Source organism: Helianthus annuus, chromosome 4, assembly GCF_002127325.2.
Source record: "Helianthus annuus cultivar XRQ/B chromosome 4, HanXRQr2.0-SUNRISE, whole genome shotgun sequence".
NCBI classification, from domain to species: Eukaryota; Viridiplantae; Streptophyta; class Magnoliopsida; order Asterales; family Asteraceae; genus Helianthus; species Helianthus annuus.
The window spans coordinates 61,966,266-62,038,354 of NC_035436.2; the positions used below are offsets into that span (position 1 = coordinate 61,966,266).

The 72,089-nt window shown below is 37.6% G+C and overlaps 1 protein-coding gene and 3 long non-coding RNA genes across 14 annotated transcripts; 2 read left to right on the forward strand and 2 right to left on the reverse strand.

The window, feature by feature from the left end:
• Nucleotides 1-32,455: 32,455 nt before the first annotated feature.
• LOC110936609 lies at nt 32,456-35,694 on the reverse strand. Of its 11 annotated transcripts, none has more exons than XR_002590153.2 (9): nt 35,411-35,688; nt 34,544-34,622; nt 34,404-34,446; nt 34,192-34,258; nt 33,992-34,073; nt 33,473-33,577; nt 33,310-33,375; nt 32,944-32,994; nt 32,456-32,803 (listed from the first exon to the last, which is right to left on the reverse strand). XR_002590153.2 is itself a non-coding variant. In XM_022179015.2 (8 exons), exons 2-7 carry the CDS (start codon nt 34,561-34,563, stop codon nt 33,357-33,359), a joined length of 336 nt encoding a protein of 111 aa, XP_022034707.1. In that variant the 5' UTR covers nt 34,564-34,622; nt 35,411-35,688; the 3' UTR covers nt 32,456-32,904; nt 33,310-33,356. The 11 variants fall into 11 exon arrangements, 7 of the variants coding, with proteins under 7 accessions (XP_022034707.1, XP_022034706.1, XP_035844814.1 ...); XR_004891138.1 differs by having other exon boundaries at nt 32,468-32,803; nt 33,202-33,375; XR_004891137.1 differs by having other exon boundaries at nt 32,944-33,375.
• Nucleotides 35,695-43,031: 7,337 nt separating this feature from the next.
• On the forward strand, nt 43,032-44,113 carry LOC118491286. The gene is made up of 3 exons (XR_004891140.1): nt 43,032-43,495; nt 43,605-43,763; nt 43,835-44,113. It is a non-coding gene; the product is annotated as an uncharacterized LOC118491286 (long non-coding RNA).
• A 1,544-nt stretch (nt 44,114-45,657) lies between these two features.
• LOC110936608 lies at nt 45,658-49,756 on the reverse strand. The gene is made up of 5 exons (XR_002590151.2): nt 49,482-49,756; nt 49,330-49,373; nt 49,043-49,155; nt 46,070-46,913; nt 45,658-45,937 (listed from the first exon to the last, which is right to left on the reverse strand). It is a non-coding gene; the product is annotated as an uncharacterized LOC110936608 (long non-coding RNA).
• Nucleotides 49,757-53,598: 3,842 nt separating this feature from the next.
• On the forward strand, nt 53,599-56,354 carry LOC110936607. The gene is made up of 4 exons (XR_002590149.2): nt 53,599-53,813; nt 54,973-55,040; nt 55,456-55,544; nt 56,102-56,354. It is a non-coding gene; the product is annotated as an uncharacterized LOC110936607 (long non-coding RNA).
• Nucleotides 56,355-72,089: the final 15,735 nt, after the last annotated feature.

The following is a 72,089-nucleotide window of genomic DNA, read 5'->3' on the forward strand; positions in this document are numbered from 1 at the left end:
GGACCTCAATGAAGCAAAAACTCAGGCGATTGCAGCTCAGATCAACGTTGACTATGAGAAGCATGAGATCATGGAGGATGCTAAAGTCTCCGCTGCCATTGCCATGTACAAAACCAAGTTGCATATGGCCCAAGAAGCTCAGGATCCTAATTTTGACAGGAGCAACTGGGACATGGAGGGCTGGAAGGCTAGGCTGGCTGAGTTGGAGGACGAAGAAGAGGCTGATGAGGTTCTGGCAATCGAGGCAACCAACAGTGGCAAGGATCAGGATGGTGGAGAAGCAGGTGGAGCTGGTGAAGGTGATGCAGCAAAGGTGTAAGCTGCAAGGATGGGCGATGATGGACACTTCTAGACATAGCCGGAGCCCATTTTTTAAAGTCTGGTAGTTTGTTTTGGTTATGATGTTTTTGTTGAACAGTGGTTGGTTGTACTTTGAACAATAGTTTTTAGGATTATGGATCATGGATCCTCAGACAATAGGTAGGATAATAGGTGGTGGAGGGATCCTCTGTTTGGGGGATGAAGCCACTTGTTATCCTGCCGCCTTTAATTTCCTGCACTGTTATGACCACATGAACAATGGACACCCTTTGCCAACCCATGTGGACGGGCCACGTTTTGCTGGTAGAAACGTGGGTTGGCAATTTTGACAACCTTAAAGGGTTTAACATTTTGTGAATAAATAAAACCTTAACTTTTTGGCTTATCCTGTGTTGTTATCCTTATGAATTCTTTAGTTTCCAAATGTTATTATATACTTTGTTTGAATAAGAAAAGATGAATAAATCATTTTTAAGAGTTTTAGGATATGATCCAGGATCAAATATCCTATAGTTAATAAACTTAGAAAAGTTATGCAATTTAAGGATCATTAGTTCTGTTGTCAAAGAATAAGGGTCACTTGAAAAATAAAAATGAATAAGGATCATACCTGAGAATCCAAGTTAGGATCCTAACTCCTTAACAATTATGATCAGGATAATCAAAAAGACAAACCTTAGTGGAAGGTAAGGATCAAGGATCCTTGCTTGTTTAACTTCGAAAACCTGAAATAGAATATAACTTGGGACTAAGCCAATATAAAAGACAAGTTAGTAACTGGGGACAAGCCCAAAGGATAACTGGGGACAAGCCCAAAGGATAACTGGGGACAAGCCCAAAGGATAACTGGGGACAAGCCCAAAGGACAACTGGGGACAAGCCCAAAGGATAACTGGGGACAAGCCCAAAGAATCTTGTGTAAACTGGAGTATGGCCCTTACTGGCGACTATCCAAACTTAGTGACATGAAAATGCCAAAACCTTAGCTAACGTGAAAACGTTAGAAACCTTAGGAACGGATGTATGGTACGTCTACCATTATACGTAGGATCCCGGATACAGCCAGTACAATGAAATTGTCAGCCCCAAAAGCGAGTACTGGTCCCATTGCCATGAACTGTACCAGGATCATCGTGCGCTGCTGGCGATACTGGGGACAGGCCCAAACTGGGGACTAGTCCAAAAAACTGGGGTCAAGCCCAAATAACTGGGGTCAAGCCCAAATAACTGGATACTTCTGTGGAGACTTATCCTCCGCCAAGGATACTCAAACCTTCTGCAAAACTTAGAAACAAGTGAAAGGAGGATAAAGGATCCAGGATCCTTTTCCTTAAGTACATGATATGTAAAGAGTTAAAGAGTTTAAGGTTAAATTATTACCGTAACGAGGATCCTCCGTCGATCAAGGATCACCGTTGGCTAAGGATCATGGATCCTTATTACATGAAATATTTTTTCAAATGGACAGCATTCCAAGCTCTTGGTAGCAAATCACCTTCCATTGTTAGCAACCGATATGCCCCCTTTCCTGCTTCAGCTTCAATCAAATAAGGGCCTTCCCATTTTGGTGCCAACTTTCCATCAGCAGGATTGGTGCTATTCTGAAATGCTTTCCTTAGTACCATATCACCAACTTGGAATTTCCTGATCCTGACATTCTTATTGTAAGCTCCAGCCATCCTTTGTTGATAACTGACCATCCTTATCCTTGCCAAATCCCTGAGTTCTTCTATAGTATCCCGGTCTTGAATCAAGTTTTCAGCATTTCCTTCAGGATCACGGATACTTGTTCTTGCAGTAGGAACCACCATTTCTGTAGGGATCACTGATTCTGCTCCAAATACCAAAGAGAATGGAGTTTGACCAGTAGCATTCTTGGGAGTTGTCCTATCAGCCCATAATACATAAGGTAGCTCTTCTGCCCATTTTCCTTTCTTGGATCCAAGTTTCTTTTTCAAGTTGTTGATGATGATCTTGTTGGATGATTCTGCTTGGCCATTAGCTTGTGGGTGGACTGGTGTTGATGTTATCATCTTAATCCCCCAGCTGTCACAAAAGTTAGTAGTTCTACTCCCAATAAATTGGGATCCATTATCACATACAATTTCAGAAGGGATACCAAATCTAGTAATAATATTTCTTTTGATAAAGGATATCACTTCTTTCTCTCTGACTTGAGCAAAGGCTTCAGCCTCTATCCACTTTGACAAATAGTCAGTCATAGCAAGCATGAATACTTTACCACCAGGTGCCTTGGGAAGTTCACCAACTATATCAATTCCCCATCTCATAAATGGCCAGGAAGAGGATATAGGATGCAAGAGCTCTGCTGGTTGATGAAGGATATTACTATGTCTTTGACAAGGATCACATCTTTTAGCATAATCCACAACATCCTTCTTCATAGTAGGCCAGTAGTATCCTGTTCTCAGGATCCTTGAGAATAGTGCCCTGCCCCAGTGTGATTTCCACAATCTCCTTCATGGAGATCTTTTAAAACTTCTTGAATTTCGGGATCCTCAATACATCTTAGATATGGTCCTGCAAGAGATCGTTTGTATAGCATGTTATTCAATATTGTAAATTGAGATACCTTAATTTTGAAAGCCCTGGGGTTTTCTCCTGTAGGAATCTCTTCGTGTTGGATATATCTCATGATTGGGAGGATCCAGGATCCTGATTGCGGAGCATCACTAGGTATGATTGCAGAATCCTCTCCTATCTCCATAGCCACAAGATCTTCAATAGCAGGATTCAGGACATGGATAATAGGTATTTTGATATCCTCTGGGATCTTCAAGGATGATCCGAAATTGGCCAGTGCATCAGCTTCTGCATTCTCTTCTCTTGGTACCTGTGTCAAACTAAAAGATACAAAAGAGAGTGCCAATTCTTTGACTATCTCTAAGTATTTGATTAGCTTTTCACCTTTAACAGCATAGGATCCATTAAAGTGATTAGTGATTAATAATGAATCTACATGTACCTCAAGATACCTGATCCTCATATGCTTGGCAATTTGCAAACCAGCTATTAAGGCTTCATATTCAGCCTCATTGTTAGTAGTTTGGAACTCACAAGCTATAGAGTGGGGTATTATGTCCCCCTGTGGCGATTTTAGTAGTATTCCAAGCCCTGTTCCTTTGACATTAGAGGCTCCATCAGTGAAGAATATCCAAGGATCCTTAGTTTCTTCAAGCTGTTGGACTTCTAACTCAGCTTCCTTTTGCAAGTCACTACTGAAATCTGCCACAAAGTCAGCTAAGGCTTGGGATTTAATGGCGGTTCTAGGCTCATATCTTATATCATAAGCACTGAGCTTCACTGCCCACTTAGCCATCCTTCCTGACATTTCAGGTTTCCTGAGAACATTCTTAATTGGGAAATTAGTCTTAACGATAATGGTATGAGTTTCAAAATAATGTCTTAATTTAGTAGACGCCATAATTAAAGCCAGAATAAGTTTTTCTAAATGTGAATACCTGGATTCAGAATCAAGCAAACTCTTACTTACCTAATAAACAGGATGTTGTGTACCTTGGTGACCCTTAACAAGGACCGCACTTACTGCTTTTGAGGATACTGCTAGGTATAAGGATAATATATCCCTCTTTTCTGGTTTCATCAAAGCGTAAGAGCTTTGAGGGCACTTTCATGCTTCTCAGTCCATTCAAATTTCTTGTTCTTCCTCAGGATGTCATAGAATTCCTTGCACTTTTCTGAGGATTTGGATATGAACCTGTTTAAGGCTGCGATCCTGCCTGTTAATCTTTGCACATCCTTAGCATTAGCAGGTGATTTGATGTTCACAATAGCCTTAATCTGCTTTGGACTTGCTTCAATGCCCCTCTTAGTCACCACATAGCCTAGGAATTTACCTGCTTTAACACCAAAATGACACTTGGAAGGATTTAGTTTCATATTGTATTTGTCAAGGATATTGAATGCTTCCTCCAAGTCTCTAAGGTGATCCTCAGCTCTTTTAGACTTGACCACCATGTCATCTATATAGACTTCCATAGTGTGTCCAATTTGATCCTTGAACATCATATTGACTAGCCTTTGATAAGTAGCACCTGCATTTCTTAGTCCAAATGGCATAGCAATATAACAGTAAATACCAGTTGTTTTGGTTAAAATCACGCTAGGATAATGCAACCAAACTCCAAGTTACGGGGAATGATGCTTGAAATGAAGAATTATGATAAGGATCACTATGATATAAATTGCACGAACAACACAAGGATTTATATGAGGAAAAAGCCCTTGATCAATGAATGATCTCCAGCATAAAAAACCTCGGGTGATGGAAACTACCGATCACCAAGCTCAAATAAATCAATTAAAGTTTACAACTTCGGATAGTGACGAGCTAAGTACAAGGATCACTATGCTAAAACGTGTAAAAGTGTGAGAAATGCTAAGTGTTTGCTGAGAGCTTTGTGACTGCAATTGTACGAGAGTGTGTGTAAGCAAAAATGGCTAAGTGTTCTAATTTTAGCTCGTCACCCCTTTAAATATGAAAGCTAAACTAAGCTAACTAACTGTCCGACTTTCATGCCATTCTCCCACGTTCTCCACAACGTCCATTTTCGTTCAAATGAGTGCGAAATACTTGGGGAATATTCCATAGTAACGTTGCCAAGACCAAGTCAAGTTCAATACTCCTGCAAAATAATACGAAATACAAACAGGCAATCGTTAGTATGAGGATCCTTAAGGTGATCCATGATCCTGATCCTGAAGCTCTTCTGAGGATCACTATCTGTCACAGAAGTAAGGATCACTTGTCAGGATAATAAGTAAGGATCACTAATTGTTAGAAAATCCTCCCCTAACAATTGCCCCCAAAATATAAGGAGTGTAATGTAAAAGTAACGAATTATGTTTTCTTGATCTTATCTGCAACAAACTTAACGGATTTATAGTCGTTAATTTCTAACTAGCCGTTGCGTCGTGACGTCACAGAAGTGACATTCCTGCAAAATCATGATTATAAATAGAGATAGAGATATGATCGAATGCATTTAAATTCAAAGCTACTCCCTTTATAACCGTATTCAGAAGATCAACCAGGTATTCTCCCCTTCATCTTCTCTCTTTGCTTGCTCTGTTTTTCTTTCTTTTTACTATTCCGTTCAAAATGATGCTTCGGAATTCCCCTGCTAAAGATCACCGGAAGGAAAGCCCCTTCAAGAGTCAAGGAATCATCACAGACTCTGCTAAAGAACGCTGTATCTTCACCGATCCTCAAATTGACAGGGTCCGGTACTGTTTTCCTGCAAACACCGTGTTCAAACCCTACGATCCTTCTGCCCTGAGCGATCATACTTCTGATTCATGGGTTTCCTTCCCTGTGACCCCGTTTGCCATAGGTTACACGTATCCTTTCCCAGCTTTCACCCAATCCTTCTTCTCCCTGACCGGTATATCCTACATCCAAGCTATGCCGATGATCTGGAGGGTCTTATATACCCGTGAAAGGATCATCGAGCAGGAGGGGATAGATTTAGGCATGGCTGAGTTAGGAGAACTATAAGACCTGACCACCTTTGGTTCCCATCGCTATCTATTCAAACAAAAACCTGGGGAGGAGCATCCAATCTTCAAGGCCACTAAGAATGACACCAACTGGAAGCGGCGCTTCTTCTTTGTGAGGAGAGATTCTATCCCAGATGGGAAGGATCTACCCAAGACGTGGGCTACCTATGGTAGGATGAAGGATCCTGGGAGGATCACCAGAGAACCTTTCTTTTGATATAAGGATCACTGACTTTTTATTGTTCTTTTGTTGTACAGCTATCTCCGTTGCACATCTCAGACTGACTCCGGCTGCTAAAGAGAGACTCTTGGCTTTCAAGAGGCTGGACCCTGAAATAAGAACTTTCAAGTCTACCACCCAAGATTCTCAGGAAGTATCCTCTGGTTCTGTCACGATGTCAAGTAAGTATCCTTGTTTAAAGATTTAATTAGATAATGAAATTCAAGTAAAATTTAGACACTTATCTTGTTTTGGTTGTGTAGGTGCCGGAAAGTCCACCAAGTCAGCTTCGAAGTTCAGCATCACCGATCTCACCAATGTCAAATCCTCGAGGAAGAAGACTCCTGCTAGCCCAACTGCTTCAATCCCCAAGGCACCCCTCAGGGGGAAGGGAGGCAAGAAGAGGAAGGCCTCCGAGGCTGAGGATTTGCAAGGCCTTCCTTTGATCTGCCAACAGTTCATGGACTACTTCAATGAGGTAAGGATCACTGTCCCTATGTTGGCCACGTTGAGGATCAGGATAGCAAGATCGCTGATCTTCAACAAGTTGCTGTGCTGAAAGACCTCAAGATAGCCGAACTTCAGAAGGATCTCCAGGCCACCAAGAATGATGCTGCCAAGATGCTGATCAACTTTGACTATGAGAAGCACGAGATCACCCAGGATGCTAAGGTCTTCGCCGCCATAGCAATGTACAAGATCCAGCTGCAAATGGCCATGGAAGCTCAGGATCCTGCTTTTGACAAGAGCACCTGGGATGTGGAGGGCTGGAAAGCAAGGTTGGCTGAACTGGAGGACGGTGAAGAGGCTGAGGAGATCTTGACGCTTGAGGCTGGAGGCAGTGGCAAGGATCAGGGCGGTGAGGCAAGTGGAGCTGGTGGTGAGGATGCAGCGAAGGTCTAGGCTGCAGGATTGGGCAATGATGGAAATTTCGAGACTTAGCCGGAGCCCAATTTTTTTTGTTTAGTGGTTGTTTGTTTTGAACAATTTGATGGTCTGTACTTGTGAACAATAGTTTTTAGGATTAAGGATCTACGATCCTTCAGACAATAGGTAGGATTGCATATGGTGGAGGGATCCTCTGTTTGGGGGATGAAACCATTGTGATCCTGCCGTTTTTACTTTCCTGCACAACTTTAAACCTATGATGATGGACACCCTTTACCTACCCCAGCGGACGGGCCACGTATTGCTGGTAGATGCTTGGGGTAGGTAATTTTGACAACCTTTGAAGGGTTAGTCTTTTTTGTTAATAAATAAAATCTTAACCTTTTGTCGCTTATCCTGTGTTGTTATCTTTTAAGTTCCTTTGATTTTTAATTGTATTGATGTACACTTATTAAATAAGCAACTTTGAATAAGTCTGGTTGAAAACATTTAGGATATGATCCATGATCAAATATCCTATAGTTGAAAAATCCCAAAAAGTAATATATGTTCTAAGGATCATAAGTTTAGTTGTCAAAGTATAAGGGGGATTCAAATAATCAGCGAATAGAATTGAAATAGTTAAGGATCATACCTGAGGATCCAAGTTAGGATCCTAGTCATAATCAGGATAACTATAAGATAAACCTTAGGGAGAGATAAGGATCAAGGATCCTTAGTTGTTAAACTTCAAGGACCTGAAATAGATCATAACTTGGGACTAAGCCAATATAGAATAAGAATTAGCAACTGGGGACAAGCCCAAGGATAACTGGGGACAAGCCCAAGGATAACTAGGGACAAGCCCAAGGATAACTGGGGACAAGCCCAAGGATAACTGGGGACAAGCCCAAGGATCGTATGTAAACTGGAGTATGGCCCTAACTGGCGACTATCCAAACTTAGTGACATGATAATGCCAAAACCTTAGCTAACGTGTAAACGTTAGAAACCTTAGGAACGGATGTATGGTACGTCTACCATTATACGTAGGATCCTAGGTATAGCCAGTACAATGGAATTATCAGCCCCTAAAGCGAGTACTGGTCCCAATGCCTTGAACTATACCAGGATCATCGTGCGCTACAGGCGAAACTGGGGTCAAGCCCAAGGATAACTGGGGTTAAACCCAAAGATCTGGATTGCTTCTGTAGATAATCAACATTGTGCTAAGGATACCTGAACTTTCAAAGCTCAAAGTCTTGTGAGAGAAGGATAAAGAATACATGATCGTTATCCTTGTATGAGAAAATAAGTAAACGAAATAGTTCAAGATTAGGACATTACCAGAGTAAGGATCATGGATGCTTTAAGGATCCTTCAAGGATACCCCTAATGTAAGGATCATCTGTGCCATGAGGATCCTGTTCACATGAAATATTTCTTCAAATGGACAGCATTCCAAGCCCTTGGTAGCAAATCACCTTCCATGGTCAGCAATCTATATGCCCCCTTTCCTGCTTCAGCTTCAATCAAATAAGGGCCTTCCCATTTTGGTGCCAACTTTGCATCAGCAGGATTGGTGGTATTCTGGAATGCTTTCCTCAATACCATATCTTCAACTTGAAACTTCCTTATCCTGACATTGTTGTAAGCACCAGCCATTTTTTGTTGATAACTAGCCATCCTTATCCTAGCCAAATCCCTGATTTCCTCAATAGTATCCAGGTCTTGAGCCAGGTTCTCATCATTTTCCTCAGGATCACGGGTACTTGGTCTAGCAGTTGGAACTACCAGTTCTGTTGGGATCACTGATTCTGCCCCAAATACCAAAGAGAATGGTGTTTGACCAGTAGCATTCTTGGGGGTTGTCCTATCAGCCCAAAGCACATAGGGTAATTCTTCTGCCCATTTTCCTTTCTTAGATCCAAGTTTCTTCTTCAAATTGTTGATGATGATCTTGTTGGATGATTTTGCTTGACCATTAGCTTGTGGGTGGACTGGTGTTGATGTTATCATCTTAATCCCCCAGCTGTCACAAAAGTTAGTGGTTCTGCCCCCAATAAATTGGGAACCATTATCACATATAATTTCAGAAGGAATGCCAAATCTAGTTATAATATTTCTCTTAATAAAGGATATAACTTCCTTCTCTCTGACTTGGGCAAAAGCTTCAGCCTCTATCCACTTGGAGAACTAATCAGTCATAGCAAGCATGAACACTTTTCCACCAGGTGCCTTAGGGAGCTTACCAACTATATCCATACCCCATCTCATAAACGGCCAAGAGGAGGATATAGGGTGTAGAAATTCAGCCGGCTGATGAAGGATATTGCTGTGTCTCTGGCAAGGATCACACTTCTTAGCATACTCCACAGCATCCCTTTTCATAGTTGGCCAGTAGTATCCTGTCCTTAAGATCCTTGAGAACAATGCTCTGCCCCCAGTGTGGTTTCCACAATCTCCTTCATGGAAGTCTTTTAAAACTTCTTGAACTTCAGGATCCTCGATGCATCTTAAATATGGTCCTGCAAGAGATCGCTTATACAACATATTATTCAAAATTGTGAATTGAGATACCTTAATTTTGAAAGCCCTAGGGTTTTCTCCAATAGGAATCTCTCCGTGTTGTAAGTATCTCATGATTGGTGAGATCCATGATCCTGATCCTGGAAAAGATTGAGTATCCTCACTAGGGATAATCGCAGAATCCTCTCCTATTTCCATCGCCACATGATCCTCGATGGCAGGAGCCAGGATATGGAAATGGGGATTCTTATATCCTCTGGGATCTTCAAAGATGATCCTAAATTAGCCAGTGCATCAGCTTCTGTATTTTCTTCCCTTGGTACCTGTGTCAAACTAAAGGAAACAAAAGAGAGTGCCAATTCTTTGACTATCTCTAAATACTTGGTTAGCTTTTCACCTTTAACATCATAGTATCCATTAAAGTGATTTGTAATTAACAATGAATCTACATGTACCTCAAGATACCTGATTCCCATATGCTTAGCAATTTGCAAACCAGCAATCAATGCTTCATATTCAGCCTCATTGTTAGTGGTTTGGAACTCACAAGCTATGGAGTGAGGTATTATGTCCCCCTGTGGCGATTTTAGTAGTATACCAAGCCCTGTGCCTTTGACATTTGAGGATCCATCAGTATGGAGTATCCAAGGATCCTTCATCTCTTCCAACTGCTGGACTTCTAACTCGGCTTCCTTTTGTAAATCACTACTGAAATCAGCCACAAAGTCAGCCAATGCTTGGGATTTGATGGTTGTTCTAGGCTCATATCTTATATCATAGGCACTAAGCTTCACTGCCCACTTAGCCATCCTTCCAGACATCTCTGGTTTCCTGAGGACATTCTTAATTGGAAAATTAGTTTTAACGACAATAACATGAGTTTCAAAATAATGTCTCAACTTAGTAGATGCCATGATTAATGCAAGAATAAGCTTTTCAAGGTGTGAATACTTGGATTCGGCATCAAGTAAACTCTTACTTACATAATAGACAGGATGTTGTGTACCTTCATGATCCTTAACAAGGACTGCACTTACTGCTTTTGAGGATACCGCAAGGTATAAGGATAACACATCTCCTTTTTCTGGTTTCATCAAGGCTGGAGCTGAGGATAGGTATTCTTTCAGAGCTCGTAAAGTACTCTCATGCTTCTCAGTCCACTCAAATTTCTTGTTCTTCCTTAGGATATCATAGAATTCTTTGCACTTCTCTGAGGATTTGGATATAAATCTGTTCAAAGCTGCTATCCTGCCTGTTAGCCTTTGCACATCCTTAGCATTGGCAGGAGATTTGATGTTCACCAAGGCTTTGATTTGTTCTGGGCTAGCTTCAATGCCTCTCTTGGTCACCATATATCCTAATAATTTACCTGCTTTAACACCAAAGTGACATTTTGAAGGATTAAGTTTCATATTATATCTGTCAAGGATATCGAATGCTTCCTCCAAGTCTCTTAGGTGATCCTCAGCTTTTATGGACTTTACCACCATATCATCTATGTAAACCTCCATAGTTTGTCCAATCTGATCCTTGAACATCATATTCACCAGCCTTTGATATGTTGCACCTGCATTCCTTAATCCAAACGGCATAGCAATATAACAATATATACCGGTTGGGGTCATAAAAGCCGTATCCTCTTGGTCAGATGGTTCCATCTGAATTTGTTGGAATCCAGATGAAGCATCCATAAAAGTCAACAGTTCATGACCCGCAGTTGCATCCACCATGGAGTCAATGTGTGGTAATGGGAAAGGATCCTTGGGACATGCCTTATTTAAATCGGTGAAATCGACACATACCCTCCACTTTCCATTTTTCTTTTGAACACCAACCACATTGGCCAGCCATCTTGGATACTTTACCTCTCTAATCATACCTGCTCGGAGCAATTTTTCTACCTCTTCCTGGATAATGGCATTTCTTTCAGGTGCAAACTTCCTCCTTTTTTGATGGATTGGTTTGAATGACCTGTCAATATCGAGTTTATGAGTGATAATATCCTTAGATATACCTGTCATATCCTCATGTTTACATGCAAAGGTAGTCTTCCTTCTTTTGAGGAAGGATACAAGGTCTTCTTTCATCTTGCCAAGGATCCCTGACCCGATATAGATTTTGGATTCAGTATCATCAGGATCCATGAGGATTTCCACCACATCCTGCTCTCTTGCCTCCAAGACATCCCTTGGAGGATACTTTGATTGCTATTGATCCCTTGATTTTGAGGCTGGTTTCATTGATGAAGTATAACAATCCTTAGCCTCTTGCTGGTCACTATCGATCTTGACTATTCCCCAAGGGCTAGGGAGCTTCACACATTGATGGTATGTAGATGGGACTGCCTTCATATCGTGTATCCAGGGCCTGCCAAGGATAACATTACAACAAGATAAACAGTCAATAACACAAAATTTTTGATAATTATGTAATCCTTCGACATAAATTGGGAGTTTGATGTCCCCCAGGGTGTTCTTAGTTTCGCCACTAAATCCCACAAGCACGGAGGATCTTGGGATGATATCTGATTCAGGGATACCCATTTTCTTCAGAACATCTAGCTGGATAATGTTCACTGAGCTTCATCCGTCAATAAGGATCCTGCGGACAAAATGGTTAGAAATAAAAAGAGTAATAACTAAACCGTCGTGATGAGGATCCTGGATGTCAACACGATCATCCTCATCAAAGGTTATGACTTTTCCTTCAGAGACACTTGATGTTCGAACAGGTCTTTCTCCATTATCCATTTTAGCTTCCTTTGCATGCCTTTTAGCTGCTGAGAAGGATGTACCACAGATGTCTGATCCTCCAGAAATAAAGTTTATCACTTGTGCATCTGCCGGAGGGGCTGGAGCTTTCTCAGGGATCCTTTCAGGATCCTGGGTCCTTGACTTTTTTCTACCCAGCAATTCTTTTAAATGCCCCTTGCTCAATAGATATCCAATTTCCTTTCTCAATGCGATGCATTCTTCTGTTAAATGCCAAAAATCCTCATGGTATGCACACCACTTTGATTTATCTTTGGTTGCAGCCGGTCTGTCATTTTTTCTAGGCCATCTGGCTTTTTCTCCTAGATTCTGCATCGCAAGGATTAGTTCGTTGTTGTCAACGGAAAAACAATATTCAGAAATTGGAGGATAATCCTCATCATCATCTTCTTGATCAACAGCATGCACGTTCTGGTTGTCAGATCTGTTATAGGATTTGAATTTGTTGTTCTTGTACGAGGATCCTTGCTTTTCTTGTTTTGAGGATCCTGCTAATCTCTCCTGGATCCTCTTGTCATCCTCTAGCCGGATGAACCTGAGTGCCCGGGTTCTTACCTCATCTAGGTTCCTGCATGGTGTCATAACAAGATCATCATAGAACAATGAATCCCTAAGCAATCCCATTTTGAAGGCCTCAACAGCCGTGGCTATATCCAAGTTGGGAATGTCTAAAGATTCTTTACTAAATTTGGTTATGTAATCCCTTAATGATTCATTATGACCCTGAGTTATCCTATATAAATCACTAGTTAATCGTTCAAATTTTCTACTACAAGAAAACTGATTATTGAATAAGTTAACTAGATTAGCAAATGAGGTAATAGAGTAGGGGGGAAGACTTAGCAGCCATTTGAGAGCCGATCCAGTAAGAGTGGATCCAAAACCCTTGCATAGACATGCTTCCTTTAACCTTTCTGGAATTGGATTGATCTCCATCCTCTCCCTGTATTGTGCTATGTGTTCCTCAGGATCCGTCGAACCATCATACAGCTTCATAGTTGGGACATGGAACCTTTTGGGTATCTCAGCATCACAAATTGGTGGTGCAAAACGAGATATCTTATGGCTTCCATCTGCAATCTCCGGGATAGGTTTGACCACTCCTGGAACACTTGATATCATATCCTTCAGTTTTTGCAACTCTCTGGGCATAGCATGGTTGATACCTGCATCCTGCATGAATCCATGGTTAGTGGTAAGAGAATTATTAAAAGTGTTACCTCCCCTTGGGTTCAAGTTAGGAACACTGGATGTGAATCCATATTACTGGGACTCTGGGATGATGGAGGGACCAGTGGAAGCAATGGTCTGCATTGGAATAAAATCTCCCTGATGGAAATCTGAACTTCCTGTTTGCAAACTCCTCAAGGATCCTGGCATCTGGAAGGATCCCTGAAACTGGGATGATCCTGGAACAAAGGAGGATCCTTGAACCTGGGATGATCCTGGAACAAAGGAGGATCCTTGAACCTGGGATGATCCTGGAACAAAGGAGGATCCTTGAACCTGGGATGATCCTGGAACAAAGGAGGATCCTTGAACCTGCTACGCCCCTGAGTAGGCTCCTGAACTCATGAAGGATCCCATATGGTGAGCATAGGATCCTGCTGGCTGGAAATATGAACCTGATGCCTGAGTCATTACTGTCGATCCGTAGTGCACTCCTTTTGGTCCACCCACATACTGAACATCTGGAATCACCGAAGGCTGAGAAGTAATCACCGGAGTATCAAAATTCAAAGATTTGGGCACCAGTGGGGAATGATCCTCTGCCACTTTCTTTTGTTTCTTAAGATCTCCGATTTCTTTGAGGATCCTGTCATTGGTTTTATCCTGTTGCTGTATATGTTCCTTCATCTGCAAATCAAAGTAAACATGTCACTAGTAGTGGGAGTGTAAGGAGCAGAAGAAGTTGGAGGTTTAGAGAATATGGGAGTTGGTTTCTTCTCAGCATTTTTCTGAGATCCAGCAGGTGGTGGAGGCAAAGGTGGAATGCCCTGGGATGAATTATACGCAGACATTGCCGTAGAGGTATTCTTCACTGATGAAGCCATGTATTCGTACGCAATGAACTGGAATGATCACCAACAGAAAATTTTCTTATAAATGAAGCACCAATTGCCCCACGGTGGGCGCCAAACTGTTTTGGTTAAAAATCACGCTAGGATAATGCAACCAAACTCCAAGTTACGGGGAATGATGCTTGAAATGAAGAATTATGATAAGGATCACTATGATATAAATTACACGAACAACACAAGGATTTATACGAGGAAAAAGCCCTTGATCAATGAATGATCTCCGGCATAAAAAACCTCGGGTGATGGAAACTACCGATCACCAAGCTCAAATAAATCAATTAAAGTTTACAACTTCGGATAGTGACGAGCTAAGTACAAGGATCACTATGCTAAAACGTGTAAAAGTGTGAGAAATGCTAAGTGTTTGCTGAGAGCTTTGTGACTGCAATTGTACGAGAGTGTGTGTAAGCAAAAATGGCTAAGTGTTCTAATTTTAGCTCGTCACCCCTTTAAATATGAAAGCTAAACTAAGCTAACTAACTGCCCGACTTTCATGCCATTCTCCCACGTTCTCCACAACGTCCATTTTCGTTCAAATGAGTGCGAAATACTTGGGGAATATTCCATAGTAACGCTGCCAAGACCAAGTCAAGTTCAATACTCCTGCAAAATAATACGAAATACAAACAGCCAATCGTTAGTATGAGGATCCTTAAGGTGATCCATGATCCTGATCCTGAAGCTCTTCTAAGGATCACTATCTGTCACAGAAGTAAGGATCACTTGTCAGGATAATAAGTAAGGATCACTAATTATTAGAAAATCCTCCCCTAACACCAGTTGGGGTCATAAAGGTTGTATCCTCTTGATCAGATGGTTCCATCTGAATTTATTGAAATCCAGATGAAGCATCCATAAAAGTTAACAGTTTATGACCCACGGTAGCATCCACCATGGAGTCAATGTGGGGCAATAGGAAAGGATCCTTGGGACATGCCTTATTTAAATCAGTAAAGTCGACACATACCCTCCACTTTCGGTTTTTCTTTTGAACAGCAACCACATTGGCCAACCATTTTGGATACTTGACCTCTCTAATCATACCTGCTCGGAGTAACTTTTCTACCTCCTCCTGGATAATGGCATTTCTCTCTGGTGCAAACTTCCTCCTCTTTTGATGGATTGGTTTGAATGACCTGTCAATGCCAAGTTTTTGAGTAATTATATCTTTAGATATACCTGTCATATCTTCGTGTTTCCATGCAAAGGTAGATTTTCTTCTCTTGAGGAAGGATACCAAATCCTCTTCTATTTTGCTAAGGATCCCTGATCCTATGTAAATCTTGGATTCAGGATCATGAGGATCCAAAAGGATTTCTTCTACATCCTGCTCTCTTGCCTCCAAGACATCCCTTGGAGGATACTTTAATTGCTATTGCTCTCTAGGCCTTGAGGCTGGTTTCATTGATGATGTGTAGCAATTCTTTGCCTCTTGCTGATCGCTCTCAATTTTCACCACCCCCCATGGACTAGGAAGCTTTACACATTGGTGATAAGTGGATGGGACTGCCTTCATGTCATGTATCCAAGGCCTGCCAAGGATAACGTTACAACAAGATAAGCAATCTATAACACAAAATTTTTTATATGAATGTAATCCTTCGATATAGATTGGGAGTTTGATGTCCCCTAGAGTATTCTTGGTCTCCCCACTGAATCCCACAAGTACTGAGGATCTTGGTATAATATCGGATTCAGGAATATTCATCTTTTTAAGGACATCAAGCTGTATGATTTTTACAGAGCTTCCTCCATCTAAAAGGATCCTACGAACAAAATGGTTAGAAATAAAAAGAGTGATAACAAGACCATCATGATGAGGATCCTGAATGTCAACACGATCATCCTCATCAAAAGTTATGATTTTATCTTTGGTAACACAGGACGTTCGGATGGGTCTGTCTCCATTATCCATCTTGGTTTCCTTGGCATGTCTTTTGGCTACTGAAAAAGAAGTACCACAAATGTCTGATCCTCCGGATATGAAGTTTATAACTTGTGCATCTGCTGGAGGAGCTGGAGCTTTTTCTGGGATTCTTTTAGGATCCTGGGTTCTTGACTTCTTTCACCCCAAAAGTTCCTTTAAGTGCCCCTTGCTTAACAAGTAACCAGTTTCTTTCCTTAGTGCAATGCACTCTTTGGTGAGATGCCCAAAATCCTCGTGGTATGCACACCATTTTGATTTGTCTTTTGTGGCAGTTGGTTTGTCACTATTTCTTGGCCATCTAGCTTTCTCACCTAAATTCTGCATTGCAAGGATTAGTTCATTGTTATCAACAGAAAAACATTATTCAGAAATTGGAGGGTAATCCTCATCGTCCTCTTCTTGTTCTACTGCATGCACATTCTGGTTATCAGACTTGTTGTAGGATTTGAACTTGTTATTCTTGAAATAGGATCCTTGCTTTTCCTATTCGAGGATCCTGCTAGTCTCTCCTGGATCCTTTTGTCATCCTCTAATCGGATGAACCTAAGGGCCCTGGTTCTTACTTCATGGAGATTCCTGCATGGGGTCATAACAAGATCATCATAAAATAACGAATCCCTAAGCAAACCCATTTTAAAGGCTTCTATAGCCGTAGCTATATCCAGGTTAGGGATATCTAAGGATTCTTTACTAAACATAGTGATATAATCTCTAAGTGATTCATTTTGACCTTGAGTTACCCTATATAAATCACTAGTTAAGCGTTCAAACTTTCTACTACAAGAAAATTGATTATTAAACAGGTTAACTAGATTAGCAAATGAAGTAATAGAGTAGGGGGGAAGACTTAGCAGCCATTTAAGAGCTGATCCTGTGAGAGTGGATCCAAAACCCTTGCATAGACATGCTTCTTTTAACCTCTCTGGGATGGGATGGGATTAATCTCCATCCTTTCTCTGTATTGAGCCACGTGTTCTTCAGGATCTGTTGAGCCATCATATAACTATGGTTGGTATCTGGAACCTTTTGGGTATCTCATCATCACAAATAGGTGATGCAAAACGAGATATCTTATGGCTCCCATCTGCAATTTCAGGAATAGCCTTAACCACCCCTGGAACACTGGATATCATATCCTTAAGCTTTTGTAACTCCTTAGCCATAGCCTGATTGATACCTGTATCCTGCATAAGGCCATGGTTAGTAGTATAAGAATTATTGAAAGTGTTACCTCCTGGTGGATTCAAGTTCAGAATCTCGGATGTTAATCCATATTGGCGAGATTCTAGTATGATCGAAGGACCAGAAGAAGCAATGGTTTGCATTGGGATGAAGTCTCCTTGATGGACATCAGGACTTCCAGGTTGCAAACTTTTTAAGGATCCTTGATCCTGGGAAACATTGGATCCTTGATGCACTGTGAATGGGGGTGTTGGAGGATAATCCATGGATCCGAAAACCTGAGAGGATCCTTGAGGTTGAAAGGAGGATCCTTGAACCTGAAAGGATCCCTGAACCTGAGAGGATCCTTGAACCTGCGAGGATCCTTGAACCTGCTGCGTCCCCATGTATCCTCCTGAGCTGACGTAGGATCCTTCATGCTGAGAGAAGGATCCTGTTGGTTGAAAATAGGATCCTAGAGCCTGAGACGTTGCTGAGGATCCATAGTGCATTCCTCTTGTTCCACCCAAGTATTGGACAACTGGAGCTGCAGAATGCTGAGAGGTTATGACCGAAGTGTCGAAATTCAAAGATCTAGGCATCAATGGGGAATAATCCTCTGCTGATCTATTCTGTTTCTTGATTTCCCCAATTTCCCTGAGAATCTTTTCGTTAGTCTTATCCTACTGCTGTTTGTGATCCTTCATCTGCAAAATTAAAGTAAAAAGGTCACTAGTAGTAGGAGTATAAGATGCAGAAGAAGTTGGAGGTTTTGAGAAAATAGGAGTCGGTTTCTTTTCAGCATTCTTCTGGGAACCAGAAGGTGGTGGAGGTAAAGGTGGAATGCCTTGGGATGAATTGACCGCAGACATTGCACTTGAAGTGGTTTTTCCTTGAGATGCCATCTGGTTGAATGTGATGAATCGAAATGAACGAAATTTCTCAGAAATGAAGCACCAATTGCCCCACGGTGGGCGCCAAACTGTTTTGGTCAAAAATCAAGCAAAGATAATGCAACCAAATCTTTATGTGTGAGGTGTGATGCTTGAATCAATGAACAATGCTTAGGATAACAATCAAATGTAATGAACAAATGACACAAGGATTTATACGAGGAAAAAGCCCTTGATCAAGAGTTGATCTCCGGCACAAAAAACCTCGGGTGATGGAAACTACCGATCACCAACTTAGATTAAACCAAATGTATGTTACAACTTCGGATGATAGCGAGCTAGTTACAAGGATCACTAGAATGAAATGTGTAAAAATGATGTGTAATCGCCGAGCAGAGTGTTGTAAACTGATGAGAGCAGTACAAGTGTGTGTTTGTAGCCAAAAATAGCCAAGTGTTCTAATCTAGCTCGCTATCCCCTTTCAAATTTAGAAAATATCTAAGATAACTAACTATCCGCAATTCGTGCACACTCCCCACAATCTCCATAACGTGCACAATGGTCAAGCACGTGCGGAATAAAAGAGAGTATGCTCCAGGAATATTGCCATGACCAAGTCCAAGCACGTACTCCTGCAAAACAATTCCATATTCAAAGCAGACAATCGTTAGTGTAAGGATCACTATGAGGATCCTGGATCCTGATCATACAATACTATCCGAGGATCTTGAACTCAAACACAATTAAGGATCCTTAAACCCGACAGCAATTGAGGATCACTGACCATAGGAAAATCCTCCCCTAACAGAAACCAAGATGGATAATGGAGACAGACCCATCCGAACATCCAGTGTTACCAAGGATAAAGTACTTTTGATGAGGATGATCGTGTTGACATTCAGGATCCTCATCATGATGGTCTTGTTATTACTCTTTTTATTTCTAACCATTTTGTTCGCAGGATCCTTATAGATGGAGGAAGCTCTGTGAACATCATCCAGCTCGATGTCCTAAAGAAGATGAATATTCCTGAATCCGATATTGTACCAAGATCCTCAGTACTTGTGGGATTCAGTGGAGAGACCAAGAATACTCTGGGGGACATCAAACTCCCAATCTATATCGAAGGACTCCATTCTTATCAAAAATTTTGTGTTATAGATTACTTATCTTGTTGTAATGTTATCCTTGGCAGGCCTTGCATACAAGACATAAAGGCAGTCCCATCCACTTATCATCAATGTGTGAAGTTTCCTAGTCCATGGGGGGTGGTGAAAATTGAGAGTGATCAGCAAAAGGCTAAGAATTGCTACACATCATCAATGAAACCAGCCTCAAGGCCAAGGGAGCAATAGCAATTAAAGTATTCTCCAAGGGATGTCTTGGAGGCAAGAGAGCAGGATGTGAAAGAAATCCTTATGGATCCTTTTGATCCTGAATCCAAGATTTACATAGGATCAAGGATCCTTGGAAAAAAAGAAGAGGATTTGGTATCCTTCCTCAAGAGGGAAAAACTACCTTTGCATGGAAACATGAAGATATGACAGGTATATTCAAGGATATAATTACTCATAAACTCGGCATTGACAGGTCATTCAAACCAATCCATCAAAAGAGGAGGAAGTTTACACCAGAGAGAAATGCCATTATCCAGGAGGAGGTAGAAAAATTACTCCGAGCAGGTATGATTAGAGAGGTCAAGTATCCAAGATAGTTGGCCAATGTGGTTGTTGTTCAAAAGAAAACCGGAAAGTGGAGGGTATGTGTCGATTTCACTGATTTAAATAAGGCATGTCCCAAGGATCCTTTCCCATTACCCCACATTGACTCCATGGAGGATGCTACCGCGGGTCATGAACTGTTAACTTTTATGGATGCTTCGTCTGGATTTCAGCAAATTCAGATGGGACCATCTGATCAAGAGGATACAGCTTTTATGACCCCAACTGGTATTTATTGTTATATTGCTATGCCGTTTGGACTAAGAAATGCAAGTGCTACTTATCAAAGGCTAGTCAATATGATGTTCAAGGATCAAATTGGACACACTATGGAAGTCTATATAGATGACATGGTGGTTAAGTCTAAAAAAGCTGAGGATCACCTTAAAGACTTGGAGGAAGCGTTCAATATCCTTGATAAATTTAATATGAAACTAAATCCTTCCAAGTGTCATTTTGGTGTAAAAGCAGGTAAATTCCTTGGGTATATGGTGACAAAAAGAGGCATTGAAGCAAGTCCAGAGCAAATTAAGGCTATTGTGAACATCAAATCTCCTGCCAACGCTAAGGATGTGCAAAGATTAACAGGCAGGATCGCAGCCTTAAACAGGTTCGTATCCAAATCCTCAGAAAAGTGCAAGGAATTCTACGACATTTTTAGGAAGAACAAAAAATTTGATTGGACTGAAAAGAACGAAAATGCTCTCAAAGCTCTTAAGGATTACATATCCTCAGCTCCTGCCTTGATGAAACCAGAAAAAGGGGATGTGTTATCCTTATACCTCGCAGTATCCTCTAAAGCAGTAAGTGTCGTCCTTGTTAAGGATCATGAAGGTACACAACACCCTGTCTATTATGTAAGTAAGAGTTTGCTTGATGCTGAATCCAGGTATTCACATTTAGAAAAGCTTATTTTGGCCTTAATTATGGCCTCTACTAAATTAAGACACTATTTTGAAACTCATGCTATTACTGTTAAGACTAATTTTCCAATTAAGAATGTTCTCAGGAAACCTGAAATGTCAGGAAGGATGGCTAAGTGGGCAGTGAAGCTCAGTGCTTATGATATAAGATTTCAGTAGTGACATGCAAAGGGAAGCTGAATTGGAAGTCCAACAGCTAGAGGAAACTAAGGATCCTTGGATACTCTTCACTGATGGAGCTTCCAATGTCAAAGGAACTGGGCTTGGAATACTACTAAAATCGCCACAGGGGGACATAATACCCCACTCTATAGTTTGTGAGTTCCAAACTACTAACAATGAGGCTGAGTATGAAGCCTTGATAGCTAGTTTGCAAATTGCTAAGCATATGAGGATCAGGTATCTTTAGGTACATGTAGATTCATTATTAATCACTAACCACTATAATGGATCCTATGCTGTTAAAGGTGAAAAGCTAATCAAATATTTAGAGATAGTCAAAGATTTTGCACTCTCTTTTGTTTCCTTTAGTTTGACACAGGTACCCAGAGAAGAGAATGTGGAAGCTGATGCATTGGCCAATCTTGGATCATCCTTGAAAATACCAGAGGATATCAAGATCCCTATTATCCATATCCTAACCCCTGCTATTGAGGGTCATGCAGCTATGGAGATAGGAGAACATTCTGCAATTATCCTTAGCGATGACACAGGATCTCATTCAGGATCATGGATCCTTCCAATTATGAGATATATTCAACATGGAGAGATCCCTACAGGAGAAAACCCTAGGGCTTTCAAAATTAAGGTATCTTAGTTTACAATATTGAATGACATGTTATATAAATGATCTCTTGCAGGACCATATCTAAGGTGTATAGAGGATCCTGAAACCCAAGAAGTCTTAAAGGATCTTCATGAAGGAGATTGTGGAAATCACACTGGGGGCAGGGCATTATTCTCAAGGATCCTGAGAACAGGATACTATTGGCCTACTATGAAGAAGGATGCTATGGATTATGCTAAAAGATGTGATCTTTGTCAGAGACACAGTAATATCCTTCACCAACCAGCAGAGCTCTTGCATCCTATATCCTCTTCTTGGCCATTTATGAGATGGGGGATGGATATAGTTGGTAAACTTCCCAAGGCACCTGGTGGAAAAGTGTTCGTGCTTGCTATGACTGACTATTTCTCAAAGTGGATAGAGGCTGAAGCCTTTGCTCAAGTCAGAGAAAAAGAAGTGATATCCTTTATCAAGAGAAATATTATTACTAGATTCGGTATCCCTTCTGAAATTGTATGTGATAATGGATCCCAATTTATTAGGAGTAGAACTACTAACTTTTGTGACAGTTGGGGGATTAAGATGATAACATCAACACCAGTCCACCCACAAGCTAATGGCCAGGCTGAATAATCCAACAAGATCATCATCAACAATTTGAAGAAGAAGCTTGGATCCAAGAAAGGAAAATGGGCAGAAGAGCTACCTTATGTATTATGGGCTGACAGAACAACTCCCAAGAATGTAACTGGCCAAACTCCATTCTCTTTGGTATTTGGAGCAGAATCAGTGATCCCTACAGAAATGGTGGTTCCTACTGCAAGAACAAGCATCCGTGATCCTGAAGGAAATGCTGAAAACTTGGTTCAAGACCTGGATACTATAGAAGAACTCAGGGATTTGGCAAGGATAAGGATGGCCAGTTATCAACAAAGGATGGCTGGAGCTTACAATAAGAATGTCAGGATCAGGAAATTCCAAGTTGGTGATATGGTACTGAGGAAAGCATTTCAGAATACTACCAATCCCGCTGATGGAAAGTTGGCACCAAAGTGGGAAGGCCCTTATTTGATTGAAGTTGAAGCAGGAAAGGGGGCATATCGGTTGCTAACAATGGAAGGTGATTTGCTGCCAAGAGCTTGGAATGTTGTCCACTTGAAAAAATATTTCATGTGATAAGGATCCACGATCCTTAGCCGACAATGATCCTTGAAGGATCCTTGCAGAATGAAGGATCCTCATTATGGTAATAATTTGATCTCAAACTGTTTAAATCTTCAAATATCATGTATATAAGGATAAGGATCCTAGATCCTTTATCCTCCATTCACTTGTTTCTAAGTTTTGCAGAAGGTTTGGGTATCCTTAGCAGAGGATAGGTCTCCACATAAATATCAAGTTATTTGGGCTTGACCCCTGTTCTTTGGGCTTGACCCCAGTAATTTGGGCTTGACCCCAGTTCTTTGGGCTTGACCCCAGTAATTTGGGCTTGACCCTAGTTTGGGCCTGTCCCTAGTATCGCCAGTAGCGCACGATGATCCTGGTACAGTTCATGGCAATGGGACCAGTACTCGCTTTAGGGGCTGATAATTTCATTGTACTGGCTGTATCCGGGATCCTACGTATAACGGTAGACGTACCATACATCCATTCCTAAGGTTTCTAACGTTTTCACGTTAGCTAAGGTTTTGGCATTTTCATGTCACAAAGTTTGGATAGTCGCCAGTGAGGGCCATACTCCAGTTAACACAAGATCTTTTGGGCTTATCCCCAGTTATCCTTTGGGCTTGTCCCCAACTATCCTTTGGGCTTGTCCCCAGTTATCCTTTGGGCTTGTCCCCAATTATCCTTTGGGCTTGTCCCCAGTATATTGGGCTTGTCCCCAGAATTGTTGGGCTTGTCCCCAGTTACTAACTTTTCTCTTATATTGGCTTAGTCCCAAGTTATATTCTATTTCAGGTTTTTGAAGCTAAACAATCAAGGATCCTTGATCCTTACCTTCTACTAAGGTTTGTCTTTTGATTATCCTGATTATAATTGTTAAGGAGTTAGGATCCTAACTTGGATTCTCAGGTATGATCCTTGTTCATTTTGATTTTGTCTATATAAGTGACCCTTATTTTTTGACAACAGAACTAATGATCCTTAAGTTGCATAACTTTTCTAAACTTATCGACTTTAGGATATTTGATCCTTGATCATATCCTAAAACTTTTGAAACAAAATTTATTCTATTTTTCTTCTTTACTTAATAAATTCAAACAAAATATATAACATCAGTTGGAAAGTAAAGAATTCACAAGGATAACAACACGAAAAATAGCCAAAAAGTTAAAGTTTTATTTATTCACAAAGTTAAACCCTTTTAAGGTTGTCAAAATTGCTAACCCAAGTTTCTACCAGCAATACATGGCCCGTCCACTTGGGTTGGCAAAGGGTGTCCATTGTTTAACTGGTCATAAGAGTGCAGGAAATAAAAGTCGGCAGGATAACAAGTGGCTTCATCCCCCAAACAGAGGATCCATCCACCACCTATTATCCTACCTATTGTCCAAGGATCCATGATCCATAAACCTAAAAGCTATTGTTCAAGTACAACCCAATATCGTTTCAAAACATCATAACCAAAAAACTACCAAATTCTAAAAAATGGGCTCCGGCTGTGTCTAGAAATGTCCATCATCGCCCAACCTTGCAGCTCACACCTTGGCCGCATCTCCACTAGCATCACCTTCAGCTTTATCCTTCCCGTTGCCACTTGCCTCGATTGCCAGGACCTCGGTAGCCTCCTCCTCATCCTCCAGCTCTGCCAATTTTGCCTTCCAGCCCTCCTTGTCCCAGGTGCTCCTGTCGAAGTCAGGATCCTCAGCTTCTTGGGCCATCTGCAGTTTTATCTTGTACATAGTGATGGCAGCAGAGACTTTAGCATCCTCCATGATCTCACGCTTCTCGTAATCAACATTTATTTGAGTGGCAACCACCTGCTTCTTTTCTTGGTTGAGATCCTTTTCGAGAGAGGAGATGGTCTGATCCTTGGCTAGGAAAGTTCTCTGGAACTCTAGATGTTTCTGTTCAGCTTCTTCAACATATTCGTCATACAACATCTGGATCTCGACAAATTTCTGCAAAAGACAAAGTAAAGTTCAGAACTTGTGATCCTTAATTGGGCAGGATACTCAGTCAGGATCCAGGACCTTACCTCAGAGAAATACTCCTCGAATTGATGGCAGATGAGGGACAGCCTGTCAAGATCTTCAGCTTCAGTGGCCTTTCTTTTCTTTCCTCCTTTGGAGGTCACATGCTTGGGGGTTATTGTGCTCGGGCTAGCAGCAGCTTTCTTTCTTGCGGATTGGGGACCAACATTGCTGAGATCACTAACGCTGAAGCGAGAGGCGGACTTGGATGATTTTCCAGTGCCTGTCAATTTAAAACAACAGATAAGTATTCTTGTTCTATTTAAAATATTTAACTACATATAAGCATGGATACTTACTTGACATCGTGACAGAGCCTGAGGATACTTCTTGAGAATCCTTGGTGATTGCTTGGAATGATCTTATCGCAGGATCAAAACTCCAGAAGGCGGTGATCCTTTCCTTCGTTGCAGGTGATGGAATGAGGTGAGAGACGGAAATCGCTGCAAACAACAAAGAAGAAATCAGTTATCCTTATAGGACCAGGGTTATCCTATGATCCTTCTTTAAGGATCCTTTATCCTACCATGGGTGGCCCATTCTCTAGGAAGATCCTTCCCATTTGGGATGGAATCCCTCCTGATAAAGAAGAATCGCTTCTTCTAGTTGGTATCATTTTTGGTGGTTTTTCAGAATTGGATGAGGTTCACCAGGCTTATGTTTGAATAAAAATCGGTGTGAACCATGGCTTACAAGCTTTTACAGTTCAGCAAGTTCGGACATCCCTAGTTCTATGCCCTCCTGCTCTATGATCCTTTCGAAGGTGTGCAGAACCCTCCAAATCATAGGCATTGCCTGGACATAGGAGATGCCGGTAAGAGAGAAGAAAGACTGGGTAATGGCAGGAAAAGGATAGGTGTATCCTATCATAAACGGGGTGACTGGAAAGGTAACCCAGGATTCAGAAACAAAGTCGCTTAGGGTTGTGGGATCAAAGCGTTTGAAAACAGAGTCCGCCGGAAAGCAATGGCGAATCCTATCGATTTCGGGATCGGTAAAGCAGCATCGTTCCTCCGGGGAGTCCTTGATGATCCCCTGGCCTTGCAATGAATCTTCTTTATGATGATCCTTAGCAGGAGATGATCGTAGCTTCATTGTGATTACGAGAAAAGAAGGAATAGAGTAGGAATGAGAAGAGAAAAGGAGAGGAAGAAGTACCTGTTTGATCTTCGGATGAGGATTTAAAGGATGTAACGCACGAATTTAAATGCTCCTCAACCCTTATCTCTAACTTGAATTTATAATCATGATTTTGCAGGGATGTCATTTCAGGTGACGTCGGATTTGTAAAGGATAGTTCTATCCTAACGGCTATATATCCGTTAGTTTGTTACGGACAGGATCAAGAAAATACAACTCGGCAATTTGCATTTCACTCCTTATATTTTGGGGGTAATTGTTAGGGGAGGATTTTATAATCCTAAGGATCATGGATCCTCAAGTTCTGCCGGGATCAAGGATCCTTAATTCTGTTTGAATTAGTGATCCTCAGGGAGTATTACAGGATCAAGATTTAGGATCATTATTGTTATCCTCACACTAACGGTTGTCTATTTCGAATGTGAAGTTGTTTTGCAGGAGCTGAAGCATGGACCAAGTCTTACCGAAGTTCCTGGAGCATATTCCCTTAATATTCCACACGTGCTAATTTCTCATGGATGTTATGGAGATCGTGGGGAGTTCGCGTAATTGTCAGATTGTTTGTTAACGTAGTTATTTCTAATTTAAAATGGGGATAACAAGCTTGATTAGAACACTTTTTTGCTATATTCGGCATACACACACTTATAACTGCTCTCAGTTAGCTCTCGAACATTACTTGGCGATTTCATACACATTTTCGCACATTACACACTAGTGATCCTTGTAACAAGCTTGTTATCATCCCGAGTTGTAATCTTTTATTGTTTAATCTTAGTTGGTGATCGGTAATTTCCATCACCCGAGGTTTTTTATGCCGGAGATCAACTCTTGATCAAGGGCTTTTTCCTCGTATAAATCCTTGTGTCATTTGTTCATTACATTTGATTGTTATCCTTAGCATTGTTCATTGATTCAAGCATCACACCTCACAACAAAAGATTTGGTTGCATTATCTTTGCTTGATTTTTTACCAAAACACCAACTATGTCCATTCCCCATCTCATGAATGGCCAAGAAGAGGATAGAGGATGCAGGGGCTCTGCTGGTTGATGTAGGATATTACTATGTCTTTGACAGGCATCACACTTCTTTGCATATTCCACAGTGTCCTTCTTCATTGTGGGCTAATAATATCCTGTTCTGAGGATCCTTGAAAACAGTGCTCTGCCCCCAGTGTGATTCCCACAATGCATCATAAATATGGACCTGCAAGAGACCTTTTATATAAGATTTTATTCAGGGTAACTTACTTTTTGAGTCCCTATGTTTTATGGGTTTTAACTAGTTGAGTCCAAAAGCAAAAAGTTTAACGACCTGAGTCCCTATAAGCATTTTCCTTAACCATCTGAGTCCAAATTTCTAACACCATCCATATTTTCTGTTAGTTTTCTATTAAAAGACTAAAATACCCCTGTATTTTCTTCTTTACCCTTATAAAAACCTAAAAGTTCTGCATCTCATCTCCATACCACAGACCACCATCTCTTTCTCTCTCTAAACATTCTCATCTCTCTCTCATCTTTCTTTCTCTCTCTCTACATGCAAAAGAGGAATTAGTACAACAGCAAAATAATTGAAGATGGATGATGCACATGACTAGAACAAGTGGATTTACTGATAATGGTTTGCTACCAACCGAATAACAAAACATCAAAGGATAAAAACGAATTCATGTCGCATAACTGTAATATTAACAGAGAAGTCAAAGTTTAGAACTGCAATTCGGTTCAAAATACCTGAATCTGCAAACCGATGAACCCTAACTTAACCAAAATTCCTAATAGTTTCTAATCTTACTACAAACAAAATTACTCAATCTAACATCAATTTAATCCGAAATTGAATACGCATCATCATCACGAATACTTCGAATTGAACAACAAATCATCAAACGAGAAAAAAGAATTTATATCGCATAATTGTAATATTAACAAAGAATTCAAACTTTATAACTCAAAATCGGTCCAAATACTTGAATCTGCAAACCGATAAACCCTAATTTAATCCTAATAACATCAAATTACTCGATCTAACATTAAATTAATCCAAAATTGAATACACATCATAATCATGCATACGTCAAATTGAACAACAAATCATCATCATCTTCACGAATACTTCGAACTGCTCATCCCCTCTCCTTCCTCCTCCGATCTTTCTCTCTCTAACCCTCTCTTACAAACGCATCGGTGAACGAGAAGACGCCGGAGATCGCCATAGGTGCGACTCCGGTCGTCTGAGTTGCAACAGAGAAAGAGGGGATTTAGGTGAATGGGTTGTAAGGGTGGCGCTTGTCGGAGAAGATAGCCGGAGCTCCGATCTCCGGTCACCGGTGTGTACTCGAGAGAAAACAGAGAGTGTGTTTGTGTGCTGTAACTTTGGGAGAGATGTAGAACTTTTAGGTTTTTATAAGGGTAGAGAAGAAGATACAGGGGCATTTTTGTCTTCTAATAGAAAACTAACAGAAAATATGGATGGTGTTAGAAATTTGGACTCAAATGGTTAAGAAAAATGCTTATAGGGACTCAGGTCGTTAAACTTTTTGCTTTTGGACTCAACTAGTTAAAACCAATAAAACACAGGGACTTAAAAAGTAATTTACCCTTTTATTTAATAATGTGAATTGAGATACCTTAATTTTGAAGGCACTAGGATTTTCTCCAGCAGGAATTTCTCTATTCTGTATATATATTTCAGGATAGGAAGGATCCAGGATCCTGATCTTGACTGTGCACCATCACTAGGTACAATTGTAGAATCTTCCACTATCTCCATGGCTATGTTATCCTCAATTGCATGGGTTAAAACATGGATGATGGGTATCTTCACATCCTCTGGAATCTTAAATGATGATCCAAGATTAGCTAGGGCATCAGCTTCTGCATTCTCTTCCCTGGGTACATGTGTTAAACTAAAAGAAGCAAAAGAATCTGCCAATTTCTTGACTATTTCTAAGTACTTAATTAGATTTTCACCTTTGACAGCATAAGAACCGTTATAATGGTTAGTAATTAATAGAGAATCTACATATACTTCAAGATACCTGATCCTTATATGCTTGGCCAATTGCAAACCTGCTATCAAGGCCTCATAATCAGCCTCATTATTGATGGTTTGAAATTCACAAGCAATTGATTGGGTATAATGTCCCCCTGTGGCGATTTTAGTAGTATGCCTAGTCCAGTTCCATTGACATTTGAAGCTCCATCTGTGAAGAGTGTCCAAGGATCCTTGGTCTCCTCAAGTTGTTGAACTTCTAATTCAACTTCCCTTTGTAGATCACTACTGAAATCAGCCATAGAGTCAGCTAAGGCTTGGGGCTTGATGGCAGTCCTAGGTTCATATTTAATGTCATATGCACTAAAACTGCCCATTTTGCCATCCTTCCTGACATTTCAGGTTTCGTGAGAACATTATTGATAGGAAAGTTAGTTTTAACAACAATAGGGTGAGTTTCAAAATAATGTCTGAGTTTAGTAGATGCCATAACTAAAGTAAGAATAAGCTTCTCTAAATGAGAATACCTGGACTCAGCATCAAGTAGACTTTTACTTACATAGTGTACCGAATGTTGAGAGCCTTCATGATCCTCAACTAGGACCGCACTTACTGCCTTAGTGGAAACAGCCAAATATAAGGATAATGTTTCCCCATTTTATGGTTTCATTAGAGCTGGTGCTGAGGATAGGTAATCCTTGAGGGCTTTGAGGGCATTTTTATGCTTCTCAGTCCATTCAAACTTTTTATTTTTCCTCAGGATATCATAGAACTCTTTGCACTTTTCTGAGGACTTTGAGATGAATCTGTTCAAGGTTGTGATTCTTCCTGTCAACCTTTGCACATCCTTAGCGTTGGTAGGAGACTTGATGTTCACAATGGCCTTGATTTGTTTTGGACTTGCCTCTATTCCTCTCTTTGTCACCATATATCCTAAAAATTTACCAGCTTTAACTCCAAAATGGCATTTGGAAGGATTCAACTTCATGTTGTATCTATCAAGGATATCAAATGCTTCCTCCAAATCCTTCAGGTGATCCTCAGCTCTTTTAGACTTGACCACCATATCATCTATATAGACTTCCATTGTGTGTCCAATCTGCTCTTTGAACATCATATTTACTAGCCTTTGGTATGTGGCACCTGCATTTCTCAATCCAAAGGGCATAGCAATATAGCAATATATACCAGTGGGAGTCATGAAAGTTGTGTCCTCTTGGTCAGATGGTTCCATCTGAATTTGTTGGAATCCAGATGAAGCATCCATAAAAGTTAACAACTCATGACCCGCCGTAGCATCCACCATGGAGTGAATGTGGGATAAAGGTAAAGGATCCTTGGGACATGCCTTATTTAAGTCAGTAAAATCAACGCATACCCTCCACTTTCCATTCTTTTTCTGAACAACTACCACATTGGCTAGCCATCTTGGATACTTTACCTCTCTGATCATACCTGCCTTGAGCAATTTGTCTACCTCTTCTTGGATAATGGCATTCCTTTCAGGTGCAAATTTCCTCCTTTTCTGGTGTACTGGCTTGAAAGACCTGTCAATACCAAGCTTGTGAGTAATAGCATCCTTAGATATACCTGTCATGTCTTCATGTTTCCAAGCAAAGGTAGATTTTCTTCTTTTCAAGAAGGATATTAAATCCTGCCCAATACTGTCTAGCATCCCGGACCCTATGAAAATTTTGGATTCAGGATCCTCAGGGTCCAACAGAATATCCTTGACGACTTGCTCTCTTGCCTCCATGACGTCCCTTAGAGGATACTTTAATTGCTATGCTTCCCTAGGCTTGGAGGCTGGTTTCATTGAAGAAGTGTAGCAGTTCTTTTGATGTCCCTCTATATAAATAGGAAGTTTGATGTCCTCCAATGTATTCTTTGTCTCTCCACTGAATCCCACAAGGACAGATGATCTTGGGACAATGTCAGATTCAGGAATACTCATTCTTTTGAGGACATCCAACTGCATTATGTTCACCGAGCTTCCCCCATCAATGAGAATCCTGCGAACAAAATGGTTAGAGATAAATAACGTAATAACTAAATCGTCATGATGAGGATCCTGTATGTCCACACGGTCATCCTCATCAAATGATATCACTTTCTGCTGGGTAAGGATGGAGGTCCGAACAGGTCTGTCCCCATTTTCCATCTTTGTTTCCTTTACATGTCTCTTAGCTGCTGAAAATGAAGTGTCACAGATATCAAAACCTCCGGAGATGAAGTGGATGATTTGAGCATCAGCTGGTGGGGGAGGAGCTTTTTCACTACGCCAAAATAGGGATACAGCCACACGTAAAAAGTGTGACTATATGTCTTTCGCCTCACATATGTTTTTCATGTCAAGTGTGACCAAAGCTCGAGTCATCATATGTATCATACGACCACACACACTTTTTAGTGGCCATTGAACTTAAAAGTGTGGCTAAAGGGTACCAACATTTTTTGTTAAAATCTAGCATTTCCTCCACTAAGTGTGGCTAAAGGGTTGCAATAGCCACATGAATTCAATTTAAGTGTGATTGTTTCTATTATATAGTCACATATATTTCCTAATAAGTATGTTTTAGCCACATGAATTAAGAAAAAGTGTGGCTAAAAGGGTTGTTATTAAGTGTGGCTAAAAGGTAGCAACGACCACATGAATTTACCGTAAGTGTGGTCGGTTCCATTATATAGTCACATGAATTTATTCTAAGTGTGGCTAAAAACTTGTACTAGACACACAAAACATTTTTTTAATTTTAAGTGTGACAATTGTCTAACTTTTGGTCACAGATGTTTGTTTTTCCTTTGACATTTGTTATCAGTTCGTCACACAATAAAAACAAAGTGATGTTGGTGTGACTATTGTCTAACATTTGGTCACACATATGCTATCATTCCGTCACACAAACAAAAAACAAAGTGACGAAAGTGTGGCAAATGGTTATATATAACCACATTACATTTTGTAATTATAAGTGTGGTTATTGTCTAACCTTTGGTCACATATAACTTTGTTTTCCCATGACGTTTGGTATCATTCTGTCACACAACAAAAAACAATGTAACTATGGCGTGACTAGTGGTTATTTATAGCCACACAATATTTTTTAATTTTAAGTGTGGCTATTGTTTAACCTTTGGTTACATGTATTTTCTTTTCTCATGACGCTTGGTATCATTCCGTCACACAATAAAAAAAAAGTAACTATGGCATGGTTAATGGTTATTTATAGTGACACGAAATTTTGTAATTTTAAGTGTGGCTATTGTTTAACTTTTAGTCACACATATTTATTACGGTTCTATGTGGCCATTTTTCGTGTAATTGCCTATTTTATTTTCAATTTTTTGTACAATAAAAACTACAATAAACATGAGATAATTTATAGAACAAATGAAATTAACTATAATAACCAAAAATCCATACATAAGTTTTCAATTTAAATACTAATGGAAGACAAACTTCTAATCAAAAGCATCTACAAAAGTTGCAAAAGGAAACATATGTACTACAGAAAAACTAAGAGCTATTTCTATGTTGTTTTCTTTAAGTCCATTTACACACTGCATTTGGACTTGAAAGTGCTACAAATTTGCATCCATGGGCTACCTTGTTTCTGTTCTGGTGATGAGTAAACTTGTAACTGGTGGCAGTTTTGATGTCTCTTAGCCCCTCAACGAAACCATCACCTCCAATTGTATTTATATATATTGTAGCCATGTCACAACCCTACGCATAATGTCAACTACTCAGTTTCTAGTGCGGCTTAGGTCGGGTTCAACACTTTGTGTCAGGTCAGTTACATCCTTCATTTTGAGAGATAGAGGATGCTGGGGATAAACAAATAAAAAACTTAGTGTACCACTGACCTCATCATTATTATCATATAAACAACTCCTCAACAAAACAAATATGCATGGCTGCATTACAATACGATTCAAATAAGTTAACAACAGAGGATACACATCACTTAAATACCAGTAAAATAAAACAAAATTAATATCTAGTTGTTTGGCCCGAATAATTTGTTTAGATTTTCCCATTTAAGACTAAACATAACCCGAATTGTCCCATTCCTAAATATATGAATAAGATTTAATATAAGAAACGTAGTGCATCAGTAGTACCTTATAATATTCATCCTCCAGCCCATTTAAAAAGCTCTAGTATTGGAAATATAGTTTTATTGATACTTAAAAGGACAATAATCAATTATAGAGTCTCTATAAACTTACATTGATCGTTTGACAAAAACCTTCAGATATCAAATAACCACCAATTTTTATGGTAGAAAAAAAAGCCTACAAATTCAAAATAAAAATAAAAACAAATAATAACAATAAATAAGCAAAGAAGGAAAAGTCAACGGTTACGAAGGTGTTAGAAACAGCAGCATACCTTAGGGGTCGCTTCTCAAGATAAAATTGGGTTGATGGTGAAGGCTTGAATAGATCAAGTCTGGTAGCTAAAGCTTCCTCAAAAGGAACTGAACCACCCTTTGCTCTGCACTTGCACCATATTGAATATAAAAATAAACTAAAAGCAAAAAACCATCTTGATACCGAGCACACCTGCGGTCCACTCAGCAACAACTTTTCTAGCAATGGCTTAACCACTTATATGAAAACAAGGCAATTCCAATTAAACTTTCATATGTGTGTGTCCCACTGATGGTTGTCTAAGTGCATGCAAATGCTTAAAACCTCATAAATTGTTTTGTTTGCAAAGAAGTAGATTATATATCTAACTTATTTTTAAAATTACACATAATATACATTGAAGTGTTGACAAGTAAATGTAGCCATATTTGAACCCAACCCATTTAGGCCATGCCCGGGTTACTTGAACAAAGAACATACTGCTTCTTTAGATCCTCTTGAATAATTCGGTAATCTATATAAATTCGAGGTGGGGCACCTTATCATACGTATCTTGTAGTGTGTCCCCAAGAAAAGGATATCGTCCCATGTGTCAGCAGCTTTGTCGTGATAAATTAGGCCTGGTGAATAAGAATTCAATCAGGTGTGTGTCTCAATTTGTGAGGATTTAATACTATAAATGTCAATCTTGACCACAAAGAGTCAAAAAGAAAGAAAATCTTGACAAAACCATCTCACCTAGACAACATTCAGGAGCAGTGAACACTGGAGTCCCAGGGGAGCGATGAAGTTCGTCATTTTCATCCTATAAATAGCACCAATTCCATTCAATCATTTGTTAATTAACAATTAAAGTAGATATGTAAATATCCTTTCCCCATTTTTCCAGGAAACTGTTAATTTAAAACAAACAGCAAAGACAATAGTTCGGTTATTTTATTTTATTTTACCGGGATGAGACCTATGCGCCTTTGACAACGTAGTATGAAAGAACTGTGGGAAAAATGATAACGACAATTATTGTTTGAGAGGAGGAATGCGCGTACTAAAATCACCAATCAAAATTTTATTTTAATGTAGTTGGACTTACTGTTGATCCACAGTCACCATCACCACTTTGAAGTCCCACTTATTTGAACTATCTTTGAGGTTAGTAATTGCAGGTGTTGCTGCTTAAAGGTAGCAAACATGTAAGTTGGGAAACGGATCAAGAAAGGTTAGTGGGTTGGGCTCACTGATCAATATACCCAATGAAGTCTCTCAAAATGCAAGATACCAGTTAATTGATTCCAAGGCTAACAAAGATACACTAATTTATGACCCCTTTGCTTTAACTACCTTGGCCGACTATCATCATTCAGATAACTCACTCCCTGAACTTTGTATTATAGGCATCAAGTCAAATTAATTAAGTAAATACATACAACATGCCACATGATATACAAGTAATCTACTACTAGTAAAGTTCAAACACCAAAACCATGTTATTCAAGAGCCGTCTACTGTACAAGAGAAGAAGATCCAAGAGAATTTCACAATTAATGAATTGCAGTTATACCAAACACAAAACATAAAAATAATTGTATTCTAAAACAATATAATCTAAATCAAACTAGTAAAACACCGCCATGCTCGCGGTTACAAAACCGAGCTATGTTAGAGCCTTATTGGTAAAAACTGCTCAAGTGCACAAATTCACAAGAATACTGCCAGCAAACAACAAAGAACACACATTAAACTAAACCGATAATATCACAAATTCACAATACTTCTACCTCATGTTAAAGATCTATGAAAATCATACAGAAACTGAAACATTTTTGTGAGATCCTACTTCCTACATCACTAAACAACTTTATAGTAAACTAAACATACATAAACTTCATAGCAATGCTTATAATAATCTCCATAAACATAATTTGCGATTTAAAAACTGAGATAGAGTATTAACTGATACCTCGTTGATGACCACCCGTGCCTACCGACCACCAGTTTCATACTCACAACGTCACACGGAACGCCTAGAATCGGAATCGCCTCATCAAATCGCCAGTGCTTCCTCCATCTTTCCCACAACTCTTACCCACCACCAACAACCACCTCCTCTCCACACCCATCTTCATGACAACATCACCTTCGACCTTGACTGTAATAACCACTATCTTTCCTTAATTTTTAGGTATTAGGGTTTTGGTTTAAAGAAAATAGAGTGGGAGTATTGTTGGCGACTAAATATGTAAAAAGAGGGGAAAGATCCACTAAAAAGTGGATTTTGCCTAAGTAGCCTAAGAAAGATTGTGATGATGACATGTGGCACTCATAATAAGTAGGAATGAAGGGCATTTTGGTCCTTATAAATAGGAATGAAAATGACATGTGGCATCCCTTTTATTTTTTAAAAATACAAAAAAAAAATCTAGCATAAAAAATCTAGTACAAAAAAATATAGTACAAAAAAATCTAGCACAAAAAAATATAGCACAAAAAATGTAGTACAAAAAAATCTAGTACAAAAATTCTAGTATAAAAAATATAGCACGAAAAAATTCAGCAAAAAAATGTAGTACAAAAAAATCCAGCACAAAAAACTGGGAAAAAAATTAAGACAAAAAAAATCAGCACAAAAAATTTAGCAGAAAAATATAGTACAAAAATCTAGCACAAAATATAGTACAAAAATCTAGAACAAAAAATGTTATGCAACATAGAAATACAACACATTTTAGTGGGTTTTTTAGTCTTCATATTTTATATAGCAATAAGGTACTTAAATTAAAGGTAAAAAGACGCTCGATTTTATGGTGAAAATTTTTATGAAAAAATAAAGTCGTATAAAAAAGTTATGAAAGTTTAAAAAATGGGGGTGGAATATGCATGTGCCTTGCATGTGGAGAGAGAAAGTCCATAAATATGATTTTCCCAAGATACCCTTGCACTCCTCCTTTCTCCTACACTTTAATCTTAACCATTGATTTGAAAAATGAATGGTTAAGATTCCTTCTCATTCTACTTAGGCAAAATAAACTTTTTATTTGATCTTACCCCTGTAAAAGGAAGCTAGAGTTTCTCATTTGAATTGATTAGTGTTTGATTTAGGATTGGAGGGGACTGAGAAAATAATGAAAATTTTGGGAAATGAATCTTGGTAGGAGGAGGGAAACGAAACATTGGATTACTTCTGTTAGGAGGGAAATGAATTTTTGGGTAAACGAATGGGATGTTGTGAGCATAGACAACAATAGTTCGGCCAGTGTGTGGCCTAAAGCCCGGGCTTTGTAGTGCCACGTCAGAGCCACGTATGCACCACATAAGCGAGGTGTTTTATCGTTAATTTACACGGTATGTGATAAAGTTCCTTTAAAACATCCTATTAAACCAAATACAAAAAAAATAAAGAGGAAAAAATTTGATTGGTTGAAAACATAGGGCCCCACCGACACATTTCATTGGCGCTCGTTACTGGGATGGAGCCCCTTCCATAGCGCCCCCTTTTGGCACCTAGAAAATGGGGGAGAGGCGCTATGGGGCGATATTGAAGCTGACGTAGTGGGGGCAGTATACCACACCCCCTGGTCTTATGGTCTAAAGTTGCAAATAAGCCAAGTTACTCACGAGCTACTCAAGAAGCTTGAGTCAAACTCGGCTAAAAAACCTCGAAACTAATCGAGCATAACGAGCTCGAACCAAAAAAACAAGCACGTTGAAGAAATGTGCCCGGGCTCGTTATTTATATAAATTTCAACTAATATATTAAATATATATTTAAATAATAATAAATAACATTTATTATATTGTAAAAAAATAACTAAATTATATACTAAATATCAATTTTAATTAATATAAATTATTTAATAAATATTAAACAAGTTGAGATCAAGCTTGAAAAACTATCTACGAGCCGAGCCCGAGTTTCAAAAGCAAAGCTTGAATCGAGTCATATGTTTTTTTGTTTTGCCAATGTGGTCCGTTAAGACGTATATGATATACTAGTTGTCCATCAAGATCCATTAAGGCCCAACATGGTCCATTAAAACAAATAAGGTCTACTATTGTCCATTGTGATCTATTAAGGCCAAATACGGGTCCATTAAGACATGTATGAGTTACTATTGTCCATTATGATCTATTAACGCCCAATATCGTCCATTGTGACAGGTATGATCTACTATTGTCCATTGTGATCCAATAGAGTCCAACATGGTCCATTAAGACATGTTTGATCTACTATTGTCCATTGTGATCCATTAAGGCCTAATTTGGTTCATTAAGACATGTGTGATCTACTATCATCTATTGTGATCCAATAAGGCCCATTACGGTCCATTAAGACACATATAATCTACTATTGTTCATTGTGATCCATTAAGACCCAACATAGTCCATTAAGACATATCTTATTTGATATTGTCCACCGTATCCATTAAGGCCCAATATGGCCCGTTAAGAAATGTGTGATATATTATTGTCCATTGTTATCCACTAGAGCCTAATATGGGACATTAAGACATATATGATCTACTATTGTCCATTGTGATCCAATAAGGCCCAATATGGGCCATTAAAACAGGTACGATCTATTATTGTCCCTTTTGATCCAATAAGGCCCATTAAGACACATGTGATCTACTATTGTCCATTGTGATCTATTAAGACCCATCATGGTCTATTAAGACATATATAATCTACTATTGTCCATGGTTTTCCATTAAGGCCCATCATGGTCCATTAAAACATGTATGGTCTACTATAACCTGGCTTGACTCGTCAAAAGCTCGAGCCAGGTTATGGCATATCGAGCCCAGCTCGTTTATTTAAAAATAAATTATATATTTTATAATTTAGAGTGATAAAAAATTAATTTTGGGCAAACTAAAAAGACGATCAAGAGCAGGTTTCCTTAATCTATACTATTTTTAAATCAATGTTACAAATTAAAACTATACCTTAACTTTCTATTTCTTTCGATAAAAAATAACCATATTACTAATTAAACACCATTGCGACGCGAACCGTTACGACGTGAACCGTTTCGACGCGAACCGTTATGACATAAACCGTTTCTACGCGAACCGTTACGACGCGAACCATTACGACGTGAATCGTTTCGACACGGACCGTTTCGATGCGAACCGTTACATGGATGGTCCTTTAATATATCATATCAGCATATATATGTATTAGATATTACACGTATAGTCCCTACAATTCATTCATGAGTCGTGACTCGTGAGTAACATAAACATCTTTGGGATAACAGATGTTAAAATCTTTTGGTCAAATCATGGCCACGTGTTCCCTTTTGGTTAACCATATCGTTCTTAAGACTATAAGAAGTGGGCGTAAAAATAAGGCGTTGTTGCCTCTCCATGTTGGGCATAGCCCGAGAACAATGTGGAGGGCGGCGTTTTGTGTGGGGCGGCAAACATCTCCACCGGCGTGTAGTGAAATGTGATGAAGAGGTCGTGTGGTTCAATTGGTGTGGCTTATAGCCGTTGGACCCCAACGGCTAAATTAAAAAAAAATATTTTCAATTTAAAAAAAAATATATTAACTCATCTTATAAAAAAAAAAAAAAAAAAAAAAAAAAACCAACATATTCCACCATTTTTCAACTTATTCTCTTCTTCCCAACTCTAGATTTTATAAAATATCTCTAATTTTAATAAAAACAAATGCATCCACACAATTGTACCTTCGATCGAAACAGCCACAAAAAATCCATTTTCTCCTTATGAGTATGCTGAGGCAATTAGTCAGAGTGGAGCAAGATCTCAGTGATGCTTTCAGTATTCTTAAGCCCTACCAAAGGAATTGGTAGTAAAAAAATAACGTAAAAGATTAAAGACAACTTATAAAGAATCTTGGTTTTAACTACGTGATACCTCTATCAACCCAATGCTAGTCTCATATTTCTCAATATCATCAAACGGGATTTTCAAATCGTTTAGAGTATTCAGAGTCGAGGATGGGGTTACGATCAAGTCATCTGTCAAAATAAACAGTCCAGATTGTTTTAACAGTCCATTGTCTATCCTAGGATCATTTGATTAATAATAATCTTATGTATAAAACTCTAAATTAACATTTAAATTTACACTTATTTCTTATAATTATATAACTAAATACTATTTAAACTAGGTTTAAAGAAGTTCGCCGCGTTGCGGCTTATTTCTTTTGTTATTTAGTCCGTGTTTACATGTGTTTTGAAATCACTACGAGCGTGTTGCGAATGGAACTGCTGACAAGAATAAAAAGAAAATGTAGAAAAAAATACTAAAAGACAACCGAAAGAAAATCAACCAAAAAAGTTGTATGGTAACGATGTTGTTCGTATGAAACACGTGGTCAGAGAAGAGCAAATTTTTCTGGATACTAGTACCAAATTTGCCAAACCGAAAGATCTTAAGTACCAATTTGGTACCGACTTTTGGCGTTCCTGGTACCGGTTCACTACTGTTTTTTACCTTCATATATTGGTACCGTAACCGGTATTTTCGGTATCAATTGCGATTCTGTATCGGTTGGCACTGAGCTCATCCCTACCTCTGAAACTAAAAAAAGAAAAAATTAAAAGTTGAAGAAAATCAACAAAAAAAAAAAAGTTGTACGATACCGTTGTTCGTATGGTAACTGTGATCAGGGATGAGCAAATGGTACCGGGTAGCAGCACTGAATTTCCCGAACCAAAAGATTTCCAATCTCACTTCGGTGCCAACTTTTGCGTTTTCTATATTAGTGCCGGTTTTTACCTTCATATACTGATACCGAACAGGACCGTACCGTTATTTTCGATACCAGTACTGGTTCGATACCTGTTGACACCAAGCTTATCTCAACCCCATATAGTAAAAAAGGATTAAAGTTAAAAGGTAAAAAAATAACTATTATTATAATATTAAAATAATAAAAGTATTAAAAAAACTATATATTATTATAATATTAAAATTACTATTCATTTCAATTCATTTATTAACTAGTAATAAGACCCGCGCGCGTTGCGGCGCGGGTACTTCGTAAATGTCAAATGAATTAGTCCAAGCGTTATGCGTATGATTGAACTCAGTTTAACCTATATAAGCATCGTGATTCGATCAAAACGTAAAGTAAATTGAATTTATACCATACAATCATAAGATATTATATGCGACCCGACTAACTCGAATACTGTCAAGTCAAAACGAATATGCGACTTGAATCATATGTAGGAAATGTACAAAATAAACCACAAAAGTGTACACCAAGTTAACGTTAAAACGTAGACAAACTCGAACTTATAGGAAAACGTATACGAAATTTGAGTCGAAACGTAGACAAACTCGAATATTGTACCGACTATGCGACGTGATTATATATAGATTATTAGCGACCCTTTACGTTAAAATGTAGACCAAATCGAATTTAATTGACGAATCGTATTTGACCCGATTATTTTTAAACAAATGACACGTACATCGAAAGTATGCTCAAAAACGTATTTATATAATCTTAAAGAGGAATGTCGGTGGACATTCCTCTTTTAACCCCTCAAAGTTTTTTTCAAAGTTCATTTTTACCCCTTAGACATTCCTTTTTGACATTCAAGTTTTTCAACTTTCATTTTCATTCCTTTTTTAGGTCCTTTAGTTTAGGCAATGTAATTTTCAACCCCTTAACTTTTTGTAAACTTTATAAAATGTCACTTTGACCCCCATCGAGAGTATATATATTCTGTTTTTTTCTTAATACATTCGGTCGTTAACTTAAAAAAAATTGTTGTGTGCTTATTATGTACGTGTTGGTATAAAAAATGTGTTGGTCTACGTTTCGATGAAAAAAATTGTTTGAAAACAAATCGGATAAAATATAATACATTTTTGTGCTTACTTTTTTATCTATGTTTCGATGTCAGTTTTGCTCAGAAACTATTCAGGTCAAATATAATACGTCTTGATTTGACAAAATAAATTCAAGTTGGTCTACGTTTCGAAGAAAATATTGTTTTCAATTATTGTAGGTAAGAAGAATGTGTTCGGAGATCTAAACAAAGTTTCCAGAATTTTCTTCGAAACGTAGACCAACTTGAATTTATTTTGTCAAATCAAGACATATTATATTTGACCTGAATAGTTTCTGAGCAAAACTGACATCTAAACATACATAAAAAAGTAAGCACAAAAATGTATTATATTTTATCCGATTTGTTTTCAAACAATTTTTTTCATCGAAACGTAGACCAACACATTTTTTTTATACCCAACACGTACATAAAAATAAGCACACAACAATTTTTTTAAGTTAACGACCGAATGTATTAAGAAAAAAACAGAATATATATACTCTTGATGGGGTCAAAGTGATATTTTATAAAGTTTACAAAAAGTTAAGGGGTTGAAAATTACATTGCCTAAACTAAAGAACCTAAAAAGGGGATGAAAATGAAAGTTAAAAAACTTGAATGTCAAAAAGGAATGTCTAAAGGGTAAAAATGAACTTTGAAAAAAACTTTGAGGGGTTAAAAGAGGAATGTCCACCGACATTCCTCTTTAAGATTATATAAATATATAGTAGTAATAGTAATAGTAATTTAGGTATTATCTTATTTGATTACTTAACTATATTACTATATAAATCATTTCTTTGGGATAGATATGTATTTTCAAAAAAATAAATAATAATAATAAAATAAAAAATTATGATGTTTGTTACAAATGTTAAAGCATAGGGTACGAGTTATCTATGCAATAATTCCTATTTTGTCCCTAATTAATAAACTATTATAAATATATTAGTAGTAGTATAATAATAATAACAACACTCAAATATAATTAAGTATATAATTACTAAATATTTATAAGTATAACAATAATAACAACAGCAACCCAAATTATAATAAGTGTTTAAAGCAGGTTGTGTTAGATTGAGCTCTCTAAAAGAACTTCTGTGACACTTGTCGCATCAAGCAATATTATCTTATTTAAATACTTTAGTATATAATTACTAAATATTTACATAGTTATAATAATAATAATAATAATAATAATAATAATAATAATAATAATAATAACAACAATAATAATTATTATTAATAATAATACCAAATATAATAAGTAAATATAATAAGTGTTTAATGCAGTTTAGGTTAAATTGTGCTTTTCCAAAAAAAACATCAATGACATCAACCCATTAAGCAAGCCAACCCACTAGCATTCTATAAAAGTGTTAAAAGACACTGGAACTAGATTAAACCAAAAGATTAATTCTACCAAAGATTTAAAAGTCAGAAAAATGACCTTAAATAAATTTGTAATTATAAAAAAAATCTATTATTTAAGTTTTTGACGCCCTTCAATTTTGACCATTGAAAAAGTGAGATTAAACTTCCACATCACTACTACACTTGTGACTTGTAGGATAAATCACTTTAAATAGAGAAAAATGCCCGGATAGTCCCTGTGGTTTCGCCTTTTTTCACCTATAGTCCTCAACTTTCTAAAACTACCTGAATAGTCCCCAAGTTTTCATTTTTTGTTCCCGGATAGTCCCTGGGTCTAACTTCAGTTACTTTTCTCTGTTAAGTGGGTGTTAAGAGTGTGTGAAATGACCAATTTACCCTTTTTTTTAAGGCCAAACCACAGGGACTATCCGGGCATTTGAAACCCTAATCACAAAACAAAACCCTCTTCATTTGAAACCCTAATCACAAAATCCGCACACTATAGATCCCCCTGCTCCCTCTCTCACAGAACTCCGATCACCGGAGGTGATCTCCGGCCGGTTTTAGCGCCGTCTCCTCGTTCTCCGACCAATCACCTCCCCCACCTCCACCCTCCTCTTCCGACGAGACCCTCACACCACACACCACTCTCCTGTTTCACGAAATTATACGGCCACCACCTGATGGTGGTGGCGTACGGTGCTGCTAGACGATGAGAACAAAGAATTAGAGAGGGGAATCAGAGAAAGGAGGGAACCGACGAGGTGTGCGACGGCCGGCGACGGCGAGAACGACGACAGTGGCCGTGAGCGACGGTGAAGGCAATCTTCCGACAAGTTTTGTATCTCGGTAAGAACTGGTGTCCCCTTTCTTCTCTCTTTTTTCTTTTCTTTAATTTTCTGACCGATAATGGTGATGTTGCCGGCTGTCGTTTATGATGATGCTGATGCGGTTGAAGACGATGATGATTAGGATGATGAATTGATGATGCGGTGGTGTTGAAGGATTTACACATCTTTTAATCAATTTTTGATGGTTTTGGATGTATTGGAGGTGGAGCCGCAACGGTGGTGGTGGCCGACGGAGATGTCGGCCGAAGACAGCGACAAAGACAGTGGTGGGTGGTGTTATCAGTTTGAGTTTGATTCGGGTTTAGTTTCGAGTTCAAGTGACTTGGTTCAACTACAGGTTAGATCTGTTTCGGTTCAGATTTCGCGACACGGTTCAGATTTTGAAGGTGGAGGGATTAAATGAAGATGGAGGTGGCTGCTGTAAGTTATTCGGTTCAGATTTCGCGACACGGTGAAAAACGGCTGGAAAACCGGACTTTCGCCGGAATTGGAGAGGGAGAGAGAGAGGGTGATGGTGGAGGGTGGAGGAGGGTGATGGTGGGTGGAGGTTGAAGATGAAGTGTGGTGGTGGAGTTTTATAAATAAAAAGAGAAAAATGCCCGGATAGTCCCTGTGGTTTGGCCTTTTAAGGAAAGGGTATTTTTGTCATTTCACATCATTTTAACAGAGAAAAGTAACTGAAGTTAGACCCAGGGACTATCCGGGAACAAAAAATGAAAACTTGGGGACTATTCAGGTAGTTTTAGAAAGTTGGGGACTATAGGTGAAAAAAGGCGAAACCACAGGGACTATCCGGGCATTTTTCTCCTTTAAATATAATCCTTAATATTGCTCAAAAAATATATTCCTTAATACCTTAAATAGATTCCTTAATACCTCATTCTCGTGCCCATGGTCTCTCTCTATATAATACAAAAGATCATTATTGTTTATATAAATAAAGAAAGGAAGATTTGTTTTTTTTTTTTGAACGGCAAGATTTGTTGTAATAAACGTATGTACTTATCAAGGCATCATAAAATATATTTATGAGCCGATCAAAAAATAAAATACTTTTATAATTTGAATTTATAACTAACTTTTATAATTTTAATTTATAACCAGTGACGGAGTCACACTTTGAACAACGGTGTCGTCCGACACCATTGAATTTTGTGTAGCAAATACAACGTATAATAGGAAAAATTCGAGCGACGCCATTGTTTTTTTACGAGCGACACCATTGTCCTTTTACAAACGACACCATTGTTTTGTTTTCTTCTAAAAGAATTACATGATAAACAATTTTATATTTCAAAAATTAAGCCCGATTACTTAAATTTTAATATACTTTACATCACTAAAGGTCCATGATTAATTTTTATTTTTTCTAATCCAGTAAGCATTATAGCCCCATGTCTAATTTGTTTTGTTTCAATTGTTTAACCTTACAGCATGTTTGATGATCATTTGAATGATGCGTGCACTTGTTTGAAAACGTTATGAATCGGTTTCAAAACATGAAAATACGTACAGAGCAACTATTAAATGCATTTTTTATATATTTCAAATGACTTTGTAATTTTATTATGTGTTTTTATTCAATGACATTGTACTTTTACTGTGATATTTGCTTTTATTATGTGATTTGACCCAATTAGATCCGAACCGATCCAAAAAGTTCGACTCTGGGTTACTATAAACCGGGGTATCCATAAAAAATGACACCATAAGAAAAAATTTCTGGCTCCGCCACTGTTTATAACTATATATTTTTGTAAATGAATCAATGAATTGATAACTAACTTTTAAAATTTTAATTTATAACTATAGATTTTTGTAAATGAATCAATGCAAGTAAAACTAAACATATAATATACTAGGTTATATACCCGTGAGCTTCACGGGTTATGGGTTGTGTTTAAAAAAAATCTATATCTATAAAAGTACTTTTTTTATATGATTTATAACCTGATATCTTTTCATGCTAAGACCCAAAAATGGTTTACACGGGTTGAAAAACCCCTAACTTTTAAATAGGAACACAAATTTAACTACTACAGTACTATAACCTTTAGTTTTTATTATTCATCAATTGTTTATACGGGTCAATGTACATGTAAAATACAAATTGTTAAGTATGGGGTCGTTTCACATCTATGATCCACCCGTTTTGCCAACGTATATAATATTGAAAAATATAAGAGCTAAAATTTGAATTTGTAATGATTATTAAATTCGTTAGAAACTTCAAATTGTTAATTAGAAACATTTTATCAAACAATTGAATGTACATCCACATTTCAAAGAAAGCCTTTAGGATATGTATAATGGCACCATGGATGATAACTACTACAGTACTATAACCTTTAGTTTCAAACATTTTATCAGACCTTACCAAACCAGCAATTGAAATCACGATACATATTGGTATCTTTTGCCTATCTATGTCATGAACCACCTAAACACATGTAATGAAAATGGGATCAGTTAAATTCATTTGCTTGTAAAAATGTAAAACAGAACAACTCCTATTTTTGACTTTGAATGCCAAATTACACTAATTCTGATTCTAAAACTGATAGAAATATACCTCAACTCCCTCCAACTTCATTTGCAATTATTTTGGGTCCCTTTCTTTGCTTCTTGCGAAACACATGTTGACAGAACAAAACATTGTTCACGCACAAATTTTTAATACATACTTTCTTATAATATTACATATATTTTCTTATAGTTTTCAATTTAAGAATATTCTAATCTAGAAGAGCAGACAGCTAGATGCATCACATTTCAAATCATTTTGTTAAAACCATGGATGTATACCACCTATAACAAACACAAAAGTATACTACAAAGTAATAACACAAAAGATAAAACTATCCCTAGTACCTGAATGATTGTTTAGGTTTAGCACTACCTTGAATCATTTTACTGATAAAAGCTTGTTCACCACCAAAGCAAACCATCTATGCTCGAGTACCACCACTGTCTCAAAAATGTATTTGGATTAAGCCTTAATCCAAAATGTATTTGGATTAAGGCTCGCTTCATCCATTGTCTCAAAAAAGGGAGGATGACACATACAAAAACTTCTCATCATTTTTATCACACTTAGAAGTATAGTGGCATTGTAGCTTCCACTAAATGGAGGCCAACATACACCTCAGGGAACAACAAAAAAAAAAAAAAAACAAAGCCATAAAAAAGGCACAACCACCCCCTACACTCTACCCAGATTATCAAAGTTATTCCGGTCCTCCAGCGCTATACCCGTGAGCTTCGTGCTTTTAGATTATCAGTTAGTTTGGATATTTGTTGGTTATTAGCACAATTTCAAGAGATACTAACCATCTTACCTCTGGCTCCTGGGCTAATTTCAAGAGAATTCTTGCAAGCCAAGTGTGTCTTCGAGCTGCAATGTATGCATGGCATCCCTATTAAAAACAAACAGGTGGGATCACTTTCATATAAGAATGTCAACATTACTAACTGTTACAACTACACCCATTTTATTACAGCTTATTATCTGATTATGACAATTTCATATCACATAACCACCTTCAGAATCCACGTCAAATACCCCCAAACCTAACTTAGAACAGGTCATTTGAGGCGGTCGGAATTGGTCAGGTAAAAAATCACACTAAGTCATCGCAAACTTCACGGACTATAACATGACATTATATAATAATATAAATAAACAAACCGCAATAATAATATGTTAACCGTACGTAAGTTTGAAATGCCAAAGTTTAGATAACCAAACCACTAAGTTAGAGTTTTCTATCATTACTTTTCTTTTATAATAACTTACCTTTTAGTTTAATGCTCATTCTAATACCACTTTGCTAACAAAACATAGTTTTGAACTTCAGTGACCCCACTGTACAAAAAGAACTTTTATGTAATCAATTCTTTTCAAATAAAATCATTTAGAAGGTTTGGTGAAGAACATTTATGTAATCAACCCTTTTTAAATAAACTAATATAAGAGGTTTACCCCAAAAGTACAAAAAGAACTTTTATTTAACGTCTTTGGAGAAGTATGTTTATATTCTGCCTGAAATGTATATGCTTCTTTTTGGTACCATTTGAGTGTCATATGGACACCATTTTAGACTCACGCCAGCCAGATGCACAGCCCCCAAATCCATGATTCCGGTGAAAAAAATTTTAAAAATTATACGGTAAAAACAATCACAATTTACGTAATTATATGGATACAACTACGGGTTCCATCCTTAATTCGTGCTCTCCGGCGTTAATTATTGATTTACCGAAGAGTATCGCCACAGGAGAGGACGCAGAGCATAAAAGATGCAGCTTCATCACCCTTTTACGTGGCCATTTTGAGGACTGTTATCTTTCTCGACGTGATTTTAAAGAACATAAATATATCGGTGTTCTGACTCGACACAGTGTCAAACTGAAAATTGTTAGTAAAAGAACTGATCATGTTTTCGTTATGTTGAAATAAAGTGTTGAAAAGTGATCAACTAACAGCCAACTAACAGATTTGTTGCTTCCGTTGACGTTGCGTCGAATGGTTTAAGCAAGACACTAATGTGTGAAACCCACTAACAAAGATTGAAGCTGACACGTCACTCGATCAGATGGTACACTGACGACATAACCGACACCTCGCCTATAAACACTTAAATGACACGTTAAACATAACATATTTTAAAAACATAAGACAACACATGAATCTCCTAATCTTTACGATATGAATCCCAACATATGAAGAAAAAAAGGAATTTGAAGAAGTGGCGTATGATCTTTTCAGGCTATCCAAATTAGAAGGTGAATATGGGCAAAATACACGCCTATTCACAGTTGTAAGGATGTAAGGAATTTGGTCTTCTGGATAGAATTAAGCAACAAAGATTAAAAAAAACTGAGTAATACTCTAGTTACAGTTGTAAGGATGATTGACAGTCAACCATTGAGCAGACGCAGATCGTTAGTAAGAAGACGAAAACAACACCTTAAAAACGACAACCCCAAGAAGCACGTAAACCTTACTAAACATGCACCAAATAACTACCATAAAAGATACTTTAAAGCTAACAACACGCGATGAGAAGACACGCGTGAAAAAAAGGAAGTTTGTAATGATGTAAGCAGCTAACACACGCAACATTTGACCAGAAGAAACAATGACTACATTAACTGTCGCGTGTTCATGACCTGTAGTGGACCTAGACAAAAGCGCTCAAACTGAACTTCCAAAACTCTAACCCTATATCAAATTTCAGTAAAAAAGGCATCCAAACTCACCTAACCAACTGAACCAGTTAAAATGCAACTTTTCCACTTCTAACCAATTAAATTGCGTTCTATTTTTTCTCCAAACAAATTGGTTCGCCTTGATCTCATCTAAGATTTTCATAGGACCTTTAAGAGAGCTGTTTAACACTCTATCTTTATCAATAGGTATTTAGTTTCACGCCTTTTTTGGTCCCAACTGTCCACAGATAGAATCAGTATCCCCAAAAAACTTTGAGACTTCACTCTAGAAACACGATAACATGGCCAATTATATGATAACTGGAAACCTCACCTTGTGACCTTAAAGTTCAACCTGCAAATCTGTAATTTTTCTTTATGCAGAGGTTAGTTCCCTCAAGACTTGTATCAAATCATCACCCTTTTCACCACGTTCTGCAAGTCTTCCTAAACAGGGAAACATACAGAACAAAGTAAATGGGAAAGCGAGCAGTGTAATATTTAACGATATAAGAGACCATTGGTAACAAAATCACAAACTACCATCATGTACATAACTTCTATTAAATTTCTAATCACCGTAAGTCTCCACAATATTTTCTAACATCTTCTGAAACTTACCGATTATATCTATGAAACATTAGCCACCTTCAGTATGGGGGGATCTGTAAATCGGTTTTGTTAAGGTTAGTTGTGAACATCAAACAAAAACGTGATAATCAGATAGAATAAGATATGAAGAAGAAGAAGACGACGAAGAACAAACCATTTACCTTTTTCCGATAAACATCAAAGCGACATAAAATTAACTACAGAATTAGGCATTCTCCATAGCGAATTAAGAATTAGGGTTTTGATATCAGGGGCGACAGAATTTAGGAGGAGCGTGGGGAGGAATGAGTTATGCCGTAACCCAATTTGAATGGCAGATTGGGTTTATGGTTTTGGAGATCTGGGAATGAATTTGAATTTTGAATGTGATAAAGTTGTTTTTATTAGCTGGAGAGGGAAAGTGTGCAGAGAGAAAGCGACGGCTATATTTCAAATCTGATTTAGGGTTTATAAAAAAATACAAAAATCTTAGAATTTGACACATAGGATGAGTTCAATGGGAGGGCTTGTGAAGATGCCACATGGGATTTGAAAGTTTTCCTTTATTATATAGGAAGATATGTTTTAAAGTTTATATACATTTATTTCTTCTGTTTTACAATGAAATGTATTGCAGTTATGAGATCATTAAACAAGATTTATAGTTAAAAGTAGGTTAATTGTTGCACGAACGTACTAATGTGCACAATGATTATACAAAATACAAAATTGGCTTCTAGAAAGTTCATATTTGGAGTAAACCAAATGGGGCATCGCCCCCACCTATATCAACTCCTTTTGAATTTATTATTATCATCGTTTGCATTGTCATGATTCAAGGTTTATCATAGTCAAAGAAAAGGGGAAAATGTTGGGTGAATTGTTTATTCATTTACCCATACTTTCCAATTACATCCAAATTAAGTTTGAGTACAAGTTAAAGTCACTATGATATGGTGGTTTTAAATGAGTTTTCTTCTTGCTTTCTCTCTCAATCGAAGAATAGGAAGATGTGCCTCTTGCCAGGAGTGTGTATAAATTGTTAACGTTGGGATTTGTATACGGATTTTTAAATTTTTAAGATTAAATATATTATGATGCAATATTTAATCTAGTAGCCATTATAATCATTTACATTACATAGATGAAAATGTATAATGACCTGATAAATAATTAGTTGGTAATTGTTGATGGACCATATTACCCTTATTAACTAATCGGATTTCCTTCTGTGTGCATATATAAGGAGACTAATGTAGAGGTTAAAAGGTTACACAATTTACACAACCTTATTACTCACAACATCAATCTAGACCTCTCTCTCTTCAACCGATTCCCCTTTATCGGTTTTCATCATCACCATCATTAGATTGCACCCTAAGGAGGAACCAAATAATCTTGAAAAGCATGTCGACTTCGATGGCTGCATCACTCACTAGATTCTCTGCTGGCCTGTCTGCAATCACGGGTATGTTTTTATGTTTTCCTTTATACTTAAAATAGAACTGATCAACATGTGGTGTCAGAGCATATGTTAATTAATCCGTTCTGTTTTCGTATCCATTATTCTGGGATTGAAATCTGGAAAACAGAAGTTTTGAAAACTTAATAACCATCACAGCCGGCTTCGAGTCCCTTTTAATGTTATCGGAATCACTATTTTGAAAGACTAAGTTAGTTAATCATGTGACTCGAAACCAATATGGGTTAATTTTTATGTCCGAAATCTGTTTAGAAGCCTTAATTTTTAGGTTTCGGGTTCCAGAATCATGTTTTTTATTTTTTAGGGTTCATCATGTGTTCTTAGGAACATTCGAAATTCCTTTATGTTTTGGAATATAATTTGGATTATTGAGTGTTTTTTCCTGTTTTGATCTGTTTTGTCTTCTAAAGACTTTCGAAATCTGTTAATAGATAATCAGATAAAATTTTCGAAATATTTTGATAAAACTAGATCATCACTAAAACAGGAAACCATATCTCGAAATCCCAAAAAATTCGAATTTTCAGTTTTATCTCCACTAACAGCTGTTGATGAGCAGATTTCGAGACTTGGAGAATAAGTTTCGAGATTAGGTGGTTTCGACTAAGGTTCCGACTGAGATTTCTACTCAAAATCTCACTAAAATACGAGGACAACTGAGATTGTGACTCGCCATCAGGTGGTTGTGACTCGAAACCCCATAATGAAGTCGAAATCTCATTAAGGCATTAAGTTTCATCACTCGAAACCTCGATTTTGGAGTGAGGTTGCGACTGCGATTAGTGACTCACAATCAGGTTGTTGCGACTCGAAACCTCATAATGAGTCGAAATCTTACTCAAAACCTTACTCGAGATCTCACTCGAAATTTCAAGTTGAGTCGAGATCTCATAACTGAGTTCGATCCGCGCTAATAGGTGGTTTGCTATTAAATAATTGGTTTTTGTAAATACTTAGTTAATTAATCAGAATCAGATAATGTTTTACAAAACCAAAATGGCTTAACTTGAATGAGCTTCTGATGTATCATTTCTGGCCAAAGCTAATTTGATACATCTATTTATCGTTCAAGTATTACGAAAGCTATGTTGAGTGTGCATTACAAACGTGAATGTCTTAATATCTGGCCAAAGCTGATTTAATTAATTCATGTATAGCATACTTAACAAGTGCATAACTAAAGTGATTGTCTCATTTCTGGCCAAAGCTGATTTGTCACAATCACTTTGCACACATGCTTAAATGATTACACTTCTGGCCAAAGCTGATTTGTCTTCGTTTAAGTAGAATTTTAACTAAGTCTATTATTTTGTTGTTAGTAATAGACAATATCACAGCTTCGTCATTAAAATGGTCATTATTTATGCCTGCCTTAGTATAACATGCCCTTAGATCACATTAGGACTTCTTGATTAGTATCATAATTCGCTCATCTTATTTCCACTATCAGCATTCAATTGCAGGATTCCACCTTTGACTGGTGATAACTTTGCTGCATGGAAGGACTCTCTCCTGCTTATGCTTGGATTGATGGACTTCGATTATGCTCTAAGAGAGAATAAGCCAGCAGACCTTACTCCTCAAAGTACTGCTGCTGAGCAGATGATTCATGAAAAGTGGACTAGGTGTAACCGCATGTCTCTCATGTTTTTGAAGCAGTCCATAAACAATGTAATCAGAGGAGCCATTCCTGATTCTGATGATGCTAAAACCTACCTGGCTTCTGTGGAGGCGCAATTCAAGGGGACATCTAAAGCACACGCTAGTACTCTTATCCTCAAGCTGGTGACAACTAAGTATGATGGGAGGAGCGGAATTCGCGAACACACATGATGATGAATGACATGGCCAATAAGTTGAGGGGATAGACATGGAAATCAGTGATGGTTTCCTTTTCCATTTCATCATTACTTCGCTTCCTTCATCCTATGAAGCATTCAAGATCAATTACAACACTCAGAAGGACAAATGGACGATGAGTGAGCTGGTCGCTATGTGCGTATAGGAGGAAGAGCGTATGAAGGTGGATCGCACCACTGATGTAGCTAACTTCACCACCTCCAACTCTAAGAAGAGGAAGAACAATTATCAAAGAAAGGATGCTTCCAAAGTCCAAAGGCCCAATCCTAATACAAGTGCACCTTCCAGCTCTAAGAACTCTTTAGGCAAAATCCACTGCAAGTTCTGTAAAAAGATAGGACATATGCAGAAGGAATGCCCTGACTTTAAGGAGTGGTTGGCTAAGAAAGGTAACGATTATTTTATGATACTTGAGTCCTATAATTTAAATGTTCCTACTAATTCTTGGTAGTTTGATTCTGGTTCTATGGTTCATGTAACCAATTCTACTCAGGGATTCCTTTCAATCTGGAAGCTGGGAAGAAACCAAAGAACACTTACGGTTGGGGATGATCGAGAATTAGAAATGAAGGCCATAGGAACATTATAATTATTTATGAAAATTGGTTTATGTATTAAATTTTATGATACCTTATATGTTCCTGAGTGTAACACCCCGAAAACGGGCTTGGTAATTAAACTCTGTTAATACTAAAAGACGGGTAACGTACCGTTATTAGTAAAAATAACCCGGCAAATATTTGGATTTAAATAAGAAATCCTAATATTAAATAAAAACGAATCAAAGTTTTAAGTAATTAAGTTTATAAAAGGCCCGATTTAACGGGACTTAAAGTAAAACGGGTTACGACTTCCCGAACCTACTAAGCTAACTAGGAATAATTCTAACCTAGTTAGATAGTGACTTATGAGTGGGTTAAAACACTTAAATTATGAACTAAGGAAAATGGAGGGGCCAAAGATGTTAAAATCGAAACTTATGTTGCTAATTTAATTAAAACAAAAACCAAACACCCCATTTGGGGATGTCTGGTCGTACAAAGAAGCAGGAGGCGATGGGTTTCTTCAAACCCTAAAATCCTTACTAAAACTCTCAAATTGGAGGTGCAAATCTGGTCCAAAACGAAAATCGAGCATAGATTACTGATCCCCATTGCAAGGGGGTTGTAAGGTATGTAAAATCTGATTTAATTCTCTACTTGAAATTCTCATGAATTTAGGATATTCGAAATTTATTGATGTATGTTCGTTATATGATGAAATAGGAACATTGTAGTGTCTAGGAGTAAACCCTAGACAAGCATATGATGAAATTAGGTCTAAATCTTGTGAATTCATGATCACCATTGAAGGTGATAAGTGTGATGATGCTAAATTTGTGTAATGTGATGTTTTTAGGGTTTTTGATGGCTAAAAATAGTGTTATAATATCATAAACATGTTTCGATTGAAAACTGAATTCAAACAGCTTCTGATCAGAATTTACAGCCGAATTGTATTGGCTATAACGTGGACAAAACCTGACAAAAACGTTTGTTTCTTAAGTCTAAAATGTAATTCCAGGAAATATCTTTAAAACCCCACTAGAATCGCATTTTTTCGACTAAAATTGAGCGTTTTATGAATTTTTCCGTATCAAAGGTTCAAGCTGCGTTTTCTGGCAGAATTTGCAGCCCATTACGAATGTCATAACTCAATTTAGGAATTGAGTTATGATCTCAAATTCTTACTGTAGAAAGTATTAAGTTATTAGAAGAATCTCCAATTAGAATTTCGTCAATCGGATAAACGAGGAATTTTTAATGAATTTTTTCGTAAGCTGCAGTCAGAAGTGACAATCTGATTGCAGCTTAGTAGATGAATTTTTACGAATTTTTGGTAAAGAGTTAGATCTTGAAATTTTAACACAAGGGCTACCCCTCCGATAGGTACGCCACATAAAAAAATCATAATTTTTGAAGACTTGTAAACAGGTTAAACAGGTCACCAAAAACAGCCTATTTTCAGTGATACGAAACTTGATTGTTGATATTATAAATTATGCCCACAATGTTCATATGTTGAAATTATGAATCAAACGCGTAATTTCCTAGTTCGACTAATTATGTGTGATGTGGGGTAATACAAATTTTAATTATGAAGTCGATTTAGCTTATATGCACATATCATATAATTAAGGGTAGTTAACTTTTGAAGAGTTAAACTAACCATGGACGGAGTCGAATAGTAGTTTTGACATAGAAAACACGTAAGGTGGAATAGTCGTGGTTATAATGACTAATCTAACCACCTTGTGAATTATGATGATAGTTTGACTTTTGACAAGCTAGATGGAGGCTTGGAATGAAGCGGGTCAAACGGAGCAAGTACGAAAAGGAAAGCGTAATTTGGATGCGAGGTAAGTAAAGCTTACGCCCTCTTTTGTAAGTTATGTGTTTATTCATAGGTTGTAAATACGACAAAAGCTATATTTGAAATATGGTTCCGACACGAAATGAAACGGGTCGGGACATATAAAATAATGATAAACCATGTTTAATGGTAAAATGGGCGAAATGGTAATTGGTCACGAGATGACATATATATAAAATGAGTTTTTGAATGGCTACTTATTAAGGTAAGCCTAAACGAATAAAAAGAGTAAAACGACGAATTAGTCATCTGTAGACGAAAAAGAGTTGAAGTTTAAAACAACACCATTTAATATTAAGCACAAAATATTTGGTAGTCTAGACCAAACGGGTCAAATGGTAATATTTATACCATTTGACTATTAACGACTAATAAGTGTATGCCGAGTCTCATGCTCGCAGGGTAATTGGTTTATGAATTAGCGAGGCTATGAATTAGCATATTATAGAGACAAGGTCTTAAAACGGGTCAATATGTTGACCCGAGCCAGGTACGCTTATATATATAGATGTATAGTTAAAAGTGTTTAACTTCCCTTCACGGGTCAAAAGGAGTAGATAGGTAAAACGGGTTAAGAATTCATAAGAAACCCGTAATTTGAACCTTGCACATTAGTAAACTGATATAACGTGATATGCATGATATTTTGAATATGATTGATTGATCTTTGATATTGGTTCATATGTAACATATTAGAATTTCGAGAAACTAATGTATTGGTATGTTAGAAAGAGCGAAATCCGAGATTTAGGCTTGAGTATAATGAACAAAGCATCCAAAAGATAGATTTACAGGGACTACCGTAAGTTACGGTAGTACCGTAAGTTACGGTAGAGGTCAGGAGCTTACGGTGTGAGTCTACTGGTTTACGGTGGACCATTATTGGAAATTGACCACCGTAACTTACGGTGAAACCGTAAGTTACGGTAGAGCCTGAATGTTTATAAATTTTATATAATTGTAAATTTTCAAATTCATTTCGATCGTAGTTTCGATCAAGTATCATTTCTAAGCATTCTAATATAAATGTTTATGTAAACATTTCAGTCTTAGGTACTCAAGGATTATGGGTGACGATCAAGCAACTTTTGAAGGACCGAACACATACCCTTGAAGCTTCCGCATAAATCAACTCGGTTTAAACATTGTTTATGATGTAAACTGTTTGCTAAACAACTTTTGAAATGTTTAAACGACGTACTCAATTATGTTATGTTGTATTATTTTAAAATTGTAAAGTTTAAACAAACCCGTATTTTTACAAAGTATATGTAGTCATAATTACATGTTGTTTGTCGTATACTTTACAAAAACCATTAAATAATGACAAGGGTGTTACACTGAGGTAACTCGGTACCTTGTATCATGACCAAAGTTAGACATGGACGGTTTTATTGTTTCCCATGGTCATCGTAAACTCTCTATCCTCTATGATTCCGTTCTTTTTGGTACTGGCATTCTGGATGGTGGTCTCTATAGATTAGAACTAGATGATGACTGTTCCAAATCTTTGTTGTCATATAATATTAATGAATCACTCACAAAGATGAAAGAGAAACGAGACTTAAAGACTTCATCCATGTTGTGGCATCAACGTTTAGGCCACATCTCAAGAGAACGATTAAATCGTATCGTAAAGGATGAAGTCTTACCTCCTCTCGATTTCTATGATTTTGGAACATGTGTCAAATGTCTTAAAGGTAAAATGACATTAGCGAATAAGAAAGGTGCCACTAGGAGCTCTAATTTATTAGAACTCATTCACACTGACATTAATGGTCCTTACCAAATCGCTGGCATAACTGGACATACTTCATTTATCACTTTCATCGATGATTATTCTCGTTACATGTACTTGTATGTTATTAAGGAGAAAACTAAATCTCTTACAACTTTTAAAGATTATAAGGCTGAAGTTGAAAAGCAATTAGATCGTCAGATTAAAGTTGTAAGATTAGATAAAGGCGGTGAATATTATGGATGACATACTGATGTGGGTCAAGCTCTTGTTCCATTTTATAAGTTTTATAAGTGATGTGCTTAAAATGTGCAAAAGGAGCAAAAAGACAGCAAAATCCAACATAAATGTAGAGAAGGAGGAATTGAAGCAACTCGCCAAGCCCCACCATGGGAGAGGTGCAAAACGCTTGAATCCCTTATCTATAAACTACTATTAAAACTTTAAACTAACCCCGCGAGGACTGTATCCCTGCTGACTCAGACCAACAAGTTGAGGGTGATCGCTGCCTGGAAGGGGGCCCACCACTTTTTGCATTAATAACTTACTTAATTATCTTTCAATAATCCGACCTACTGGGATTGTATCCTTGCTGACTCAAACCACTAGGTTGAGGGTAACGTTGCCTTCACAAGAGGGCCTACTACTATAACTAAGATAATCTCTTAAAATGCCCAAAGTGCGGAAATTATCAAACGATAAGTCGGATCCAAGTGATTCTTTCTTGTCTATCTGTTTTTAATTTTATTTTATTTTCTGTTTTTAGTTTATCTTTTTATTAGTTTAAAAATCTTTTCTCAAAGTTTGGATCAATTAGACGTTGACGATAAGCCGGTATTAAAAACTCTTGTGTCCTTGGACGACCTCGGTATCTTGCCATCACTATACCACGTCCGCGATGGGTGCACTTGCCCTAGTGTGTGTAGAGTGATAGTAGAATATCGTGTTTTATAAATTTAAAACTTGAAATCGACGAGTAAAAAGAGCTAAAAAGATATATAATAATACACTCACACCGACACACGTCAAGTTTTTGGCGTCGTTGCCGGGGAAACAAGAATTTTAAGAAAGCTTAAAATTGACGGCATAATCATTTTCTATCTTTCCTTTTTATTTTTCCTCCTTTTCTTTTAGTTTTTCACTTTCTACAGAATTGACACGGGGCCGTGCTGTTCTAACACGGGCCCATGTCAACTCTCCAGTATCTTAGAAATTATTTTCTGCCAGATACACACTGTAGCACGGGGCCGTGTTACCCTAACATGGGGTTGTGTCCAACTAACAGTTTGTAAGAAAATAGTGAATGCCTGATCCCGACGAAAATAGTGACTGCCTGATCCCGATGGTCTAAAACAAATGGATTTCTTTGATTATTTCTATCCCCGCCACTCTTACGGTTTATGGTGCGATTTTTGTGGGGAGGAGCATGAAGAATCGGAATGTGGCGTTCTAAACTTCACTCCTCACTATTTAGCCCCATCGTTTTCCTTTAACGAAAACCGTGAAACAAGCGGGAATGGAAATAACAATGAAATCCCTCCGCCTGAACTCCATCAAACCTCTTACCTAGATGACTTAGAAGATATAAGTCAAATAGAAGAAAGGATTATCCTAAAGATCAAAGAACTAGAATCCTTGATGAAGGCGCGATATTCGTCAAGGATTCCATCTGAAGGAGAATCGATGGAGGAAAAATCAGGGAACAACGCCAAGGTCAACCAACCCTATACCATAGACGATCGCGAAAACGAGAGCGATAGTCATCCCTGTTTTGATTCTGCAATGACGATCCCCCTTACCGAGTGTGAATTTCACACCAACAGCATGGATGAGAGCGAATCGACTCATACCTTCTTTAACAAGAGCCCGGAAAAGGTAAGTAAGGGATGGTCCCGTTTTCCCATTTTTAAAGAAGTCTTCTACCTTCTTGATAACCTCTTGCGTTTTCATACCTCTCGCCTAAGTCTTCGGTGTATCCGACAATACGGTGTTGTTCCAACCAGTAAGGAACCACCCGACGTCGGATAATGTGACACCTGTGCCTCTGTGACCATCAAACAAATACCAAATCAATGAAATATTGTGTTTCATACTTGGGATTGGTATAAAAATGTGTATCATGTGCACATCTCAATTCATGTTCGATTTTGAGCTTTAAATCGCTTTCTGGAAGGTTATACGCGATCTGATGCGTAAATATAACCGGTTTAATGCAAAAAACACTCTGGAATAGTGAAATAGGCTTAACATACCTTAAATAACCTTTACATAACTTAGAAATAAGTTTTGGAGGGTTTGGTAAGCCGAAATCAAGTTTAATCGATCACAGGGACTAATTTCGACAAACTGCGAAAGTATACTGATTTGTACTGTGACGAGCATTCCGGAACTTGATCATAAGCTAAACCTGCCCTAAATATCCTTTACATAGCTTAGAAATAGGCTTTGAGGTGTTTGGTGCGCAAAAATAAACTTTCTTGATCAATAGGGACTAAAAGCGTCAAAAAGTGCATAAGTTTGCATTTTCGCGCATATCTTACGTTCTGAATATAGCCGGACATTCAAAAATTTATGTAATCATTAAAATATTTTATTTTAGTGATTGGCATGATAAAATTCCATTCATCGCGTAATTTGGATCGTTTTTCGCATCCGTTCGTGTTTCGCCGTAATTAACCAAACAACGCGACCATACGAGCAAACGAACCGACATCCGAGATGTTTTTGAGCATATTTTAAGTTCCCTATACTTTAACTTCATTTTAGAGCCTTGATGGGGTTAACGGAGTTTAAACGCATCGAAAACAGCTTAAAAGTGTTGCAGGGACCATTTCTGCCAGTTTGGCAAACTTCTGGAACTGGGCATGTGGTGGCATCATGCCACCACCATCTGGGTTGGTTGTGGCGGCACGCCACCACCCTATCTGGGCAGATTATCAAGTTTCAGCAATGGCATGTCTCTTTTCAGCAATCGAATTGAAGTTTAGGGTCTATTTTGTAACATTTACAATACCGTTTGATGGTTTTGGGACACCCCTAGTATTCCAAAACCATGTGCCCACATGGAGGGTCAAGATCGAAGCACGTTTTGCGAGGAACGATCCTAACGGTTGTGGGTTTAATATAAATACCCATCACCTTCATTCCTCATTCCTCACAAATCTGATTAAATTACTCTAAGTTGGGGTTCAAGAACTTCATCCCTGAGTAGTTTGATTAAGATTTCCTTGCTTGGACCCTTTGTAAGTATTCTTTCATGCTTTAATGCGTTTTTAAGCGTAAAAGTCAAACAGTGTTTGACTTTCTACTTTGAACAGTCTATGGTTAACACGAAGTTCGTTTGAACTTCGTAATGTGAGCGTAATCACGATGGTTATAGTCCCGTGTGAATATACCTACTGATTACCACGTTAATTAGGTGTTGTGACGAGTCATAGTTTCGGTCAAAATGCGTATTTATGCGTATTTTGCAACCAAACTATTCTTGGGTATCAAGACCCTTTGTTTTGATATCAAATTTGTTTTCAAACTTCGTTAAACATGTTTCAACATGTTTACCTCGTCACTTTTAGATTAGTGCTTGTGTAGGGTCGTAAGATAAGCGGTCTAAACAACCGGTTAGACTTTCGAACCCAACCCGTTTGGTCGATCTTTAGGATCTGACCAAGCATGTTCAGTGACCATAGTTGTATAGGGAATAACCGTCTGAGGTTATACCTTATGATCACTACGTTTAGTTAGTTGTATGGTAGGTAATTTATATGCCTTAGGTAAAATGACCAAAATGCCCTTTTTATGCATAATTGGATTTTAAGCATATGTAACCCAAACTTTTGTCACTTAACTGATTATGCAACATATTTAAACATGTTTAGGCATATAATACTTGTCATAGGACTAGTTAGGCGTTCCGAACGCGTTTTACGCGAACGACGCGTTAAAGTAGCGTAAGCTACCTAAACGGGTCGTAAGCACTTAGGATAGGTTCCGTTTTAGAATGTAGGCTTTGTTAAACCATATTACATGAGTTCCTATACTCAATTGGTTTACGAAACCTCATTCTATCTGGTCTTCCGATTTAGGTCCGTTTATTTACATAGTTACCTATATTAGGTACCGTTTGATTTCCGTGATCCCTCTAGCTTTGCTTGGTTGTTATTCAAGACTCCTAAGCATCCTCAAGTGAGTACATATGTAACACCCGTTCTTATAAATTAAGGTTTACGTATCATTTACGAAAACAATCATGTAATTAAGATTATATATGCATTAGAAATTACGGGTTTGTTAAAAACTTTTTACAATTTAAAAGTATACATGTAACGCCCCGCGTTTTTAAACATCCTACATTTAGAAACCTTACGTGAAATTCTATCTTTGGAAATCTTGTGTTCTTATAACCATTCTTTCATCGTAATCGTTGTAAAATACGGAACTTGCTTCGTAAATAAAACTTGTACATTACACTTTTTACCTAGTTAAATCATGTTTTATTTCATATTTCACCTTGTTACAAGTTAGGGGAAACATTGTTGCATATTATTACACAACTTAACTAACAAAATTACTCATTATAATGTTTTAAAAAAATAAAAAAATAAAGAAATATGGCAGCCCAAATTCAGCCAAATTCAGCCCCATATAGTTGGGTTTTGTGGGCTAGTTTCAAGGTGTAACCCCTTCTAAACACTTCCAAAGCCCAACCCATTGAAACCCTAATCCTTCCCCCTATAAATACCACTTATAACCAGCCTCCCTACCACTTTTGCAACACTAAAAACTCTCAAAACATCCTCCAAACCGTAGCTGAAAGCAAGGGTTCGAGTAGATTGACACCCCTTCACGAAAATGGGCATAACTCACTCAATTCTTATCCGATTCACTCGATTCTTTTTCCTACTTGCTTGTATAATCATGGGGTTCGATTCCTAGACTTCTCCTTGGAGAAATCAGACCTGGAAATGCCCCGAAATAGTCCATAAACTTTCTGTTTGTTTTTATGTTCATCAAAAACTTGTTTAAACCTATGCAACTTGTGTCCAACACATCTCATACCTATGTCCTAATGCTTACAACTTATCCCATGGTTGGTTAAGCTTAAAAACAAGGTTGAGACATTTAAAATCAGAGGATTAAACCTCATAAACTTGGTGTTTTGTTTAGGGTTTTTAACCCACAAGTCATGTTAAACTTTGTCTTTGATACATGAGTGATTATGGAACAACTTGGGTTGTCCAAACATACAATCCTCACATGATTTGATGATTTCTCTTAGTTAGTGTGTATATTTCTTATTCTTTATTGTATGTTCATGACCCTCCTTGGTTGTTTTTTTTACATCAAGTGTAGTGGTGAACACATAGAGGTGCCTAAATGGAAGACTTGATCTTCCTACCTCCTACATGACTTCTATGACATTTAGAGGTACCAAAATGAAGATTTTAATCTTCTACCTCATGCTTGAACTATTGGACATATATTACATAACCTAAATATATTATTCGAATAATCGAATCTTTGATGATGAACTAGTGTTCATATGTCGGGGTACTAGATTACATCATCCTAGACTATGATAACTTGTCACGATTCTAATGGAACCTTGTTCCATGAAAACATCTAAACTCCTTCGAGTTTCCTAGTGTCAAGAACAAGCATCATATGTACTAAATGATTATTTTCCATGTTATTCTCATATCTTATTTTTATGTTGTTTTAAACACCGAATCTCGACTCTAAACATACTTGAACTTTAACCCTTATACATTCGGACTCTAAATCTCTACTCGTCAACAATTGGATAATCGGAAAACATATGCAAACTTTGTGAGTATACTCGTATTCCCCCTTTTTACTTTTATCACTTTTGGGGTGTAACATGTTTACCTATTGAAACTTACACATGAACTTTTGTCTAAACACATGAACATTCCTATAACATGCTTGTATATGTGATGGCTTGATACTTTAAATTTGGGTGATTCTTATGTGTAGAACTTATCATTAACTTCGTACGAGCCAAACCGTGACATATGTAGCGCTATAGGATTAACGACCCGCCTCTACTGAAACTTTGGTTATGTCATGAGCAAGTTGCGTTTTCTTGGTTTGATATGTTAGACACATGCCATATTTAATGTTTATCTTGAATCGCATGCTTGCTATGAGGGATTGTTCACACTTTTATCTTATGCTATGTATGTACCAAACTTGTATACTCGCCTTTGCTTTTGCATTGAATAGTATTTTTAAACATGTTACAGGTTGATGACGATGCTAAGAAAAGAGATAGCGTTGATGCCTAGATACACATATAGACGTTAGGGTTTAAAATGTTGTATCAAAATTTTGTTATGTTATCATGATGTTTTGTTAAACTTGTCGTATTTGAATTTCTTGTAATGTTGACTATTTGAAGTTATGAAATGAAATGAAATTTGGATTTTCTAAATATTGTCACAAATAGCGTTATGATGTCTCTAGCAATCTTCACACTTCGTCTCATCCCGATGTTTCCGCCATTGGTTGGGGTGTCACAATACAACATATCACGTGTACGTTCGTCGTTTAACATAATAACGATACATAGTGCGGAAGCTTAATTCGTAATTGTGTTCGGTTCTTGCTCGACGCTTGATCTTCATCCGTGCACTCTCGACATTCACCTATGATCAAAACCAACTTAGAAGTAAGTTTTGATAGTTAAATAACAAGTACAACAAGTTAATCGGGTCAAATATTTGAAATAAACAAAAAAAAATCAATATTTTCAGAAATTAGACCGTCGCCACGCGCGACCATGGCCGTGGCGCTATGCCACGGTCTCTTTTTGACAGATTGTTGCAGCTGGTTGCTGCATATTCTCAGCACGACCGGATTTTACGGAAACAGCCATAACTTCTTCGTTATTGATCCGTTTTACCCGATTCTTTTTCCTACGCGTCCGTAATTTAATCCTCCATCTTATGGAGTTAAAATCCCACATCCAACATAAGAAATTTTGAGACTTCTAAGCATTCAACTCGTTACCTTTTTACCGAATTTTAACCCGTTTATGCATTTTATCAAACAAACGTATTTATTTGATTCCTATATCTCATACACTTCTTCAAATTAATGTTACCTACTATATTAGGTTCTAATCATAGGTTATTACACCATTTAAGTCCGTTTTCGCTCGTATGCTTATTTTGACCCGTTAAGGGTATTTAAGCACTTTCGAACCAAAAATCGCTTTCAATTGCTTCAAACATTCCATCACCACATTTCTTATCCTAAAATCTCCCACCACAACTGTATTTAAGGTGAGTTTAATGTGGTGATCAATATAAACCAAATTTTTACCTCTTGGTTCATTAATTTACGGCAAAAACTAAAATAGTGCCTTTTGACTAACATATTACATCTTTCAACTTCTATACTTATTCTAAGTATTTATCTAATCATGAAATTCGCTTCCAAACAACCTTTAAGGGTTGTTTGTTCAACATAGCCTGCAAGGGCGTTCTGGTCGATTTTGGTCCTTTTACGACGAAGGACTCTCTCTCTCTCAAATTATTCGACGAAAATAGCTTTCTTAACTACAACATGATTATGCGTACCTGGCCCGGATCAATAAGTAGACCCGATTTTTACCTCGTTTTCATTATCACACCATCAATGGTGACGTAATTATCCAATTTGCTAATTGGTCCTGTTAACATAAGACTTGACAACCACATTAGTCGATATTGTCAAATGGTGTTATCACCACTATTCGACCCGTTTGGAATATATGCCCACATTATCTATTTAATCAAAAACATCGTTTTTGATCTCCAATTCATACATCCATCCCATCCCGGATTTTATTACCATACCCCCTTTTTTTCTTTTACACTCTTTTCTTACAAATTCAACCCATTTCGGCTTACGCCATGGGTATCCCTTTAACCTTGATTTACATTAGTCGATATTTGACAAATTTCCATATTTCCAATATTATTGTTATCACGTTTACAATGTATCGAATAAACGGGTATTCTACATAAGTGTGTAAATTACACTTACCTTGCATCCGAGCTACGCTTTTCTTCTATGCTTGACTCGTTTGACCCGCTTTCACTCTAAGCTTCACCTGGCTTGTTTAAGCGCCAACTATTATTCATCATTTACAAGGCGGTTAAATTTGTCAATAACAATCACGACTATTCCACCTCACTTATTTTCTATGTCTAATTATCATTCATCACATCGTAGGTCAGTTTGACTTTTTCTAAAAGTCAAATGCCCGTTTGTATACTAATTGCATAATCGAGTTCATCAACTAGTTTTAGCGTTCTTTAATTACCCGGTAGGCGTTATCTTTAGACCACCGTTTTAACCAAAGTTCTAACCACGTTTATCTGATGTGGGCCCAAGTGTGGAGGAACGGGCTATTTTGTACTTGGAGGCCCAAGACCGCGTAAGAAAAGGGCCTTCACTAAAATGGCTCTAACTTGGGCTACGAGGGTCCGTTTGGGACGTGCGACCAGGCGATTCGAAGGCGAGAACGAGCTCCAACTTGCTGCAAACGCCTACGGCGGTTTGGGTCATCGTCCGGCCCAAAAAACGCTTATTTCTATTACTTATTTGCAGTTTTATGTTTTTTGAACTATTTTGGGCTTTTTGTTTTAGGCCGTGTGTTTGGCCCGTTATCTTTTTTAGGCCCGTTTCGAATTTCAGTCTTTATTTATATGTTGCTAAAGCTAATGAAAAGTTCAGAATTGAATTTTGAGAAAACTGATTTTTCACTTCAAATTCTGTGGCCTTTGGGGTTACAATTTGGGGTTGGGGAAGAGCTACACGGGTATTCGTAGAATCAACGTGTAATCTTCATTTTTTCGTTTCACGCGCTGCATCATTATCACATTTAGAACTCTTTTTTAATCACATTTTGCATAATAGCCAAAACATCACAATTAGGTGTTTTAACTACAAAAATTCTAGTTTCGAGCCTTCTTTGAGGCATTTCAACAAACACTCTAAGGGCATAATTTTACATGTTTATTTATCAAGTCTCTAGCTTATCTCTTAGCCCTAATTTCACATAAACCAACCATCTTACAAAGTTGTTAACTTCTATAATTCTGAAGTCACTTCATAATTGTCGAATTACACTAGAATATCACCCAATTTTCTAGTGTTTATTAAAATCTACATAACCCACTAATCACCTACAATGGTGATCATGGATTTTACTAAAATCTCACATGATTTCAACTTGTATTTGTCTAGGGTTTGTCCCTAGACACTATAGTTGTTCCTAAATCATTATAAGACACACATGCAACCATAATTCCAGATTTTCCCAATTTCATGAGAATTTCAAGTTGAGAGTTTTCATCAGATTTTACATACCTTGTAATCCTCTTGTGATGAGGATCAATAATCTATGCTCAATTTTCGTTTTGGACCAGATTTGCACCTCCAATTTGTGAGTTTTAGTAAGGATTTTAGGGTTTGAAGAAACCCAGGTCGCCTCCTGCTTCTTTGTACGACCAGACATCCCCAAATGGGGTGTTTGGTTTTTGTTTTAATTAAAATTAGCAACATAAGTTTCAATTTTAACATCTATGGCCCCTCCATTTTCCTTAGTTCATGATTTAAGTGTTTTAACCCACTTATAAGTCACTATCTAACTAGGTTAGAATTATTCCTAGTTAGCTTAGTAGGTTCGGAAAGTCGTAACCCGTTTTACTTTAAGTCCCGTTAAATCGGGCCTTATATCTTCCTATTTTCCTGAAAGCTCTTATTTACTTTAAATAAATATTAGGATTATTTAAATAAACTCCTAATACTTACCAGTTTACTTTTACCACTAATGGTACTTTCCCCATCTTTAGTATTAATGGGATTTAATTACCAAACCCGTTTTCGGGGTGTTACAAGTCTACCCCCCTTAAAGAGGTTTCGTCCTCGAAACCTTTTCTTACATAATTCATTGAGTTTAAACTCAATGTATTCTATCCGAGAAATTACTTATACTTTTTAACCAATCGTTAGTATTACCCGAAAAGTATGGTAACATCTTTTTGGTTACTAATTGTCTACATATTTCATACGACATAGTGTAACTTCGAAATAACGTAATCTCGTTATTTCCACTAGTTTAGTTAACTTAGTGATATCCATCGCTTTCATATACTATCGAATTCCTTATGAATCCGTTACTTTGACACGCTTAAAGGTCTTTAGTGAAATCTTTCACTTTTAGCAACAATTTCTTTTGTTTTAAAATTCATTTATTCGGTTCAGTTATACCGAATCCACCGCTTACAAGCAACCAAATTACTTAAATGACCTCAACTGGTCTCACTAACTAGACTTATTAGTCCAGTTACTTTTTACCCTTATTATTTACTATGGTTTACCTTATAAGGTAACCATTTAAAAACTCGTTATCTTTAGTTAAAAGTTTTCATGTATACTGACGCGTACGTCTTTCATGTGTAAGGCCTCGCGGGCCGTTACTTACTGCTTATAACCCTTAACCTTTATTGACTGAGTTGTAACTTGACCACTCAGTCTCGTTAGTCTTTTAACAGGTTTATCACGCGCTTGTCTTATATTAACAAGCGTTTTGTATTCGTCATGACATTTTCTTAACTTTGAATAGTTTTGCCAGCTAGCCTAATTTGACACCGTCACTTCATACCCCGTCACACGGGTATACTAATTTGCCATCTCCGGCCTTATGTGTGTCTAAGATTTTCTAAACCATCTCTTACTACTTATGTTTGTTAAAACATTGCTTTTGACTAAAAACTAAATTTTTAGTTTACATTTTCTCCTTGTCTTATATCTTTTTCTCATGTCTAGGAATTTCCGTTTTAAGTTTTATTCCTGACCGTTATTATTTTACACGGAGAATTGTAACCAGTTTCCCTTGCTTTACAATATTGACCTGTAGGTTTCTTCACTTAGCCTCATGGGCTATTTCTTTATATGTTTCACCTTTTAAGGTGAGACCCAACAGTTCGTCTCTTCCTATTTATGACCCAACGGTCTCCTTGGTCTCGTAGACCTTATCACTACATTTTATCCCGTAGGTTATGATGATCCCATAGATCGTCTTTTATTCACGTCTACATTCATATGCCTATTTATACATATATATCTTTAAAGCATCCTTTGTTATGTTTGGAATCATTTAATTTTGCTTTTGAACTTTGGTTGATCTTGACCATAGTCTAAGGTTTCATTTGTTTACTTTCGGGCTATCTTTCCGACTTTACGACTTCTAACGTCATTTACACGTCGGTTTGTCTTACGTTTACCGTTACCCGGTTTATACTTATACTCCTTTACAACCCATTACCCGGGTCCTTCTATCTTATTGTTTTCAGCCTTCCGATTTCACCGGTTTGCGTTTTCCTATTATATTAAGCGTTATTCCTCAATTGACTCGTTTGACTCATTTTGGGTGAATTTTCATCACTTATGAATGTCAAACTTCATTTTCTATTTGACCCGTCCAACTTTGAAATGGTTGAACGTAATTACCAAAATTTATGTTTCGAAAATTCTTGTCATCCTTTAGTCATGACTCGTATTCCGAGTCTTTCGACTTTCTATTTCGCGCTCCCGTCTCTCGGTTTGCGCATTCACCCACAATCCTACCCGTTCATCGGGTATTTTTACCATAATAATTATCAAGTAACCATTCTTATATGGTTTTAGACATCATTTCAATTTATTTGGTCGTCTTAGCGAAATCCATCGCTTTTATTAATTAAGTCCTTTATTCATTATTTAATTCGTTTGACTTGTCCACGTGAATTTCATCACTTATGTCGATAAAAAGTTTATCCCCATGCCTTAGCATTCTCATTAGTTAGTTTGTATTTTCATTTTCTCTGATCTTTGTCCCTTCTCTCGGGCTCGTCATCCTAATGTAATACGCTTCCATCGCCGGCTGTGCGTTTACATTATTATCAAATATTTTGCTCATTTGATTCATTTGGGTACTTTTTAAGTTAGTCCCATTCACCCCGCCCTTACTACGTCAGACGTAAATGTGTCCGCTACAAGAAGTTCATGGTACCATATGCCACTACTTACTTGGCCAGAGTAAGCGATTAACACATGACACGCATGACCTTTTTATAGTTTTCACATCACGCCCTATGTAAGTAAGGCCTCTATTTAGTTTTCTTGGAAGTAATATCCTGGATAGGTATTCTATTCAGGTTTTCCAAGTTTTTAGCTTACATATGTAACAATCAGTTTCTACATGTTTGTTGCATATTGTCATTTGTGCGATTATATTTAAAAGCACGCACCTGGTAATGCTTGCCCCGACGGGCGTTTCTTGCCTTTAAATTTGTTCGCGGTCGTTACGCGATTTAGTCCTTGGTGAGCATGCTCCTCTTGTCATACTTCGGACCGTTCTTCTATCATATCTGTAATTTGTTAAGCTCTCGCTATCCTCATATGCGAGTGTCCTTCAACTAAAACATATACAACAGTTAATAATTTCAACATTAAAGGATGCCCGTATTATAATACAAGGCTTTTCTACTATACGCATCAACGCGTGTAATTTCGTTGACTATATCTACTCTATATCTATTTTATTGGTGTAACGTGTATTACACGATAACCCATATGTGTTGTTCTCAACACTTTAATCATATTAAACCATTGATATACATGTACATACCGGATTTGCGATCAAGCCTCGAACCGAACACTAATCTTTATCAAGAGCGTGAGGTTTAAGTCCAAGCATAGCTTTCCCGCCATACTTGAATCTCTTAAACCAAGGCTCTGATACCAACTTGTAACACCCGTTCTTATAAATTGAGGTTTACGTATCATTTACGAAAACAATCATGTAATTAAGATTATATATGCATTGGAAATTACGGGTTTGTTAAAAACTTTTTACAATTTAAAAGTATACAACATATCACGTGTACGTTCGTCCTGTTTAACATAATAATGATACATAGTGCGGAAGCTTAATTCGTAATCGTGTTCGGTTCTTGCTCGACGCTTGATCTTCATCCGTGCACTCTCGACATTCACCTATGATCAAAACCAACTTTGAAGTCAGTTTTGATAGTTAAATAACAAGTACAACAAGTTAATCGGGTCAAATATTCGAAATAAACAAAAAAAAAACAACATTTTCAGAAATTAGGCCGTCGCCACGCGCGACCATGGCCGTGGCGCTACGCCACGGTCTCTTTTTGACAGATTGTTGCAGCTGGTTGCTGCATATTCTCAGCACGACCGGATTTTACGGAAACGGCCATAACTTCTTCGTTATTGATCCGTTTTACCCGATTCTTTTTCCTACGCGTCCGTAATTTAATCCTCCATCTTATGGAGTTAAAATCCCACATCCAACATAAGAAATTTTGAGACTTCTAAGCATTCGACTCGTTACCTTTTTACCGAATTTTAACCCGTTTATGCATTTTATCAAACAAACGTATTTATTTGATTCCTATATCTCATACACTTCTTCAAATTAATGTTACCTACTATATTAGGTTCTAATCATAGGTTTATTACACCATTTAAGTCCGTTTTCGCTCGTATGCTTATTTTGACCCGTTAAGGGTATTTAAGCACTTTCGAACCAAAAATCGCTTTCGATTGCTTCTAACATTCCATCACCACATTTCTTATCCTAAAATCTCCTACCACAACTTTATTTAAGGTGAGTTTAATGTGGTGATCAATATAAACCAAATTTTTACCTCTTGGTTCATTAATTTACAGCAAAAACTAAAATAGTGCCTTTTGACTAACATATTACATCTTTCAACTTCTATACTTATTCTAAGTATTTATCTAATCATGAAATTCACTTCCAAACAACCTCTAAGGATTGTTTGTTCAACTTAGCCTACAAGGGCGTTTTGGTCGATTTTGGTCCTTTTACGACGAAGGACTCTCTCTCTCAAATTATTCGACCAAAATAGCATTCTTAACTACAACATGATTATGCGTACCTGGCCCGGATCAATAAGTAGACCCGATTTATATCTCGTTTTCATTATCACACCATCAATGGTGACGTAATTATCCAATTTGCTAATTGGTCCTGTTAACATAAGACTTGACAACCACATTAGTCGATATTGTCAAATGGTGTTATCACCACCATTCGACCCGTTTGGAGTATATGCCCACATTATCTATTTAATCAAAAACATCGTTTTTGATCTCCAATTCATACATCCATCCCATCCCGGATTTTATTATCATACCCCCTTTTTTTCTTTTACACTCTTTTCTTACAAATTCAACCCATTTCGGCTTACGCCATGGGTATCCCTTTAACCTTGATTTACATTAGTCGATATTTGACAAATTTCCATATTTCCAATATTATTGTTATCACGTTTACAATGTATCGAATAAACGGGTATTCTACATAAGTGTGTAAATTACACTTACCTTGCATCCGAGCTACGCTTTTCTTCTATGCTTGACTCGTTTGACCCGCTTTCACTCTAAGCTTCACCTGGCTTGTTTAAGCGCCAACTATTATTCATCATTTACAAGGCGGTTAAATTAGTCAATAACAATCACGACTATTCCACCTCACTTATTTTCTATGTCTAATTATCATTCATCACATCGTAGGTCAGTTTGACTTTTTCTAAAAGTCAAATGCCCGTTTGTATACTAATTGCATAATCGAGTTCATCAACTAGTTTTAGCGTTCTTTAATTACCCGGTAGGCGTTATCTTTAGACCACCGTTTTAACCAAAGTTCTAACCACGTTTATCACATTTAGAACTCTTTTTTAATCACATTTTGCATAATAGCCAAAACATCACAATTAGGTGTTTTAACTACAAAAATTCTAGTTTCGAGCCTTCTTTGAGGCATTTCAACAAACACTTAAAGGGCAGAATTTTACATGTTTATTTATCAAGTCTCTAGCTTATCTATTAGCCCTAATTTCACATAAACCAACCATCTTACAAAGTTGTTAACTTCTATAATTCTGAAGTCACTTCACAATTGTCAAATTACACTAGAATATCAAACAATTTTCTAGTGTTTATTTAAATCTACATAACCCACTAATCACCTACAATGGTGATCATGGATTTTACTAAAATCTCACATGATTTCAACTTGTATTTGTCTAGGGTTTGTCCCTAGACACTATAGTTGTTCCTAAATCATTATAAGACACACATGCAACCATAATTCCAGATTTTCCCAATTTCATGAGAATTTCAAGTTGAGAGTTTTCATCAGATTTTACATACCTTGTAATCCTCTTGTGATGAGGATCAATAATCTAT

What these genes read in the sequence shown, in the direction of transcription:
- LOC110936609 (XM_035988921.1), bottom strand. Translation starts at nt 34,563, where the DNA reads ATGGTGACTGTGGATCAACA. An exon ending in ATGGTGACTGTGGATCAACA is followed by an intron (nt 34,447 to 34,543) that starts GTAAGTCCAACT and finishes TTTTTCCCACAG; the next exon opens with TTCTTTCATACTACGTTGTC. An exon ending in TACAAGATACGTATGATAAG is followed by an intron (nt 33,578 to 33,991) that starts GTGCCCCACCTC and finishes GTGCAAGTGCAG; the next exon opens with AGCAAAGGGTGGTTCAGTTC.